This window comes from Oncorhynchus kisutch, linkage group LG9 (genome assembly GCF_002021735.2).
Source record: "Oncorhynchus kisutch isolate 150728-3 linkage group LG9, Okis_V2, whole genome shotgun sequence".
NCBI classification, from domain to species: Eukaryota; Metazoa; Chordata; class Actinopteri; order Salmoniformes; family Salmonidae; genus Oncorhynchus; species Oncorhynchus kisutch.
Genome location: NC_034182.2, coordinates 32,174,180 through 32,244,908, shown reverse-complemented (window position 1 = coordinate 32,244,908; position 70,729 = coordinate 32,174,180). Strand labels below are relative to the sequence as shown.

The 70,729-nt window shown below is 43.1% G+C and overlaps 5 protein-coding genes and 1 long non-coding RNA gene across 8 annotated transcripts in view; 3 read left to right on the top strand and 3 right to left on the bottom strand.

Moving 5' to 3' along the window:
- The window catches only part of LOC109897047 (rap1 GTPase-GDP dissociation stimulator 1), a 63,871-nt gene extending 59,732 nt beyond the window's left edge, over positions 1-4,139 (bottom strand). Inside the window, exon 1 of the mRNA XM_031832439.1 lies at positions 3,991-4,139. The gene's annotated coding sequence lies outside the window, so the exon portion shown is untranslated. The remainder of the gene's footprint in view (positions 1-3,990) is intronic.
- Positions 4,140-22,830: 18,691 nt separating this feature from the next.
- On the top strand, positions 22,831-40,564 carry LOC109897045 (excitatory amino acid transporter 3-like). Its single transcript, XM_020491559.2, has 12 exons — positions 22,831-23,270; positions 32,820-32,960; positions 33,149-33,241; positions 33,317-33,431; positions 33,659-33,701; positions 33,913-34,023; positions 34,438-34,622; positions 35,204-35,311; positions 36,486-36,608; positions 36,825-37,019; positions 37,350-37,484; positions 37,827-40,564. Exons 1-12 carry the CDS (start codon positions 23,186-23,188, stop codon positions 38,059-38,061), a joined length of 1,569 nt encoding a protein of 522 aa, XP_020347148.1. The 5' UTR covers positions 22,831-23,185; the 3' UTR covers positions 38,062-40,564.
- On the top strand, positions 23,733-30,267 carry LOC116375302 (uncharacterized). Its single transcript, XR_004211064.1, has 3 exons — positions 23,733-24,949; positions 25,596-25,783; positions 26,155-30,267. It is a non-coding gene; the product is annotated as an uncharacterized LOC116375302 (long non-coding RNA).
- Positions 40,565-41,275: 711 nt separating the features above from the next.
- Positions 41,276-47,851, bottom strand: spata6l (spermatogenesis associated 6-like). The gene is made up of 11 exons (XM_020491562.2): positions 47,515-47,851; positions 46,899-47,036; positions 46,530-46,578; positions 46,225-46,266; positions 45,603-45,727; positions 45,266-45,361; positions 44,789-45,007; positions 43,005-43,258; positions 42,794-42,887; positions 41,913-42,011; positions 41,276-41,634 (listed from the first exon to the last, which is right to left on the bottom strand). Exons 1-10 carry the CDS (start codon positions 47,560-47,562, stop codon positions 41,940-41,942), a joined length of 1,137 nt encoding a protein of 378 aa, XP_020347151.1. The 5' UTR covers positions 47,563-47,851; the 3' UTR covers positions 41,276-41,634; positions 41,913-41,939.
- Positions 47,852-47,969: 118 nt separating this feature from the next.
- On the bottom strand, positions 47,970-55,147 carry LOC109897044 (tRNA methyltransferase 10 homolog A). Of its 2 annotated transcripts, none has more exons than XM_020491558.2 (7): positions 53,875-55,147; positions 51,356-51,521; positions 51,083-51,154; positions 50,894-50,968; positions 50,235-50,384; positions 49,892-49,997; positions 47,970-48,490 (listed from the first exon to the last, which is right to left on the bottom strand). In XM_020491558.2, exons 1-7 carry the CDS (start codon positions 54,045-54,047, stop codon positions 48,300-48,302), a joined length of 933 nt encoding a protein of 310 aa, XP_020347147.1. In that variant the 5' UTR covers positions 54,048-55,147; the 3' UTR covers positions 47,970-48,299. The 2 variants fall into 2 exon arrangements, with proteins under 2 accessions (XP_020347147.1, XP_031688295.1); XM_031832435.1 differs by having other exon boundaries at positions 53,879-54,370.
- LOC109896502 (tapasin-related protein) lies at positions 54,331-63,985 on the top strand. 2 transcript variants are annotated; one of them, XM_031832432.1, is made up of 7 exons: positions 54,331-54,509; positions 55,554-55,730; positions 58,833-59,108; positions 60,592-60,924; positions 61,121-61,429; positions 61,669-61,737; positions 61,898-63,984. In XM_031832432.1, the coding sequence occupies exons 1-7, from the start codon at positions 54,467-54,469 to the stop codon at positions 61,921-61,923; spliced, it is 1,233 nt and encodes a 410-aa protein (XP_031688292.1). In that variant the 5' UTR covers positions 54,331-54,466; the 3' UTR covers positions 61,924-63,984. The 2 variants fall into 2 exon arrangements, with proteins under 2 accessions (XP_031688292.1, XP_031688294.1); XM_031832434.1 differs by having other exon boundaries at positions 54,341-54,509; positions 60,592-60,765; positions 61,898-63,985.
- The last annotated feature ends 6,744 nt before the right edge of the window (positions 63,986-70,729 follow it).

Below are 70,729 nucleotides of genomic sequence, written 5' to 3'. Positions count from 1 at the left end.
TTATGCCATAGTTTGTAAATCTCAATTGTCAGTAGAAACTACATTTGTTTAAGCGAGTCAGCCATATCAGCTATGTTGTTTTTTTAAAGCAGTAAATGAGGCTGAATGAATTGTTTCGCTGCCAGACAAAGCTCCGCTGATAGCCAGGTGTAGCAATGGTATGTAAGGTGTTGGGACTACTGTTGGGACAGCTTTATGTCAGCCCTAACAGTTTGTGGGCACCGTTTGGCACTGTTATAGTGGAATTAATGTATTGTTTAGTGCCGTGTAGTGTAGTGGCATGCATCCCCACATTTTTGTTTGCCCCACCAAGATGTACAGTTAAAGTCAGAAGTTTACATACACCTTAACATGAATTTAAATGAATTTGGCTTTCACAATTCCTGAAATTTAATCCTAGTAAAAATTCCCTGTCTTAGGTCAGTTAGGATCACCACTTTATTTTAAGAATGTGAAATGTCAGAATAATAGTAGAGAGGATTATTTATTTCAGCTATTATTTCTTATATCACATTCCCAGTGGGTCAGAGGTTTACATACACTCAATTAGTATTTGGAAGCATTGCCTTTATATTGTTTAACTTAGGTCAAACGTTTGGGGTAGCCTTCCACAAGCTTCCCACAATAAGTTGGGTGAATTTTGGCCCATTCCTCCTGACAGAGCTGGTGTAACTGAGTCAGGTTTGTAGGGCCTCCTTGCTCGCACACGCTCTTTCAGTTCTGCCCACACATTTTCTATAGGATTGAGGTCAGGGCTTTGTGATGGCCACTCCAATACCATGACTGTTGTCGTCCTTAAGCCAATTTGCCACAACTTTGGAAGTATGATTGTGGTCATTGTCCATTTGGAAGACCCAGTTGCGACAAGGCTTTAACTTCCTGACTAATGTCTTGAGATGCTGCTTCAATATATCCACATCATTTTCCTGCCTCATGATAACATCTAGTTTGCGAAGTGCACAAGTCCCTGCTGCAGCAAAGCACCCCCACAACATGATGCTGCCACCCACGTGCTTCATGGTTGGGATGGTATTCTTCGGCTTGCAAGCCTCCCTTTGTCCTCCAAGTATAACAATGGTCATTATGGCCAAACAGTTCTATTTTTGTTTCATCAGACCAAATAACATTTCTCCAAAAAGTACGATCTTTGTCCCCATGTGCAGTTGCAAACCATAGTCTGGCTTTTTAATGCCGGTTTTGGAGCAGTGGCTTCTTCCTTGCTGAGCGGCCTTTCAGATTACGTCGATATAGGACTCGTTTTACTGTGGATATAGATACTTTTGTACCCTTTCCTCCAGTATCTTTACAAGGTCTTTTGCTGTTGTTCTGGGATTGATTTGCACTTTTCGCACCAAAGCACGTTCATCTCTAGGAGACAGAATGCATCTCCTTCCTGAGCAGTATTACGGCTGCGTGGTCCCATGGTGTTTATACTTGCGTATTATTGTTTGAGCAGATGAACGTGGTACCTTCAGGCATTTGGAAATTGCTCCCAAGGATGAACCAGACTTGTGGAGGTCTACAATTTTTTCCCCCCACAGAGGTCTTGATTTTCCCATGACGTCAAGCAAAGAGGCACGGAGTTTGAAGGTAGGCCTTGAAATACATCCACAGGTACACCTCAAATTGACTCAAATGATGTCAATTAGCCAATCAGAAGCATCTAAAGCCATGACATAATTTTCTGGAATTTTCCAAATTGGCACATTTTCCAAAAGGCACAGTCAACTTAATGTACGTAAACTTCTGACCCCCTGGAATTGTGATACAGTGAATAATAAGTGAAATAATCTGTCTGTAAACAATTGTTGGAAAAATTACTTGTGTCATGCACAAAGTAGATGTCCTAACCGACTTGCAAAAAATATAGTTTGTCAACAAGAAATGTGTGGAGTGGTTGAAAAACGCATTTGAATGACTCCAACCTAAGTGTATGTAAACTTCCAACTTTAACTGTACATGCTAAAATCGCCACTGATGACAGGGAGTCATGTGAAAATCAATTATCCTGAGAAGGGCAGAGATTTTTTTTATCCTTGTATTTTTTATAGCTGTAGATTGGTACTGTCGACATTTCCTCTTATATAAATAAATAATATTAATCCTTACTCCCAGAGGTCATTTGAGCATACAGTCCTGGCTATAATAGCCAATGTTGGGGAGTAGTGAACTAAATGTAGGACTAGTTAAATTAGTAACTAAACTACATTTTGCAGTAGCTTGGGCGTAGTTGAACTAAATTAAAATATTGATAGCATTTTCAGTAGTTAATTATTTTTGTTGCCTTGTAGCGGTGTAGTTAAATATTGGAACACTACTTTTTTGTCAAAATAAAACATGGGTGTAGTAGACAATGTATTTTCTTTTTCAGCATCAGACCTGTCTAATTTTCACTTGAAACATTGCTGTGTTAAATAGGATATTTTGACTACAGACTAATCTGTTCATGCTATTTGTTACGGTTTTCTTCAGGTGAAAGAGAGTCGGACCAAAATGCAGCGTGGTTAATTTGATACATCTTTAATGAAGATGAACACGAACAATACAAAAACGGACCGTGAAAACCTATACAGCCTATCTGGTGACAAACTAACAGAGACAGGAACAATCACCCACGAAACACTCAAAGAATATGGCTGCCTAAATATGGTTCCCAATCAGAGACAACGATAATCACCAGCCTCTGATTGAGAGCCGCCTCAGGCAACCATAGGCTTTTCTAGACAACCCTACTAAACCACAATCCCAATCCCAATACCTACTAAAACCCCAATACAAAAACACACCACAAAATAAACCCATGTCACACCCTGGCCTGACCAAATAAAGAAAGAAAACACAAAATACTAAGACCAGGGCGTGACACTATTTGCATTCTATGACATTTCAGACTTATGACAAATTAGTTTGGAAGTAGTGTGTGACTTTATCAAAGTAGTTTTAGTTAAGTAAACTATATTTTTCTTAGGGGTATCTTTAGTGCAACTTAACTTCTTCCAGTGTGAAGTAATTGGTCAACTATATTTTCTGAATAGCTTGAAAATAGCCAACCTGGCCTGTCCCTGACAACTGTATTCATATAGTAAATCTACTCAATATTTACATTTCTATTTTGCGGATTTAAAAAAAGTAAGCTTCCAGAAATACTACCTATAACCTGTAATTCACATCTACACAGATGTTCTAGTTCCCACTTGCACGAGAGCCGGGTTGCATTCAGTGCCACAGAACGGTGTGCAACATTGAATTCAACGGAAACGGTACTGAATGACCAGCGATAAACATATGTCAGTGATCGGCAATAGGTGGCCCTTGGGTGGTTCTAATTATTTGTAGTATTACTTTTTTGGGTTAAAAAGCCTAAAATCACAAGGAATTTTAACTAAAAATGTGTTTCATTTAGTTATTCGGTTTCCCACAAATAAAAGAGACATATGGGATCTTGTCTCAATATAATCAAGGTATGAAACTGTTATTTTCAAATACAATCTATTATTGGGCTTGTACAAATTATTATAATGATGTTCTGCCCCAGACTATCCCGGTCATATGGTGTGTTGGACGAGTTATTTTAAATGGTCACACCCATATTGATCAGGCCACACCTCGCCACATCCACCAAACAAGAGCAAACGTGTCATTCAGTAAAAACCATAACGCAAGGTAGCACACATTGAAGCGGAATGAACGCACCACTGATGTAAATGAACTCCTGTGTTACTGCCATCTATTGGTGTGCTTATCAACATGCAGACCAATGTTTGTCATCTTCACTTGCAGGGTTTCCCCAACTCTGTCCTGGGGACACGTTTAGTTTCTTTGCCCTACACAGATGACTCAAATAACCAATTCATCATCAAGCTTTGGTTGTTTTAAATCAGCTGTGTAGTGCTTGGGCAAACACCAAAAAGTGCACCAAGGGGGGTACCCAGGACAGAGTCTGTGAAACCCTGATAGGCAGGTAAGAATATTGCCTCATCCTTTACTTACCTTGAAAGCCGTCGTACGGATGAGGACTTGCTGCAATTCACCATGTCTGTAACAAGAAGGCTTTTGTCATCGCTAAGCTTCACTCCCTTCTCTTTTCAGGATGCAAAAGTGATTACTGAAGTCCCAGTCCTGGGTGAATGGGTTGCGGAGTCAATATTTTGGGACTAATCATCTTCTGCCTGGTCTTTGGAGAGAGGGATATCATTAACATGAAACTATTGTTGTTTAGTGATTCTGAATTAAGAAATCATTATGGAAGTAACCAATACACACTTCATTTCAGGCATATTGTCCATGTCGGATTTACTCTATCATTGCTCTACTTCAAAAGGTAGGCAACCCTGGTCCCGAGGTGCTGCAGGCACTTCATGTTTTTACTTTAACCTACCTGGAAGACCAGGTGTGTTGAATTTTAGGAAATCACGGAACTGATCAATTAGCTCAGTTGGTCAGGTCTCAGGTGTGATGTCTAGTTGGAACAAAATCTTGCAGTAGGCCTACCTGCGACACTCTAGGTATGCGGTCCACTTAAAATACACACCCTCGACTTAAGCCCTTGGGGGAATCCCTGAGCGGTCAATATGATTAGCCAAGCAAGGGAATTTTGCAACGTAAGCCCCTCAACCCTAGTTATTAAACGGCTTTGCGAGTACACTGCTCAAACAAATAAAGGGAACACTAAAATAACATCCTAGATCTGAATGAATGAAATATTCTTATTAAATACTTTTTTCTTTACATAGTTGAATGTGCTGACAAAATCACACAAAAATTATCAATGGAAATCAAATTTATCAACCCATGGAGGTCTGGATTTGGAGTCACACTCAAAATTAAAGTGGAAAACCACACTACAGGCTGATCCAACTTTGATGTAATGTCCTTAAAACAAGTCAAAATGAGGCTCAGTAGTGTGTGTGGCCTCCACGTGCCTGTATGACCTCCCTACAACACCTGGGCATGCTCCTGATGAAGTGGCGGATGGTCTCCTGAGGGATCTCCTCCCAGACCTGGACTAAAGCATCCGTCAACTCCTGGACAGTCTGTGGTGCAACGTGGCGTTGATGGATGGAGCGAGACATGATGTAGTGGTGTGGGGGCTGTGCTTTGGCAGAGTGGGTGGGGTTATATCCTTCCTGTTTGGCCCTGTCCGGGGGTTTCCTCGGATGGGGCCACAGTGTCTCCTGACCCCTCCTGTCTCAGCCTCCAGTATATATGCTGCAGTAGTTTATGTGTCGGGGGGCTAGGGTCAGTTTGTTATATCTGGAGTACCTCTCCTGTCCTATTCGGTGTCCTGTGTGAATCTAAGTGTGCGTTCTCTAATTCTCTCTCTCTCGGAGGACCTGAGCCCTAGGACCATGCCCCCGGACTACCTGACATGATGACTCCTTGCTGTCCCCAGTCCACCTGGCCGTGCTGCTGCTCCAGTTTCAACTGACCTGAGCCCTAGGACCATGCCCCAGGACTACCTGACATGATGACTCCTTGCTGTCCCCAGTCCACCTGACCGTGCTGCTGCTCCAGTTTCAACTGTTCTGCCTTATTATTATACGACCATGCTGGTCATTTATGAACATTTGAACATCTTGTCCATGTTCTGTTGTAATCTCCACCCGGCACAGCCAGAAGAGGACTGGCCACCCCACATAGCCTGGTTCCTCTCTAGGTTTCTTCCTAGGTTTGGGCCTTTCTAGGGAGTTTTTCCTAGCCACCGTGCTTCTACACCTGCATTGCTTGCTGTTTGGGGTTTTAGGCTGGGTTTCTGTACAGCACTTTGAGATATCAGCTGATGTACGAAGGGCTATATAAATACATTTGATTTGATTTGATGTCCCAGATGTGCTCAATTGGATTCAGGTCTGGGGAACGGGTGGGCCAGTCCATAGCATCAATGCCTTCCTCTTGCAAGAACTGCTGACACACTCCAGCCACATGAGATCTAGCATTGTCTTGCATTAGGAGGAACCCAGTGCCAACCACACCAGCATATGGTCTCACAAGGGGTCTGAGGATCTCATCTCGGTACCTAATGGAAGTCAGGCTACCTCTGGCGAGCACATGGAGGGCTGTGCGGCCCCCCAAATAAATGCCGCCCCACACCATGACTGACCCACCGCCAAACCGGTCATGCTGGAGGATGTTGCAGGCAGCAGAACGTTCTCCACGGCGTCTCTAGACTGTCATGTCTGTCACATGTGCTCAGTGTGAACCTGCTTTCATCTGTGAAGAGCCTTGGGCGCCAGTGGCGAATTTGCCAATCTTGGTGTTCTCTGGCAAATGCCAAACGTCCTGCACGGTGTTGGGCTGTAAGCACAACCCCCACCTGTGGACGTCGGGCCCTCATACCACCCTCATGGAGTCTGTTTCTGACCGTTTGAGCAGACACATTCACATTTGTGGCATGCTGGAGGTCATTTTGCAGGGCTCTGGCAGTGCTCCTCCTTCTCCTCCTTGCACAAAGGCGGAGGTAGCGGTCCTGCTGCTGGGTTGTTGCCCTCCTACGGCCTCCTCCACGTCTCCTGATGTACTGGCCTGTCTCCTGGTAGTGCCTCCATGATCTGGACACTACGCTGACAGACACAGCAAACCTTCTTGCCACATCTCGCATTGATGTGCCATCCTGGATGAGCTGCACTACCTGAGCCAGTTGTGTGGGTTGTAGACTCCGTCTCATGCTACCACTAGAGTGAAAGCACCGCCAGCATTCAAAAGTGACCAAAACATCAGCCAGGAAGCATAGGAACTGAGAAGTGGTCTGTGGTCCCCACCTGCAGAACCACTCCATTATTGGGGGTGTCTTGCTAAATGCCTATAATTTCCACCTGTTGTCTATTCCATTTGCACAACAGCATGTGAAATTTATTGTCAATAAGTGTTGCTTCCTAAGTAGACCGTTTGATTTCACAGAAGTGTGATTGACTTGGAGTTACATTGTGTTGTTTAAGTGTTTCCTTTATTTTTTTGAGCAGTGTATATTCACTCCTGGGCCTGAAACTCCTCATAATTCAATTTGCGACGATTGTACCTCCGTCAAGAAAAGTCCGCGAAAACTTAACTTAAAAACATCAATGGAGAAGTCACCATACAAGTGTAAGTAAAAACTAATTGAAATAAGTTCAAAATTGTGCTTCTAATGCACATGATGGCACAAACACCTCTCATGTTTTTGTTTGGTTATATTTTTGAAATTGTAGAAATAAAAATGTTTCCTTCAGAGGTTCCAGCTAGGCAGACTGTTAGTTTGCTAATTAATTTATCTATCATACAGTAGGCGTATATTAATAATTATATAGTTAATATAAGTAGACATGCAATCTTAATTGACTGTAGCGCATATAAAGCACCCACAAGCTACCGGTGGCTGAAAACACAATCATCGCGGGGTGAACGAGTGACGAATTTCCGGCCAAGGGTGGTCCATTTAAAAATCATTCCTTACTCCCTCGCCACTTTATTTTTTGCTTTATCTTTATTATGGTTAAGGAAACCGAGCAGCACATTCTCCCATAACAAACTAAAGTCATCACGAATATTAACAATTATAAAACTGAATATCTTTCCATAATTGTTTTACATGTAGACAATGCCAAAATAAATATGAAACTGTTTCTGGATGCTCAACACAAAGTCATCCCTCGCCCCTTGCCCTGCAAGTGTATACTCGTCAGACGTCATGAAACGTCATCAGAATTGTCTACTTAAGGGGATAGGGTGTGTCTTTTAAGTGTTTGGACCGTAACAAAGGAACAGGGTGCCCTGCTCCACTTTATTTCTTTTTAGCCCAGGCAGCCGATAGTGGGCGCTAGATCTCCACTGTCTTCTTGGATTGATGTGCATTCGCGGCTCGCACATAGAAGCTGTAAAGGCATTATTTCCCTCCTTAACCATCTTTAATGGCGGGCCGTCTGGGGAAAAAAGCTGGGAAAATATGTAGTCTTAATTACAACACAATTTTCAGATTCCCTGGCAACTTTAGGGAGTTGTCAAATATAAGCAATTGTTACCCAAAGGAAACTGGAGGAGGGTCAGGATTTTTTGTCAAGGGGAGGGTTTAGTATTATAATTTTTTGGGACCAGGAGAGGGTAACGAAATTTGTAATCGATTTAATGGGGCGCAGGTAGCCTAGTGGTTAGAGCGTTGGGCCAGTAACCAAAAGGTTGCTGGATTGAATCCCAGAGCTGACAATCTGTCGTTCTGCGCCTGAACAAGGCAGTTAACCCACTGTAGGCCGTCATTGTAAATAAGAATTTGTTCTTAACTGCCTTAAAATAAAAATGTCATATTGTATCAGTGTTTCTTAATTAGTTGCTTATTATATTGCTTATATAATATATGTGTGCCCGATGCTGCCTCTCACCCGATTCTCTGCTAGGCCTAGTGTGGTATGGCCTCAAAGGTCTCAAACAAATGATCCATACATAGCCTATATATAGGCATGCTCGGAGAAGCAAAGGGCCAAGTTATATTTCTAAGAAAATGTTTGCGCTGCTGGGAGGGTGTAGCCTATATAAAACTAGGCTGCCATATCACAGACTGGTTAATAAAAATAAATGATTAAGATGGGCAAAAGAACACAGACACTGGACAGAGTTATGGCTTTTTCTTTGCAACTCTGCCTAGAACGCCAGCATCACGGAGTCGCCTCTTCACTGTTGACATTGAGACTGGTGTTTTGCGGGCACTATTTAATGAAGCTGCCAATTGAGGACTTGTGAGGTGTCTGTTTCTCAAACTAGACGCTCTAATGTACTTGTCCTCCTGCTCAGTTGTGCACCGGGGCCTCCCACTCCTTTCTATTCTAGTTAGAGCTGGTTTGCGTGTTCTGTGAAAGGAGTAGTACACAGCATTGTATGTGATCTTCAGTTTCTTGTCAATTTATCTCATGGAATAGCCTTCATTTCTCAGAACAAGAATAGACTGATGAGTTTCAGAAGAAAGTCTTTGTTTCTGGCCATTTTGAGCCTGTAGTCAAACCCACAAATGCTGATGATCCAGATACTCAACTAGTCTAAAGAAGGCCAGTTTTATTGCTTCTTTAATCAGAACAACAGTTTAGCTATACTAAAATAATTGCAAAAGGTGTTTCTAACGATCAATTTAAAATGATAAACTTCGATTAGATAACACAATGCGCCATTAGAACACATGAGTGATGGTTGCTGATAATGGGCCTCTTTACGCCTATTCCATAAAAAAATAATTAGTCATTTACAACATTAACAATGTCTACTCTGTATTTGTGATCAATTTTATGTTATTTTAATGAACGAGAAATGTGCTTTTCTTTCAAAAACAAGGACATTTCTAAGTGATCCCAAACTTTTGAACTGTAGTGTATATGAGCATAAATATGATACTCTAAGTTTGTAATATTGATGGGCACCAAAATTATTTTTTATTTTTCAAGTCCATTTCTGCTTGAAACCTGGTATGTCAAATTGCAGTGTTTTTTGTTGTAAATTTCATTTTTTGTAAATTAACTAAGCATTTGTGTGTTACATAAATTGCAATCTTATCTCCTTGGTGCTTGAGCTTTATTTTCTGAAAATATTTAGGATGTTCAACACTTATAGACCCAGATTATATATTCATGAAAACAGTGACCCAAGTCTTTCCAGTATGTGAGTATAGTACAGTGTGTGAGAGAGAAATTGAGCTGCAGTTCCGAGGTAGAGACACTGACTATTCATAGTATGTTAAAGAATTCTAATGAAGTAACCGTTTTGGACCACAATATCTGCCACATTGAAGAACTCTGGGTTAAGTATAAAACACTGCATGTATAAAACTCTAGTTCCGCCACTGCTTACAGCCTACTTCATACAGTACCAAAACAACATGACAATTAACATGACAATTATTCAAAAATCAAGCCCATTCAATGTTATTATTATTATTATTTCAATAAAGAAATGACCACGGCCTGTCATATTCGATTGATGTGTAGCCTACTCCGTTGCACGAGCTCATCGAGGCCAGGCCACGTCTAGCTAGCTGTTGCCCGGCCCCGTGCTAGCTAAGTTACATTAAGGCAAAAAATGATCTGGATAAAAAGTAGGCTACAAATCGGGTGCGCTAAAACGCAAGCAGCGAGAGAAAATTAAAACTTTAATTGCATCCTGTGTTCCACTTAAAACCGACTTCTCATAGTCATCATCCTTGCATCCTACCTCTTATAGTCATCGTCCTTGCAACAAGAAAAACGGCATGGAAAAGCCGTGACAGGGGCTACTTGAGGCGATGGAAGGTTCTGTGCTATCCGGTGTCATTGGGACGTCCCTATCCACTTGAAGTTCAAATTGGACGTGGTTATTAAGGTAAGGTTCCAAATTCAAAATACCAAAACGCTCTATTTACCCTAACTGGCCCTTATGGTTAGGGTTTACGACGTCCCAACGATTACAGATAGCAGTGACTATGAAGCGTAGCCTCTGCGCGGGTGTCGATTAATAAAATGACCCGTGCGAACAAGGCTTTCTAAATGCACTGCTGCTGCAGCATATAACCTCAATTTAATTCTAATTAATGATGCATGTTCCTTGTGTAGCAAAAACAACGTGTTTTTGTTGGTATATTGGAGCACCCTGTACTGCTTTTTGACTTCTAGCTTCTCAAGGTTTAAAATAAGCCTACTTGAGGAGAAACGGGACAAAAATGGAGATGGAGAGAGCCACTCTCACTATGAAGAGCCTATTGGACACAAGCTGGGCCTCCTGGAAACAGGCCACAGAAGCGGTTATAATGAGCCTGCCCACGATCCTTGAAGCCCTGCGCCGAATAAAGCACCATAGCCATACAAGCTTACACCAAATTCGGCCTCTGAAGTCGATGACCTGATTAAAGAAAATGTGCACATTTTAGTTGATATTTATGTTTTGGAATTCTTTACTAAAGAAAACGTACATCCTTTCTAACTATAGTATCTGCAAAATGATTGGATAGACGTAAACACTGCCGTGGACCTATTTGATGCCTGGATGGCTGAGATCAGACAGATGCGCACAGATGAGACCTATGACACAATGGAGAACACTGCGAAAGAGACGGCCTGACAAAACAAGCAACAATTGAGTTTGCGAAGAGGGCGCACGAGAAAGCGGCTTCATGAAACTACAACATGGCTAGAACGGCTGAGCAGAGAACATATTGACTTTTTTTATTAGTGACTTTTTTATTAAAACATTTTTTTTATTGGTCTTTGGTTAAGATGAATGCAGTCAGAATGTTATTACAGGCCCGCTTGATCATCACCTATCTGCACCTATAGGCAGGCGGTATGTGTGTGTGTGACACTGCCTGCCGCACGTGTTGCTTACGCTGTGCCAGTTTTGTAGTTGTAGACCTACTTTATCTTTGAATATCGGCTAAATGAGCCTGTCATGTGCTGCGATGAATGGTTTTGATGAATCTCGGATTGTGTACTGCTGTCTATGGTGCTGACTACCTGCAGAGCTCTCCGGGCCGTTGTGCTTTGTAGAGCGACGTGTTCTTGAAGTTGAAACATTGTTTTGCGATTCGCAGTCCGACTTCCAATCAGTTTTTCTTTTTTGTGTTTCGAAACATGCGTCTGGCTATCTATCTCTGTATGTTGTATTGGACATTTTCTCAACAGAGATGTGTTTCCATCAAATTGACTTGTTGGGAATAAAAGTATGTGCATATAGAAATAACTTTTGCGATTAAATTCCCATGTACCGAATAAAAAATACAAGTTAAATGGGTTTCCATCCCATTTTCAATGGTAAACTGATAGTTTTGTCACTATAAATGTTGCGTATGTATAACGAATGTGCCCACTCTGATATTGGCACGTGCGCTCTAGCCAACTATTTGCAGATACTGTGCGGGTATAGCATACTACATGATGAGATTATTTTTATTTGTCAGACGTCAGCCAAGCATAGATCCTCATGTCACCAGAATAAAACCCTACATTTTTATTGAAAGGAGCATCAAGCTCATCGCCTTGCACGTTCACCACCCTCTGAAGTTCATCAGAACTTATTTAACCTGTAGCCCAATAAATTCAAATCAAAGTTTATTTGTCACGTGCGCCGAATACAACAGGTGTAAACCTTACAGTGAAATGCTTACTTACAGGCTCTAACCAATGGTGTGGGGAAAAAAAGGTGTGTGTGTGTAGGTAAGTAAATAAATAAAACAACAGTAAAAAGAGAAAAAAAGAGTAGCAAGGCTACATACAGACACCTGTTAGACAGGCTTATTGAGGTAGTATGTACATGTAGGTATCATTAAAGTGACAATGCATATATGATGAACAGCGAGTAGCAGCAGCGTAAAAGAGGGGTTGGGGGGGGGGGGGGGGGGGGGAATACACAATGCAAATAGTCCGGGTAACCATTTGGTTACCTGTTCAGGTCTTATGGCTTGGGGGTAAAAACTGTTGAGAAGCCTTTTTGTCCTAGACTTGGCACTCCAGTACCGCTTGCCATGTGTTAGTAGAGAGAATAGTCTATGACTGGGGTGGCTGGGGTCTTTGACAGACAATTTTTAGGGCCTTTCTCTGACACCGCCTCGTGTAGAGGTCCTGGATGGCAGGCAGCTTTGCCCCAGTGATGTACTGGGCCGTATGCACTACTCTCTGAAGTGCCTTGCGGTCGGAGACCGAGCAATTGCCGTACCAGGCAGTGATGCAACCGGTCAGGATGCTCTCGATGTTGCAGCTGTAGAACCTTTTGAGGATCTCAGGACCCACGCCAAATCTTTTTAGTTTCCTGAGGGGGAATAGGCTTTGTCGTGCCCTCTTCACGACTGTCTTGGTGTGTTTGGACCATTCTAGTTTGTTGTTGATGTGGACACCAAGGAATTTGAAGCTTTCAACCTGCTCCACTACAGCCCCGTCGATGAGAATGGGGACGAGCTCGGTGCTCCTTTTCCTGTAAGTCCACAATCATCTTCTTAGTCTTGGTTATGTTGAGGGATAGGTTGTTATTCTGGCACCACCCGGCCAGGTCTCTGACCTCCCTATAGGCTGTCTCGTCGTTGTCGGTGATCAGGCCTACCACTGTTGTGTCGTCAGCAAACTTAATGATGATGTTGGAGTCGTGCCTGGCCATGCAGTCGTGAGTGAACAGGGAGTACAGGAGGGGACTGAGCACGCACCCCTGGGGAGCTCCAGTGTTGAGGATCAGCTTGGCAGATGTGTTGCAACCTACCCTCACCACCTGGGGGTGGCCTGTCAGGAAGTCCAGGATCCAGTTGCAGAGGGAGGTGTTTAGTCCCAGGATCCTTAGCTTGGTGATGAGCTTTGAGGGTACTATGGTGTTGAACGCTGAGCTGTAGTCAATGAACAGCATTCTCACATAGGTGTTCCTTTTGTCCAGGTGGGAAAGGGCCGTGTGGAGATCAATAGAGATTGCATCATCTTTGGATCTGTTTGGGCGGTATGCAAATTCGAGTGGGTCTAGGGTTTCTGGGATAATAGTGTTGATGTGAGCCATTACCAGCCTTTCAAAGCACTTCATGGCTACGGACTTGAGTGCTACGGGTCTGTAGTCATTTAGGCAGGTTGCCTTTGTGTCACGTTTCTTCAAAATCGAACCCAGAAGCAGACCAGGACAAGGAGAGTAGGAAGAAGGTGAGTATTTATTTACAAGTGAATGTGAGTGGGTAGATACATCCAGGTGGCGTAGCGGGCAGCGGTGGTGAGTTGATGGGAGTAAATAGGTGGATCCAATGGGGAAGCGGAATCCTCTGATGACCAGGCGGGAATGGGGTAAATGATCCGGGTGAGTAATGTTCATGGCTAACGATCCGGCAGGGAATGGATGTCAGGTCAGAGCTTTTGAAGGGGAGAGGTGATGATCAGGACAGGTGTGCAGATTACTGATGGGATACAGGTGCGGGTGAACATCGATCTCCCAACAAGCTAATCTGCCCGGCAACCAGACAGGGTGCGTTCCAGGACACCGGAAACACACTCCAGGACAGAAACACAGGCAAACACAGACTCAGGAAGCGGGGTTCGTGACAGTACCTCCCCTCCGACGAACGCCACCGGGCGGACTACCTAGAGCGCCAGGGTGGAGGCGGTAGAAGTCACGAAGCAGGTCGTCATCAAGGATCTGACGCCGAGGATTCCAACTCCTCTCCTCTGGACCATATCCTTCCCAATCCACGAGATATTGGAAACCTCGACCCCGCCGTCTGGAATCCATTATGCGGCGCACCGTGTAGGCAGGACCACCTCCGATCATCCGAGGAGGAGGAGGACGAGGAGGAGGGGGCAACAGAGGACTGATGAGAACCGGCTTGAGGCAGGAGACATGAAAAGTGGGGTGTACTCGAAGCGTTGCCGGCAATTTGAGTCGGACCACAACAGGGTTAATGATTCTCTCCACCACAAACGGACCAATGAACTTCGGTGACAGTTTCCTCGACTCAGTCCGTAGAGGAAGATCCCGTGTAGCCAACCAAACCTTATCTCCGATGGTGTAAGCGGGAGCAGGAATACGGCGACGATTCGCCTGGATCTGATACCGGTCAGAAACTCTAAGGAGAACCTTCCTGGCCCGATGCCAGGTCCAGTGGCAACGACGAATGTGGGCCTGGACAGAAGGAACCGAAAGATCCCTCTCCTGAGAAGGAAACAAGGGAGGTTGGTATCCGTACAGGCATTGGAAGGGGGACATCCCAGTGGCAGATGAAGGAAGGGTATTATGGGCATACTCGACCCAGGGTAATTGAGATGACCAAGAGGTGGGATCAGAGGAGACAAGACAACGCAGCGTGGACTCCATCTTCTGGTTGGCTCTCTCCGCCTGACCATTAGATTGTGGGTGAAATCCAGAAGTGAGACTGACTGTAGCTCCAATGGCCAAACAGAAGGATTTCCAGACAGCAGAGGTAAATTGAGGACCACGGTCAGAAACAATGTCACTGGGCAATCCGTGGACCCTGAAAACCTCCCTAACAAGGATCTCGGACGTCTCCGTGGCAGATGGAAGCTTGGAGAGAGGGACAAAATGAGCAAACTTGCTGAATCTGTCCACAATGGTCAGAATGACCGTGTTCCCAACAGAAGGGGGCAATCCCGTGACAAAATCCAGGGCCAGATGCGACCTAGGTCGCAGAGGAATAGGTAGGGGGTGAAGAAGCCCAGAGCTGGGCCGATTGGTACTTTTGTTCTGAGCACAAACAGGACATGCGGCAACAAACCTCCGGGTATCTTCTCCCATGGCAGGCCACCAAAATCGTCTGCGCAGTAGCGCCATAGTCCGAGCATCGCCAGGGTGACAAGCTATCTTGCTGGCGTGGGACCACTGAAGAACAGCAGAACGGACCGACTCAGGCACGAACAACCGACCTGGTGGACCGTTACCGGGGCCGGGCTGCGTCCGAAGGGCCGCCATCACATCCTCCTCAATCTTCCATGTAACGGCTCCCACGACAAGGTTCTGGGGAAGAATCGTCTCAGTCTTGGCCCCACTCTCATCCGTCTTGGAGAACATCCGGGACAAGGCGTCCGCTTTGCCGTTCTTCGACCCAGGTCGGAACGTCAGGGAAAAATTGAAGCGTCCAAAAAACAAAGCCCACCTGGCCTGACGGGAGTTGAGACGTTTAGCCGATTGCACGTAAGCCAGATTCTTGTGGTCAGTCCAGACCACAAACGGTTGCTCCGCTCCCTCCAACCAGTGACGCCACTCCTCCAAGGCAAGCTTCACAGCGAGAAGCTCCCGGTTACCCACATCGTAGTTTCTCTCAGCTGGTGAAAGACGACAAGAGTAGAAGGCGCAGGGATGGAGTTTACCGTCAGTGGAGCTACGCTGGGACAGGATGGCGCCCACCCCCACATCAGACGCGTCCACCTCAACAACAAACTGACGGGAAGTGTCAGGTTGAGATAGAATCGGCGCGTTGGTGAATCAGCTCTTCAAGTTCAGAAATGCTCGGTCTGCCTCAGGAGTCCAACAGAATATTCTGGTGCAAGACGTCAGAGCAGTTAAAGGGGCGGCCACCCGGCTGTAATCACGGATAAACCTCCGATAGAAGTTCGCAAATCCCAGGAATCTCTGGAGCTGCAATCTCGTACCGGGCCGGGCCCAATCCCGAACCGCCCGAACCTTCTCTTGGTCCATCTTGATCTCACCCCTGGAGATGATGTACCCGAGGAAGGATGTAGTGTGGGCGTGAAAATCACACTTCTCTGCCTTCACAAACAGACGGTTCTCCAATAACCGCTGCAGAACCTGTTTAACATGCTGGATGTGGCTGGAAAGCTCCTTGGAGAAAATCAGGATGTCATCCAGGTAAACGAACACAAACAGACCGATCATATCCCTCAGCACGTCATTCACCAAACTTTGGAACACTGCTGGAGCGTTGGAAAGTCCAAACGGCATCACCTGGTACTCGAAATGTCCCATAGGTGTGTTGAATCCAGTCAACCACTCGTCCCCCTCTTTGATCCGAACCAGATGATACGCATTGCGTAGATCAAGCTTCGTAAACACAGTAGCACCCTGTAAAGAATCGAAAGCGGAGCTCATCAAGGGCAAGGGGTACTTGTTTTTGACCGTAATATCATTCAACCCCCGATAATCAATACACGGTCGAAGAGAGCCATCCTTCTTACTCACAAAAAAAAATCCAGCTCCCAGGGGTGATGATGAGGGACGAATGAGACCTGCAGCAAGAGACTCCTTTATGTAGGTCTCCATGGCTTCCCGCTCAGGTCGAGAAATACTGTATAACCGTCCCTTGGGAAAGGCAGCTCCAGGGAACAGCTTAATTGTACAATCATAAGGTCGGTGGGGAGGAAGTGACTGAGCTTTCTGCTTACTGAACACCTCACCCAACTCATGATATGTTTCAGGAACCAGGGACAAATCAGGAGGAGCAGACTCACTGACCCGACTGGGGACAGCATGAGAACAGGCAGTCCTGAGGCAGTTAGCATGGCACTCAATGCTCCAACTAGTCACCTTACCAGTCACCCAATCGAACGAAGGATTGTGTTCTCTTAGCCAGGGGTATCCAAGAACCAGAGGAACATGGGGGGAAGGCAAAATGAAAAAAGAAATAACCTCTGAATGATTCCCCGACAACAACATCTTAACCGGTTCGGTCCTCATAGTGATCCGTGCCAGACTACTGCCGTTCAGAGTGGTTGCTTCAATGGCTTCCGGTAGTTGCTCCTTGGAAAGCCCCAGCTGTTCCACTAAGTCGGCATCAATGAAGCTGTCATCGGCACCTGAATCGATGAAAGCGTTAATCGCTAAACTCTGATTCTTATTTATGAGGGTAGCAGGAAAACGAGGTCTGACAGGGCTCTTGAGAGGTTGAAACTGGCTCGCTAACAAACCTCCCAAACTTAACGAGCCGAGCAGTTTAACGGGCGCTGAGGACAAACGGAGATGTAATGTCCCGAGCTACCACTTCCTGACCCTAATGGTAACCGAGTCTCAGATTGATTAGATGGACACCACTGCTTCTCCCTCCTTCTCTCTCGGACTCTATTATCTACCCGAATAGCTAAGGTAACCAAACTATCTAGGTCACTAGGCTCTGGATAGGAGATCAGCTCGTCCTTGAGTTGCTCCGACAACCCCTGGTAAAAAACCGCTTGTAGTGATTCCTCATTCCAACCACTCTCCACAGCCAATGTCCTGAATTCTATCACAAAGTCTGCCACACTGCAAGCTCCTTGGCGAAGAGTGAACAAACGTTTAGCTGCGTCCTTACCTCGGACTGGATGGTCAAAAAGCCTTCTCATCTCTCCCGTGAATTCCTGGTATGAAGCCATGCAGGTCTCCTGTCGTTCCCAAACGGCTGAAGCCCATTCCAGAGCTCTTCCACGCAGCAGTTCAATAACAAAGGCTATCCTAGCCTTGTCAGTGGCGTAAGAATGGGGCTGCAGATCAAACACTATCCCACACTGCATAAGAAACTAACGACATCTTCCCAAATCCCCTTCATATTTATCAGGCGTCGGTACCTTGGGTTCACGGAAGGAAACCGCATCAGACACGGCAGGTGAGATGGGTGAAACAGGTGGTGAATGAATCGCCGGCAAACTGAGCTGATCCTGGATTTGTGTCAAGCTAGCAGATAAATTCTGGATTGCACCCGCTATCTCCTGTAGCGTCGTCTTGTGTTGTCCCAGTGTCTTCCCCTGCTGGGTAATGGCATGGCAAACGGAATCCAGGTCCGCTGGGTTCATCCTTGGCCGGATCGTTCTGTCACGTTTCTTCAAAATCGAACCCAGAAGCAGACCAGGACAAGGAGAGTAGGAAGAAGTTGAGTATTTATTTACAAGTGAATGTGAGTGGGTAGATACATCCAGGTGGCGTAGCGGGCAGCGGTGGTGAGTTGATGGGAGTAAATAGGTGGATCCAATGGGGAAGCGGAATCCTCTGATGACCAGGCGGGAATGGGGTAAATGATCCGGGTGAGTAATGTTCATGGCTAACGATCCGGCAGGGAATGGATGTCAGGTCAGAGCTTTTGAAGGGGAGAGGTGATGATCAGGACAGGTGTGCAGATTACTGATGGGATACAGGTGCGGGTGAACATCGATCTCCCAACAAGCTAATCTGCCCGGCAACCAGACAGGGTGCGTTCCAGGACACCGGAAACACACTCCAGGACAGAAACACAGGCAAACACAGACTCAGGAAGCGGGGTTCGTGACGCTTTGAGTTCTTGGGCACAGGGACTATGGCGGTCTGCTTGAAGCATGTTGGTATTACAGACTCAATCAGGGACATGTTGAAATTGTCAGTGAAGACACCTGCCAGTTGGTCAGCACATGCCCGGAGCACACGTCCTGGTAATCCGTCTGGCCCCGCAGCCTTGTGTATGTTGACCTGTTTAAAGGTCTTATTCACGTCGGCTACAGAGAGCGTGATCACACAGTCGTCCGGAACAGCTGATGCTCTCATGCATGCCTCAGTGTTGTTTGCCTCGAAGCGAGCATAGAAGTGATTTAGCTCGTCTGGTAGGCTCGTGTCACTGGGCAGCTCGTGGCTGTGCTTCCCTTTGTAGTCTGTAATAGTTTGCAAGCCCTGCCACACCCGGAAGCTTACAAGAAATCCCGCTATGCCCTGCGACGAACCATCAAACAGGCAAAGTGTCAATACAGGGCTACAGTGCCTTGCGAAAGTATTCGGCCCCCTTGAACTTTGCGACCTTTTGCCACATTTCAGGCTTCAAACATAAAGATATAAAACTGTATTTTTTTGTGAAGAATCAACAACAAGTGGGACACAATCATGAAGTGGAATGACATTTATTGGATATTTCAAACTTTTTTAACAAATCAAAAACTGAAAAATTGGGCGTGCAAAATTATTCAGCCCCCTTAAGTTAATACTTTGTAGCGCCACCTTTTGCTGCGATTACAGCTGTAAGTCGCTTGGGGTATGTCTCTATCAGTTTTGCACATCGAGAGACTGAAATTTTTTCCCATTCCTCCTTGCAAAACAGCTCGAGCTCAGTGAGGTTGGATGGAGAGCATTTGTGAACAGCAGTTTTCAGTTCTTTCCACAGATTCTCGATTGGATTCAGGTCTGGACTTTGACTTGGCCATTCTAACACCTGGATATGTTTATTTTTGAACCATTCCATTGTAGATTTTGCTTTATGTTTTGGATCATTGTCTTGTTGGAAGACAAATCTCCGTCCCAGTCTCAGGTCTTTTGCAGACTCCATCAGGTTTTCTTCCAGAATGGTCCTGTATTTGGCTCCATCCATCTTCCCATCAATTTTAACCATCTTCCCTGTCCCTGCTGAAGAAAAGCAGGCCAAAACCATGATGCTGCCACCACCATGTTTGACAGTGGGGATGGTGTTCAGGGTGATGAGCTGTGTTGCTTTTACGCCAAACATAACATTTTGCATTGTTGCCAAAAAGTTCAATTTTGGTTTCATCTGACCAGAGCACCTTCTTCCACATGTTTGGTGTGTCTCCCAGGTGGCTTGTGGCAAACTTTAAACGACATTTTTTATGGATATCTTTAAGAAATGGCTTTCTTCTTGCCACTCTTCCATAAAGGCCAGATTTGTGCAATATACGACTGATTGTTGTCCTATGGACAGAGCCTCCCACCTCAGCTGTAGATCTCTGCAGTTCATCCAGAGTGATCATGGGCCTCTTGGCTGCATCTCTGATCAGTCTTCTCCTTGTATGAGCTGAAAGTTTAGAGGGACGGACAGGTCTTGGTAGATTTGCAGTGGTCTGATACTCCTTCCATTTCAATATTATCGCTTGCACAGTGCTCCTTGGGATGTTTAAAGCTTGGGAAATCTTTTTGTATCCAAATCCGGCTTTAAACTTCTTCACAACAGTATCTCGGACCTGCCTGGTGTGTTCCTTGTTCTTCATGATGCTCTCTGCGCTTTTAACGGACCTCTGAGACTATCACAGTGCAGGTGCATTTATACGGAGACTTGATTACACACAGGTGGATTGTATGTATCATCATTAGTCATTTAGGTCAACATTGGATCATTCAGAGATCCTCACTGAACTTCTGGAGAGAGTTTGCTGCACTGAAAGTAAAGGGGCTAAATAATTTTGCACGCCCAATTTTTCAGTTTTTGATTTGTTAAAAAAGTTTGAAATATCCAATAAATGTCGTTCCACTTCATGATTGTCTCCCACTTGTTGTTGATTCTTCACAAAAAAATACAGTTTTATATCTTTATGTTTGAAGCCTGAAATGTGGCAAAAGGTCGCAAAGTTCAAGGGGGCCGAATACTTTTGCAAGGCACTGTAAGATTGAATCATACTGGAGCTTCCGGGTTAGAGTCCCGCACCTTGAAAGCGGAAGCTCTACCCTTTATTTCAGTGCGAATGTTGCCTGTAATCCATGGCTTCTGTTTGGTGTATATACGTACAGGCACTGTGGGGACGACGTCCTCAATGCATTTATTGATAATTCCAGTGACGGATGTGGTGTATTCCTCAATGTCATCGGAAGAATCCCGGAACATGTTCCAGTCTGTGATAGCAAAGCAGTCCTGCAGTTTAGCATTTGCTCCATCTGACCATTTTTTTTATAGACTGAGTCACTGGTGCTTCCTGCTTTAATTTTAGCTTGTAAGCAGGAATCAGGAGGATAGAGTTGTGGTTGGATTTACCAAATGGAGGGCGAGGAAGAGCTTTGTACGCGTCTCTGTGTGTGGAGTACAGGTGATCGAGAATTTTTTCCCCTCTGGTTGCACATTTAACATGTTGATAGAGATTTGGTAGAACTGATTTAAGTTTCCCTGCATTAAAGTCTCGGGCCACTAGGAGCGCCGCCTCTGGGTGAGTGGTTTCCTGTTTGCTTATTTCCTTATACAGCTGACTGAGTGCGGTCTTAGTTCCAGCATCTGTCTGTGGTGGTAAAGAAACAGCCACGACCACGAAAAGTATAGCTGAGAACTCTCTAGACAATTTTTATTTATTTATTTATTTAACCTTTATTTAACCAGGTAGGCAAGTTGAGAACAAGTTCTCATTTACAATTGTGACCTGGCCAAGATAAAGCAAAGCAGTTCGACAGTAGTGTGGCCTGCAGTTTATCACAATATACTCAACTTCAGGTGAAATTGCATGATTTCCCATGTTGTCGTGACATTTTTTTTATCCAAAATTACTTGCAAAGTTACTCACATAACCAGGTTTCCATCCAACCTTTTTAACGTCAAGCCATTTTAAGGTCGCTGGAAGTATATTTTGGACAAATGTGCGCATGCCTACAGGATACTTTTGAAGTAGCATAATCAGAGGAAAATATTGTGACTGGTTGTGTTTCTGACACACAAAATATCATACATTTTAAAATATAAATTATAAATATTTGGGCTATGTTGAAACTCGCTTGAAAACAATAATGCAATTATTCATTGCATTGTGGTGTTATAGGCTATTCTAGGTAGGATAATTGTATTGTCCCTAAGAGAAAAACAGGGGAGCTGCATGTCTCATGTCTTCACTATTCTTTCATGCGCAATAATGCACCTGGTTGCTCCGCTGACTGTCAGCTTTTTGTATTTGTTATTGTGGATTCATATTGATTGCTTTTATGTGTGATATGGTTGCTTGTTCTGCAGATTTGGACAAATGTCCCTGACGGACACCGCAGCGGGGGAGAAGACCCCCGCAAACAGCCCCTCCACAGTCCAGTCCCATGGAAGACCATCTACTGTCCAGACCCCCACTGATAGTCTGGCCCTCCGCTGACCATGAGTAACCCCACTGAAGTGAAGATCACAGGCAGCCAGTCGCCTAACGCCTCCTCAGAAAGTCACTCCTCTGAAGGCATCGGAGGAAGCAGATTCTCCCGTTGTGAGGCGGGGAGCATACTCAGTCGAATAGAGCATACTCCACAACAGCCCCACAGTGGACAGACTAGCACCCAGGTTTATATGGGGTGATAGGATTTTAATACATGCATTCTGTTTTTTTTAATCAGTTTTGTTGATAGATTTTTATAAATATTATAGTTCTAATAATTCATTTTGGAATGAGTAAATGTAATGTATTGAACATCTAAGAATTCTGTATAAAATTAACTGTAATTTGGATTAGTTAATGCTGTTCTAATTAAACATTTAGAACATAACCAATTTCTAAACATTCTTCTGTCCTTATCATTTCATAACATTCTTCAGTATACAGTATACCTGTGAAATACAGAATGTTTATTTTTATTGTAAAATAATGAACTTGGTAATTGTAAAGAACTTTTAATTCGTTGTTTTATTGTGTTTTTACAAGTTATATATTCCTGTAGAATGCCTTTCGGTGTTAGAGTAATGATTAGGTGTCTAAAGACACAGTAGGTGGCAGTGTATTCTGGGAATGGAGCCTTCGTGTGTCTGTGAGGGAGGGACGGGGTGTGTGTGTGGAATGGTGGTGGGTTGGAGGTAACCCTTACGGGTAAAAACCTGCTGATCGATCTCATTCTCTGTCACGCATACTTTCTGCCTCACACACACACACACACACACAGAGGGACACACTCAGGAGGCGTTTTTCTCCCTCTCCATCAGAAACAACTGACGGCCACGCGGGAGAGCTGCATCTTCAGTTTAGGTAGTTATAGCTGGAGCGTATACAGCTACTAGCCTCTACTGCCTGCTTACATCTGTCAGCTGGCCACCCAATACGTTGTTCCTTTTGTGTCCGACTTCCATTGTGCCATCTATTGTGGGGGCTAAAGGAAGCCGCTGCCAGTGGACAAGATGAAAGAACACAGGGGCTGGGACCTCAAAGGCTTACTGAAGAGGAACTGGTTGCTGATTGCGACCATTGTGTCGGTGCTGTTAGGTAAGTGGAAGTGAAGCCCCCCTAACCCTATTGTCTGCGCTCGGCTTAGTGTGAAGAAGCCCTGCTTGATGTCACACACTCCCGCGTAGCTGCCTGTCTGTCTCCGCTCTCTCTCCTTGCTCTGTCAGTGCACCCTCCCCCTTTTCCCACTCCCTCTCTCCTTTTTGTCTATTTTGACACAATTTTAATCTCTCCTGATGTTTTCCACTGCTGCAGTCCAGGCTTTGAGTCATCCAGAAGCCTGTCTTGGTCCTATAAGGATGTGTAGGGCTGGGGGACTGGCTGATGAGAATTGTAAAAAAACAAAAAAAACAATATTGAACCTTTTTTTAACTAGGCATGTCAGTTAAGAACAAATTCTTATTTACAATGACGGCCTAGCCCGGCCAAACCCGGACGACGCTATGCGCCGCCCTATGGGAGTAGTAATGTGCATGCATGGGTGTATTTGTTGTGTGTGCATAATGTTGCCTTGTGCATGCTGCGTGTGTGTGCACCTGTGTGTGCATGCAGCTGTGAGGATGTTCAAAGAAGGATGCGAACAGTGTGTGTGTGACTGTGGCTGGTCATGTTTGTTTCTGTGTGACTGTTCATTATATGGATGTGCACAGCAGTCTCTGCCACTGCTACGCTGATGCCCACTCTCCTACAGAGACAGGGTTTCCTGCACTGTTGTATGCTGTGCTGCCTCCCAGAGCCTGTCTCACTGCCCCAGTCAAACAGAACTGGAGTGAACTGACCCACTCCACTGGCTCCTTCAGTCAGTCAGTTATTCTGCATCAGTCCTTGCAATTTTGAATCCTTGGGACGTCCAAGGTTATGATAAGGATAGGTGTTAAGTTTAGGGTTTAAGGTAGGGACGTACCAAGGATTTCATATAGCAGGGTTTCCCAAACTTGGTCCTGCCCACCGTACCGCACAATTTCACACTGCCTTCTGACGCTGCCTGCGACCTGTTGTTTTGGAAAAAAACAGCCCACTGATTTTTAGGGCCTGTCACTGAATTGTCCTGCCCTGTAACCATTTTGTTGTGTTTGCTTGGTTGGACATTTATGATTTTATGGACTAAATGGACTTTGGCTCAGTGGCAGTATTGTGTTTTAAAGGCTGTCAAACCATTAAATTATAAATGCTGCTTTTGAAGGGCCCTCCACAAGGATAATGCCATTTCTGCTTATGCAGTTAGCCACTGGGGACATATGTCAATTCAACGTCTATTCCACGTTGGTTCAATGTAATTTCATTGAAATTACGTGGGAACAACGTTGATTCAACCAGGGTGTGCACAGTGGGTATTTTCAGAATGTAAACCCATAAACCTGACCAAATAGATAACCTATTTTTATTTTACTTTCTTGGAAAAAAACATTGTCATTTACAATAACATTGTAACAGTTGCCATGGAGAGGAGAGTTAGTAGAGCCAATAGCCCTTATGCATATTCCATGATCGAACACACTTTCTACCGGTGTGGCGATTTCCGGTCAGTCTAGATGTTATCGACGATATAACGTTACTACCACTATGTCGCCGTTTTTTTACTAGGTGTCTTCAGGACTTGCCTCAAATTAGTATTAATGATGTACATCGAATTGTTAAATCAGCCTCCGAGGCTCCAGCTAGCAAGAATGAAAAGGGGTTCCAGATGTATATGGGAAGCTACATAGACAACTATGAAGGTGAGTACCAAGTCAGTGACAGATGTAACGTCAGCTAGCTACAATCATTAGCTAGCTAATTTAACTATTAACTGTAGCTAGCTAGTTACTTCGTAAAATGATGTAACGTTGACAGAATCTACCTGAGAATGTGTATTTTCGTTAGCTTGGTTAAGTTATGCTTGCTTAAGTTATGCTTGCTTAAGTTATGCTTGCTAGCTAAAAAATAATTTTTATTCATGTCTTCTACACAGTATCTAACAAAGATACATTGACAGGGGAGATCACCGTGGGGGCTGCCTGTCACAGGTCCATGAGGAAGAGTGAAAAGCTGCACAGCATGAGAGCAGGGAAAGGTTATAGATAGCTACTAGGGACCTTGTTAAACATCTCCTGTGAGACACTGTCATCATGGTCAAAATGTGTTGGAGACAGTGACAACGTTTAATCGTATCGGTAGATAGATATTAATGATGGGTCCCAATCCCAATTTAGAATTGCCCATTTAACAGGTTATTTGGTAAAGATCTGTTGATGCATTGTTTGGTATTGTGTTACTGAGACACAATCTATTCCTGTATAGTTCAAATGAGCCCCTAGTTAGTTATTTATGGACTGCATCATTCTTGTTTCTCACTTCAGTCTTTCATCACACTTATCTTCACAGATGGTGTTAAAGCACTCCGTACCAGTGATAGTGGTCCAAAGCCACTGCTCCTGTGTTGCAGGAAGTGCTATGTGCAATCATCTGGTGGCCCTTCTTTACCAGACACTGCTCTCAACTAAACATTCTTGCTGCACCACCAGTTCAAAGCAGCAGACACAGAACAGTGTTGGCACAAGCCAAGAACACTTGTGAGTCTATCAATATCCATAAAAAAATGCACCTGAAAAGTATTCAGCCTATGTTAATTAGGGTGTGAAGCCAGGTCTGGTTTGATGGGATAGAGTTCTGTAAACCTACTAACTCGTGTGCTGATGGAATAAGTTAAGTTGGGGGTTCCTAGAATGGAAACATTTTAGAAAACATTTTCTTGTGATTGTTTTTGTATCCAGATGTACGATGTAATGACAAAGACTGGGGGGAAATCTATAATCTATAAATCTGTATATTTTAATTCATTTTATTTGAACTTTTGGGCTTGTGCTGTTTATGGAAAAGTTACATGAGTCTTTGTCATAGGAATCTCTCCAACCTGATGTTAAGGTTTTAAAATGTTTTGCAGAAGTTCTCTCCTCAAAGCGCTCAATGGATACATGCCTGACATGGACCTTCTCCGCATCTCAGAAACGTATGACAACTTTTCTCCACTTACTGCCACTCTTGTGACAACAATGGAAATGTCAGCTGACGTGCCCCTGGTTGAGTCAGCCTTTGGGCCACTGCAAGCCGGCAGTGTTCTGTCCTATCAGCTTCCACAGCCAAAGACCTGTGAAATTGTGATGATTGCCGATGCCCCTTCTCCACCAAAACTTCCATAGATGGCTACAGGCTTCTGTCTTCCCAGTGTGCTTACGTCCTTAGCCATCAGGAGCAGTTCCACCTCAAGGCATTAGAGACAACCTATGAGATGTCACACAAAGTCGAGGTTGCTACAAGGGAGCAGAGCAGTAGCCCGGAATGGCATCAGCTCAGGAAAATGAGAATAACATCCTCTCGTTTCCGAAAGGTTTGCCATGTCCGGGGAGAGACCTCAGCTGACCACCTAGCTGAGCGGATGTTCAAGGGATCTGGTATGCAGACCATGGAGATGAAGAGGGGGCTAGCCATGGAGCCAGTGGCTGTACAGGAGTACTGCACACTGAAGAATGTTAACTTCTTTACGTGTGGCTTCGTAGTGCCCAGATGCTCCGTGGTTAGGATCCTCTCCAGATGGAATCATATTTGATCCCAGTGTGAGACTACACTTTGGACTCTTAGAGGTCAAGTGCCCAAATGTACCAAGTTATGTTGACTGCCCTTACCTGAAGATACAGAATGGAGAGCTCAAGTTGAAGAGATCTCATGCTTACTACTGGCAGGTGCAAGGTCAATTCCTTCTCACAGGTTGTAGCTGGTGTGACTTTGTCATCTGTGCACAGGGGGACATCCTAGTTGAAAGGATTTCTAAAGATCTAGAGGTTTCAAAAACTATAAGAGCCGATTGATCTCTTCTATTTTTACCACTACTTGCAGAAGTGTCTATCTTGCACCTGAATGTATCCCCTGCATGGGTGCCAAGTTGAGTGGTTTTATGAAAAATAAGTTATTGATGTTCTTGTGAAGAAATCTACAGTAGAATAGATTTGTTTAAAAAAAAAAAAAAAATTCTGCAAATGTTCAACAGTTCAGTTAAACAATTACACATCTCTAACATTGTATTCAATCTTGCATTCTGGCTATTCTGTGTTTACTTGATTTCTTTCCTCCACCCCTGTTTCTCATTGCCTAATTAAAGCCAATACAAGCTCCACACAAACTGATATTCACTACAACACAAATTATTGATACATGTCGTAGATTAACAAATAATTATTTTGCTGCTAGCAAATAAACACATGTTCATTTGCACTGGTTTGGCCCATGCTCTGACTAAAGGTCCGTTTTGATAGTTGACCAACAGGCACGCCACTGCAAGTAATTGGTTGATGCTGCCTGAGATGGTTTGTGTCAAACAGCTTGTGCTCCTTTACTCTGCGGATCATTCTTTCAACATGTACTCTCAGCCTGGCAATGGATTGGGTCTCTCTAACCTCATGCGCTGGCATCTGTGTGCGTCTTGACAGAAAGGCTAGCCGGTAGACCTTGCACGGAACAATGTAATCTACGAGAAAGCCCTTATCCACCATAGTGGCCATGTCAGGGGTGAGTAAGGAAATCATTCCAGACTATTTGAAGATATCCTTGTCACTCACAGATCCAGCATACAACGATGACACAAAAGTGACAGCTCCATGTGACATTCCCAACATGCCCTTAAAGGTACAGTGTGACTTGTAGGAAGAAAACACCTCACTCTGCAGTAGTAGTGAAGATGGTGTCTGGCAGTGGAGTTCAGTGCAGTCGATCACTACCTGGGTGTCTGGATAGTCCTTGAACTCCGGTGGCAGGTGGGCTTTGATGGTTTCCTTGGGGATCCATATCCGTGCTGATCCAAGCAGACAGTAGAGGAAGTTGGCCCAAGAGATGATAATCCGGCTCACTGTCGATTGGTGAATGCTGAACCGATGGGCTAAATCCTTCTGCTTCAGACCCAGAGACAGATGAGTCATAAACAAGAAGAACTCGTTGATTGATGGCAGTCTGAACGTAAAGAAACCCATTTTAGTACAATAGTCCTTATATTCGGTTCATAACAAAAAGTAAATAATGTTTAACAATTACAGTAAGATCATATAATGTACTCTTAAGTATTTAATGAAGTTATCCCTTTCCGGTTTTCTTCGAGTAACAATTGTTTCAGATGGATTGGTGCTTGTGATTCTTATAAACTTGGTCTCTGCTGCCCGCTCAATCAAGTGCCAGAAGGCCATCAGGTGGGTGTAGCTTGCAAATCTAAAGATGGACCCAGAGTATTTGAATACGAAAAAAGCTCATTACTGTTATTACCTATCTTCTCTAAGCCCTAGCACTAGACATGACCTAGCTGCTATTGTAGCCTGTTTTCTTGTTACTGCAATTCGTACTGTAATTCACAGCAGCGAATTTGTTTTAAATGTTCCGTTATTTAATCTGGAAAGTGGACTAAGAACCAAATCTTATTTGAAGCAACGACCTGGGAGCATGTTTGGGGGTTAACTGAAAACTAATGTAAAGACAATATACATCCAATGTGCCTACTTAGGCTAATATATGCTAGCCTAATTTTAAATAACAATGAACATGTACTTAAAGTTAAGATGGACTTTGGGATAATATAATTAATAGTAAATAATAAGCAATAGTAATGCTGGATAATAATAAATCATTACTGTACCTTGTGTAAAAACGTACAGTATATCCTCGTCAGAACCAGCAAATCGCTGTACACCAATGCCGCGTTGGGTGATCAGTCTCTCCAGCTTGGCTCAAAGCTCCTCAATTTCTCTTACGTGCTCATGGTTTGCCATTAGGGCCATTTCCAGGGCTGCGGGTTCAGGGACTGCACAGTAATCATGGGTCTGGACCGGATCAGAGACTGCACAGTCCATAGGCAGCGCACCTTGTTCTTCATCCCCCTCAGTCGGAGCAGGAGGTTTCAGTCTTTCCCAAACACCAGGTCTATTTTGAATGTGCCAGTTCCACGTGAAGACCGTATGAACAACACCTCTTTTTTAGGTATTGTCCCCCCCCCTCCCATTTTCCCTCAACAAAGTCACTTTCGACGAAACGTGTACTACACACCTTTGTGTGTTTGGTGACAGTAAAGTTGTCACGACGTAGTGCCACCAACCACATTTTTCTGAGCTCTACATCGGGAAACTATCGAAGCTCACAATAACATTACATTTGGAAGACACTGAACAGAGGCACTGAACAATGTTCATTAGCACCTCCTTCGCCTAAGATTGAGTGTTCTGATTGAACCTTGATTGTTAATGAATTTCATCCTCAAAATTGCAGAATATTACTTACATTAACAACTCTATTCTTTAGAAAGTGTCATGGAATCTTGAGTGACCACAGAGAGTCAACACCTCATTTGGATTACATACTGAGATGGGCACTCTTGTCAGTCTGTAATTTGGTTGGTTTGCCATGTAATGCCTTAAACAGACAAACAGTTTTGCCATCAGATGTCACACTGTAATGGAAAACTAATGGTAATTATTTGTATTATTAACAGTAAAATAATTGCTGTATTTCGAATGGCACTGTAATTCCACTCCACAGAAAACAGTACCGTACCCTATTGTTGGAGTGCCAAAAACCTTTTGACCCCTAGTGGGTGCATGGTATTTTAAATGAGCATTTTTGTCATTTCCTTTTGGTCTGTTTTGCCATGTAGTTGCTGCTTGTTTGGAAGCCTTTGTAACGCCTCTAGAAGTGCAAATATTTATTAATATGCTGCAATGATTGGAAGCACTTTACCTAGGAGCCCAACCTGGTCTCAGAGCATTTCTTATTATTCTGTATGTAAATTCGAGACACTCCATATGTTACGTTTTTGTATAGTTATATAACACAGATGGCTACCAAAAGGCAAAAACGAAACGAGGGTGGTTGGTCGGGGTGGAAGGATGGGCGTATAATGCAAACGTCAAGCATGATGAAATTATAAAGTTGTCCATGAGATATGAACTCGCAACTTTCAGGTTGCTAGACTTTTGCGTTATATGTTTGAGCTATTTTCAAATCTCATCACAGACAACTTTATAATTTTAGCTAATTAGCAACTTTTCAACTATTTAATACTTTTTAGCTACTTTGCAACTATACTGAACAAAAATATAAACGCAACATGTAAAGTGTTGGTCCCATGTTTCATGAGCTGAAATAAAAGATCCCGGAAATGTTCCACATGCACAAAAAGCTTATTTATCTAAAATTTTGTGCACAAATTTGTTTACATCCCTGTTCGTGAGCATTTCTACTTTGCCAAGATAATCCATCCACCTGACAGGTGTGGCATATCAAGAAGCTGATTAAACAGCATGATCATTACACAGGTGCACCTTGTGCTGGGGACAATAAAAGGCCAAGTTTTGAGGGAGAGTACAATTGGCATGCTGACTGCAGGAATGTCCACCAGAGCTGTTGCCAGAGAATGTAATGTTCATTTTTCTATCAAAAGCCGCCTCCACCGTTGTCTTAGAGAATTTGCCAGTACGTCCAACTGGCTTCACAACCGCAGACCACATGAAACCACGCTAGCCCAGTACCGCCACATCTGGCTTCTTAACCTGCAAGATTGTCTGAGATCATTATGGACAGCTAATGAAACTGAGGAGTATTTCTGTCTGTAATAAAGCCATTTTGTGGGGAAAAACTAATTCTGTTTGGCTGGGCCTGGCTCCACAGTGGGAGGGCATATGCCCTCCCAGGCCAACCCATGGCTTCGCCCCTGCCCAGTCATGTGAAATCCATAGAATTGGGCATAATGAATCTATTTCAATTGACTGATTTCCTTATATGAAGTGTAACTCAGTGAAATTGTTGCTGGTTGTGTTTATTTTTGATCAGTATACTTAGCATGTTAGCTAACCCTTCCCCTAACCTAATTCATAACATATCATACATTTGCAAATTTGTAACACAATGTACATTTGACAAATCTTTAACAAATAATATGAATTGTAGTTCGTAACATATATATCATACGAAATGGGTGATGGACTTCCACAAATGAATGCATACCATACAAAACGTAACATATCATACTAAATGGAGTGTCCCGGATTTACGTACAGAATGATACAAAATGCTCTGAGACCAGGTTGCTGAGCAGCCAACCTGCTCAGCAGGTTGTAATCCCATATAATTACAGTAAAATACTGTGAAATACAAACCGCTCTCCTCAATGAATTTCATTAATTCATCCATTCATTCTGATTACAGTAGCATTTACACAGTACTTGCTTCAATACCATATTTGTATTACAGTAGGTGTACTGTAATATGAAATACCAAATTTTACTTGCCACAGAGCTGCCTGTAAGCTACTGTCAAAATCACGGTAACGGCTTTACAGTGCACATAAAAGTTCACTACTACACCATGTGGCCTCTGTTGCTGGCCATGCTTACTCTCTAGTAGCATGGCAGCCCTTCCATGCCAGTTCTGTACTTAAGTTATTACATGGGCAGGATTTTTGGACTTCGTCTTGTATGTCTAATTCATAACATAAGTAATTTAGCTTTGCCAATATGCCAATAACTGTCCTATTGTGGCATGCTGCAAGATTTTACTCTCCATAGGCCCTGTATTCATAAATAGTCTGACTAGGAGTGCTGATCTAGGATCTGGTCCCCTCCATATCCATATACTCTTATTTATTATTATCTAAAATTCAAAACTGATCCTAGCACACATACTCTGTGAATACAGACCCAGATCTCAATAAATGTGCTGACTCATTCCATTTTGAAGGAATCATGTTATTTTACATAAATTACCAGATAGAAATTGCATCACAAAATGGTAATTGCTTTAGCAAAAACGCCTGAGGTGGTGTGGTATATGGCCAACATACCACGGCTAAGGGCTGTTCTTATGGAGACCTTGCCACCATTACCACAATCACCACCACCATTATCAACTTACCTGGTAAAATAAATAAAATAAACATTTTGTTTTTTCACTACCACAGCCACCACCGGTGTGGAACAACTTCTATACAGTATATCATGAGAGGGTTTATTTTGAATTAGGAATGATGTAACCTATTGAGTTACAATTCGCTGTGTCACCACTTTTCCCAACCTTTCACAGGGTTGTTTTATGGTGGCTTGTAGTGGTTGATGACACACAGAGTGAGGAGTATGGAAGTGGATCAGCGTAAACGTTTATGGGTGAACCCCCCCCCCCTCTCCACCCCATAAATGTTACATACAGTGTATTTCTCAATGTCACAACCTTAAACCCATGTCATGAAACCCTGTGCAAAGCAAAAGTTATGTAACACCTTGCCCATAAACTAAAAACGAGAAAGTCACATAGTCATAATACTGTGGTAGCCTACTTGGCAGCTCTTAAATAATAGCGATGCTTACATTTTAATGGCATGCAGGTCAAACACCAATGTTGTTTCTTTTGTCATCATTATATCTCCCTCTCTCCCACTACATTTCCACAGTGAAAATCCTTCATATTCAGTGAATGGGTAGTGTGGGAACTGGGAACTAAACTTGTGATGTATTGAACAAACCTTGTACTGAACTAACCTTCATAAAACTAACCTTGTTCAACTCTCTCTCTGTCTCGTTCTCTCAGGGATAGGCCTTGGTGTGTTGGTTAGGGACTATGCCTCCCTTTCCCACCTCGATAAGCAGTATTTTGGATTCCCGGGAGATATCCTGATGCGGATGCTCAAGCTGGTTATCCTGCCCCTCATCATCTCCAGCATGATAACAGGTAACTTGGGATGAATTGTATCTCAACAGCTCTATTTCAGTCACTCTGCACTATGCTTAATGAAGGGGGCCATCAGAGAATGCGTACAGATATCTTAGTCAAAGACAACTAAAATAGTCCTAGTCATTGAGAGGACTTGTTGACAGACATGCTTCCTTTGGGTGAACAGGTCTTGTTTGTGTTCACAGGAGTGGCCGCCCTGGATTCGGATGTTTCCGGAAAGATAGGTTTGAGGGCTGTGGTTTATTACTTAACCACCACCATCATTGCAGTCATTTTGGGTGAGTTAAAAGTGCCTGGTCTCACTCCCTTTGAATGACATTTGACTATTGAATGATGGGGAACATGTTTTTCAGGTATTGCATTGGTGATAGCCATCAAACCTGGTGTCTCTCAGAAGGCAGAAAACATCGACAGGACAGAGATCACACAAAACGTCAACACTGTCGACACATTACTGGATCTTGTCAGGTGACAGCTTCCAGTGTTTCCCCTATAATTATTTTCAGCAGCGGTGGCAAAGTTAGTTTGAGGGAGGGGTGGCCGAACCTAACCAATTTAGCAGTCAAATAAATGAATATGATATTTAATTTGATAGAATTTCTATAAAATGCCCATTCTACATCAGTCAGAGATGCAGTGAATAACATTTGGCTCACATTGTTGTCATCTCAACATTTGTCCTATTCGATCCACAGAAACATGTTTCCTGAAAACATAGTGCAGGCTTGTTTCCAACAGGTAAGAGTCTTTGTCTGATTTGTACATTCAAGCTTACGGTCACTAGCCTGGTCCCAGATCTGTTTGTGCTGCCTTGTCAACTCTGATGAGAATTGTCAAGACGGCACAAACAAATCTTGAGGCAGGCTATACAATCACTGCTCTTCGAGGACAAAACATGATCTACATTCAAATGTAACCATGTCAAATGTTACTATTTTAATTCAACCAGTACAAGACAACGCGCAAAGAGTTGGAACCTGCTAAAGTGAAGGAGAACACTACAACCACAATGTTCCCTCCTCTCTCTACCACTGTCATGGCAACCATTTTCCCGCCAGAGGTAGGTGTTTATCCGGTGTTTATCCGCCTGTGTGTCAAGAGCTTTGACTTGATAGGATCGAAGCTGGCAAGCCCGGTCTTCTTTTCTTACTTGTTTAGAGTTCATCCGATGGTTATCTGTCCAATCACAATCTTTTGTGGTATGAAAATGTGTCCATGTCAGTCTTTTTTTTCAGATGAGCCTTGGTGCGTTTACACATGGCTACCCACATCAAGTGTGATGGCTATGACCACAGATCAACTTGCAGAACATTATAATGCCACTGTGGGGACAGGGGTCAATATGTTGTGATCTGAGGAAAAAGCACAAGAAAATGGCTGTCGGCCCACTGAAACACAGTACTTCACCTGTGGATTTTTTGACCAAAATCGATTTCTATTTTTATACTTGCTTCCTTATTTCTCCTCTCTGTAGAACATCACCAAGGACTATATAATAGTTGGGTCATATTCTGATGGGCTCAACGTGCTGGGCCTCATCGTGTTCTGTGTGGCGTTTGGCCTCGTCATCGGCAAGATGGGTGAAAGGGGACGCATCCTGCTGGAGTTCTTTGATGCTTTAAATGAGGCCACCATGAGGCTAGTTCAGATTATCATGTGGTATGTAACTACAGGCCACCATGAGGCTAGTTCAGATTATCATGTGGTATGTGGGGAGGCAGGGTAGCCTAGTGGTTAGAGCGTTGGGCTCGTTCTGCCCCTGAACAGGCAGTTAACCCACTGTTCCTAGGCCGTCATTTGAAAATAAGAATTTGTTCTTAACTGACTTGCCTAGTTAAATAAAGGTAAATAAATAAATGTAACCATGAGGCCACCACGAGGCTAGTCCAGATTATCATATGGTATGTATTGCGGAGTTCACGTGCTAGTCGGAACTTGGACATTTCCGATTTGCGAACTGGTTGAAACACAACCCGTGTTTTCTAGTTTCGACTAGCATGTGAACGCGGCATAAGTACAGTGTAGTCTACAGGCTATCTTTACTAATACACATTTTTTTTATCTTAAAATTCACCCTCCATCTCACTTAGCTACACTACAAATGTTTAGAATCTTGTAGTTCACATGATCTATTTTCTATGCTATTATATGAATGTACTGTAGTATTCAATGCTAATCCAGTGGAGGAGGTGATGGTGGAAATGTGGATAGCATTAACATAACCATTGTTATTATTACAGCTATATGCCAGTGGGGATACTCTTCCTCATTGCTGCCAAGATCATCGAGGTAGAAGACTGGGAGATCTTCAGGAAGTTGGGCATGTACATGGTGACAGTTTTGAGTGGGTGAGCCTAAACCAGCATTCTCTCTCTCCACAACATTGGTAGATGTTGGTATAATTTCATTATTCCAATATGTTTTCATTAATTGAATTCACTTAGTCTATTTTATGAGAATTTGTAAGATTCTTATTTGCATAAAATAGACGGAGACCAGTCTTATCAAAATTAAATAATAGTATTTATTCTCGGTGCGCGCTGCCATGTAACCACGAACAACAGTTTATATACAAAATATGACGTCATTGGTTTTAGAATGAATCTCCTCCTCTCGACCAAGACAAAGCAGGTTTAAAAGTTAATTCCGACCTACTAGCGCACATGCATGACACAAAATATAACTGAATTAACTCTTGATCCCTCACCATTATCCATCACCACTTAGCTGACAGTTCCAGCTAATGCAAAACCTAAGAAAACACACAGTCTTTATCTGAACATTCTAGTGCTAAGTTGAGTCGGTTCAACCATAGGTTAATTACCTTTCCTGCTTACTTAAAAAAAAAAACACTTCCAATCTTCTCCAACCTGGCTGGAATGGTATTCATTTTTATTTTATTACCCCCTGTTTCAGGCTCCACAATCCCTCACTTATGAATTCATATTGTTAATCAGATATAATAAAACAGAGTATAAGTTTACTTAGTTACAGTTCTATTTGAAATGGGGATATTGTTTAGTCATTTATTCATACAACTCCTAACAGTAGATTTATAGCTGGCATTAGGGTCCAGTATTCTTGTAAAGATACTGTAAAATGTCATCTCTGTCCTGGCACAGATAAGAACCAAGGACATTTAAAACTGCTTAACCTGCAGATGTGATAATGAGGCCTTTAGCGAACACCTGTCCAACCGTTAATTTTCCGGACAGAATTATGCTTCTGCGTGAACAGGAAAATGATTCTCCAGAGTCTAGTGGGGGGGAACGCTGTCCTTGTGTGTCCTAAATAGCACTCTGTTCCCTATATAGTGCACTACTGTTGACCAGAGGCCTATGTGCCGCGGTCAAAGACTAGTGGACTATAAAGGGAACAGGGTGCCTTTTGATACCCAGCCCTGTTTATTCTTTTATTATAACCTGGAGAAGAGCCCTAGTTAACCCCCAGGGATTAGTCAGCTATTTCTTACAGTGAGCCAAAGTCAAACACTTTTTTGTAATGTTTTACTTTTCTCCTCAGCCTAGCTATCCATTCTATTGTTTTTCTGCCGCTGATCTACTTTGTCATTGTGAGGAAGAACCCGTATACCTTTGCCTTGGGGATGGCTCAGGCACTGGTCACTGCTCTCATGATCTCTTCCAGGTAAGCCTCGGTCACTATTGGGGATCATACAATATGTTGTATATAGCAAAGCATAGCAGTAAACACTGACATATCTATTTATTTATCCATTAATTTAATACATCTATTTATCCAATCCATCCATCTGTCCGTTCTTCCATCCATCTGTCCAATTATCCACCTACCTGTCCAATTATCCATCCATCCTTCTTTAACCTAAATGCTACTTCCCTCTAGCTCTGCCACCCTGCCTGTCACCTTCCGCTGTGCCGAAGAGAACCTCCGGATCGACAAGAGGATCACCCGCTTCGTGTTGCCCGTGGGCGCCACCATCAACATGGACGGTACAGCTCTCTACGAGGCTGTCGCTGCCATCTTCATTGCCCAGCTCAACGACTATGATCTTGACGTGGGTCAGATTGTCACTATCAGGCAAGTCCCCAACACCTTGGGTTGACAGGGGATTGTGTATTCGATGTACTCATTTTGGGCAGGTGAAAGTGTCATGGCATATTTCTAACCAGACGGAAAGTCTTTTGCGGCCTCAGACTTCAGAATGTGTACGCCACCGAGTGATGTAAGGAAAAATGTATTTGTGCGTGACAAAACAGACTTCACACTGGAAGCTCAATCATAATCAGTTGAAATATGTCATGTCAGTATGTATGTTAGTATCATGTATCAAGCATCAAGTTACTCACCTAATAATATAAAATAATCAAAATTGTAATGAGGGTAATTGACTGTTTCCTCTGATTTTAGTGTAACAGCAACAGTAGCCAGCATCGGAGCCGCCGGTGTACCTAACGCTGGTTTTGTTACCATGGTGATTGTGCTGACTGCCGTTGGACTACCGGCAAATGATGTCACTTTAATTATTGCTGTGGATTGGCTGCTGTGAGTAATACCTTGTTGAGTGAAATATTGTCAAGAGAAAATATTGTTTTAGTGATTAATCCAATGGTGTGACGTTTTAAAGGTAGACTCAGCAATATAACATCACCATACACAGTGAAGACAACAAAAACATACATCTGCCAAGACTACCACTACTTTCTCTTCCCAATTTGTGCCATCCCTTAAACAATGCCCAGGAGGGACGGTCTTGGCAGGTTACGTTTTGTTGTTGTTGATGACTGTAAACTGGAAGTTTACCTGCAGTGTAGGATGACGTCATATTGCAAAGTCTACAGTATCTTTAACTGATTATCAACGGACAATGTTCACTCGCCATTTCAGAGACCGCTTCCGCACCATGATCAACGTGCTAGGAGATGCTTATGGAGCCGGCATCGTTCAGAAGCTGTCCAGGCGGGAGCTGGAGAGGATGGACGGCACCTCGGACGTGACTAACCCCTTCGCCCCGGGGACCACGCTGGACAACGAGGAGTGTGAGAAGAAGTCCTACGTCAACGGCGGCTTCACCGTCGACAAAACCGACGCCATCTCCTTCACCGAGACCTCCCAGTTTTAGGGGGGTGGGCAAAGAAGTGCCAATGCTGCTAGATGTTTAGCCTGGTTCTGTTTGTAGCCTGGTTCAAGATCTGTGACCAACATTAATTAATCCTGTTGATGCAGGATTACTGCTGGAGGATTATTTTCCTGCTGCAGCACACTGGCTCAAATTAAGATCCTACATCTGTAGCAATATCAGCCACCACCATCTGTTCTATCTTGATTCTCTTTCCAGCACTGTCCCCGATGATCAGTATGTTTTTTAACCACAAGTGCAGATCCTCAGCACCTTAAAATGAGCTGGGCTGTATCTGAAATGACACCCTATTGCTTAACTAGTGCACTACTTTAGACCAGGGCCTATGTAGAGAATGAGGTGTCCTTTGGGATGAACCCATGCTCTCTTTTACCAAAAGAGCTTCCATTGTTATGTTGACATATTGCCGACAATGTACACATTCCCTTTTGAATGAATCAATACTTTTGCTATTGTTTTTACATAGAGGGAGCAAAGGAGACTACAAGAGCCAGAGCTTTTGAAATTCATACCTACAGCGCGTGTGGGTAACTGATATAATATATCGCCGGACTGAGCTGTGTATATGTATTGTGAAAAAGAGCATGGAAGAAGAACTATATTCTTGATGTTCAATACACTGTATATTGCAAAGAATCAAACAGATTTTGTTTGCTCTTCAGAAGCAAATTATTTTTGTGTGACTTTCTTTTTGTCCATTTTTGTTCTGGGGGGGTCAGATACAAAAAAACAATCAAATAAATCCATACAAAGACAACCCCAACCCATTCCCCCCCTTAGTCTCCACCCACCTGCCCGCATTCTCTCTCTCCACTTAGAAACCATTGCCTCCCATCCCATCTAGCCCTCCTCCCGAAGAAAGCATGCCTCCCATCCCATCTAGCCCTCCTCCTGAAGAAACCATGCCTCCCATCCCATCTAGCCCTCCTCCCGAAGAAAGCATGCCTCCCATCCCATCTAGCCCTCCTCCTGAAGAAACCATGCCTCCCATCCCATCTAGCCCTCCTCCCGAAGTAAGCATGCCTCCCATCCCATCTAGCCCTCCTCCTGAAGAAACCATGCCTCCCATCCCATCTAGCCCTCCTCCCAAAGAAAGCATGCCTCCCATCCCATCTAGCCCTCCTCCTGAAGAAAGCATGCCTCCCATCTCATCTAGCCCTCCTCCTGAAGAAAGCATGCCTCCCATCAGTCCCCCCCATCCCCCAACAACATCCAGAGACCCCCGTACCACCCCTTCCCGTGGGCCTGAAAGCGGAAATAAAGTTAATAAAATAAATATATAGAATTAGTTTGTATGTGTGGCGCTTTAGCTGAGATTGTTCTTTACATAGTCAAGTATATTTGTTGGTGAAAGTTCATGTTCTTAAGCTTTACAATATGTGCCAAACATCTTATTCATTAACTTTATATCATTCATCCATGTCATTTTATTGCATGAAGCAATATTACAAATAAATACAGTGGGAAACTTGTGATGAACATAGACCTGCTGAACGTCTTTTTCAAGTGACCAATAGCCTTTAAGAAAGTAGAGTTGATGGGCACACTAACGAGGTTTGAGTTATGAATTTAATTGAATACTGTGAAATATTTTCTTAATGAATTGCTAAAGAGGATGGATGACTTTTTAATAAGGATGGTCTTGACAATAAAGGCTTTCTGATAACGAATGCTAACTTTAAACGCTTCATGTTTGTTTGTCAGAGAAACAAAGAATTGTGGGGCCTCTGAGGCAATGTTTTAGAAGACCCAGCAGTAGAATCCAGGAATTCAATTGAATGCAGTTAGTACATCTTCCAACATCAACCATGAAACCTTAGTTAGATACAAAGCCTTCCAAACAGCTCATTATGTAATAACTTTGTGTAGCCTTACTTTGGGCCAGCAGGTATCCTAGTGGTTAGAGCGTTGGGCCAGTAACCGAAAGTTTGCTGAATTGAGTCCCCGAGCTGACCAGGTAAAAAAGTGTAATTCTGCCCCTAGACAAGGCAGTTAACCCACTGTCCCCCGGTAGGCCGTCATTGTAAATAAGAATTTGTTTTTAACTGTTAACTGCCTTGTTAAAGGGTAAACTTGAGAGAGATGAGCCTTAATATAACATTTTTTTCATCCCTTGAGGCATGGGATTATTGAAACTGCCTCTTCATTTTACAGCTCATTGCAATCTGACCTCTACGACTTGTTTTTGTTCTATAACAGAGGCATACGGGCCTAATTTGAGGTAGTAGACAACATTATTATAGAACATCTCTCAACTTGGTGAGTTATTGAGTATAGGAAAGCAAGTCAAGGGCGATGTAACTAACATTTGATTGATCAGATGTGGCTCAAAATAAAGCTTGTGAATCCGGTTCTTCTGTACATTTCAAAAGCACATAATAATGAGATCAACAATCAATGGCTAAAGTGTGTACAGTTCACAAATGACTTCAGTATATGAATCAACATGTACTAGATGTAAGCTAATAAAGAAAAATATAACTTGGGTGTTTCTCTTTTTGAGTGGTTTTGGAAATGGTTGAGAATGCAGAATTAGAGTTGTGGACATTCCTGCTTTCATTTACTTGTTTCTCCCTGTCCAGCATCTGACCATTGGATGTGCATCCTTTGGTTACTGTACAACCTTGTTTTTATCTACAAGAACGACTTAGCAAACCATTTGAAATACTGCAGTCACTGTATTATACCACAGGTTGCGGTTTTGGATCCTCTAGACTAGCAATAGAACAGTCATAGCTTAGAAAGGCACAGTGATGGAACAGAATGTTCCTGAAGCAGGCAGTCAGTGCATTAATATATAATCACCTAACCGGCTATTTCCCCTGAGTGATGTTAGAGCACAAAGAGCACTATCGACCAACCCATAATTCCCCTTTAATGTCTTTCCACCGACGCACCCGTCGGACCTGACTCCCGACGCACCTGACTCCACAAAGTCAGCCCGTTTGCTGGCTAGAGGCCAGAGGCTCATTCAGGAAGGTGCGACATGACAACGTTCAGATAGATATACATTGTGTCGAGCAGATATTCTTCTTTGTCATGGAGAATAGGCAACCCAGTCCGCTCTACACGTTACAGTTCTATCTGCAGGTTTCACTCTCCTGAACACACCCAAGAGTAACAATATGATGTTACTGTACCATAGCTTATATTTTCAAATACTGTACATTCAATATAGGGTGAGAAATTCATGATTTCTTTTTGTTAGATAACACAAAACGATTTATTCACACAAAATGACCATGTCCACAGAACACGACTATAATGACATACATTTCTATGGTTTCTGCCTCAATTGAATACCATAAATAAACATAGAAAATGACTAATAACATTAGCGTTAATATACTGAGATGCTTTGAATTCTGGTCAATTACTTCTCTTCAATAGCTACCGTATGCCTTAATACTTCATTTCAGCTAACCGTAACACACACACAGAGTGAATTATGACATCATTATCGTATGAAATCAATGCCGAAATGAACCGGACACTTTGGCTTCTTCACTGGTTGTATAGAAGATAAAGCTTCAAGTTGTTGAGTGAACGGCACCCCTGGAAATAAGGCAGGTAAATCCAATCAAAATCCCTGGAACGTCAACTTTGATTGAAATATATTTCTAGACGGGCCTTCTACTGTCATTCAGTACAGAAATGTAAAGGTATTCAAATATTGATCAATACCAATGCAGATCAAGACCAGGGATCCTACTGTGTTATCATAATTGTGATACAATACTGTCATGGTAATTCATGTTCGGAAGAAGAAGAGATTTGTTTGAATACAGTGTGACACGCCAGTGCAGCGAGGCTATCTGACTATTCCCTCTTACCTTCCCAGGCCGTTCCCCACTGACTCCCTAGGGTGGGCATCGGTTAGGGGAGATGGACCTCCGGGCTAGGACCTCATCTATCTCGGAGTCTGTGGCCCCCTGAGGACCAACCAATACATTAGCACTGAGTTCTCACACATACACATCACTAGCTTAATCCCAGTTGGTTTATGATACAGTAACTTGTCATTGACAATAACAAAACAGACCTGTCTTACTACATCACACTATAGCCAAAGAGAAAGGAGAGAGAGAGAGGAGGGTCAGGGGGAGAGGGAGCAGTGGAGTCTGCATATGACTTTCTGTCATTCTGCTGGAGTTCCAGTTCCCTATGGACCGATTCTGCATTTCTATCTGGTCTATTCCCCTATCTACGGCAGCCAGACACGTCACAAAACTTTTAGGGAATTGCTAATACTAAAATTATTTTGGAATGAGGGTGATGTGAGCCGAGGATGAGGCAAGTTATAACATGGTCAAAACATTAGCTTCCAAACAAAGTGTAGAGATCAGGCATGACTGCAGCCCTGGGTTCAAATACTAGGCTCTACTTTTAGCTTTTGTTCTAGTCTGTCTGGGGTTGGCCATTTTACAACTATTTCTATTGCTTCCATTGTGCCAGGCAAGCTCAATGAAGCTGACAGGAAACGGCAGTAACTGGTCAATTTAAGTTACTGTTCAATCTTGTCAAGGTTAAATCGCTGGTGTGATTGTTGTTATGGTTTCCAACGCACCCACTGCAGATGAACGCGACATGTGTCTTACTCACATGGGCGAGTCTGTGCACCGCTCTAGGGGTGGTAAGGAGTCCTCGGACACGGTGTTGGACCTCCTCCCACATGCCCTGGGAGCTGGGGCGTGACCTGTCCATAGATACTCACATGGGCGAGTCTGTGTACCGCTCTAGGGGTGGTAAGGAGTCCTCGGACGCGGTGTTGGACCTCCTCCCACATGCCCTGGGAGCTGGGGAGTGACCTGTCCATAGAGATAAGAGACAAGGATCAGGACAGGGTCAGGCCTGAACCAACTGAGATGGAGGACTTATAGGAGCCAAGAGCTTACATCAAGATCATTCATGTAAGCTCGACATACCCATTTTGTCTCGAGCTTTCCCTGTAGGAGTGCCAAAGCATGGAATGGCTGGGTGTAGCGGTGGAGGATCTCCCCATGTTAACCAGGGACCACCGTTGGCTTGGACCTGGTGGGTAGTCCAGGAGATTGTCTGTGTCAGAGGACAGGGACTGTGGGAGACGAGGAGAGGAGTCGTTGGTCAGGGTGGGTCTGGCCATGACAGGGGAGAGGTGGGGTGTAGGGGAGTGTCCAGTCCCAAGCCAGGGGTCGCTTTTCTAAGGACAGGAGGAGAAGAGTAGAGCAAAGCAGGGGGTAAAAAAAAAAACAGTAAAATAAAATAAAAACTATTTGATTCAGTTGTGTGTCCAAAGCCTGAAATGATCCTATCATTTTCCAAACGGAATGAATGGTAGGTTTTATTTAGAGCTAGTGTCCAAAGGTGGATGGATTGATGAGATGAGTTCAATGTCCTATTTCCTTCATCAACAAAGTTGCACCACTGAATGTGAATGTCATCATCTCAATGATGTTATGCCCAGTACAGGGAATCATTACCACATGACTGGGTAGGGTCGAGGATAAAACCACACCTGGGAATATTCTTCAGTTCAAATAACAGAGTGCTGTTCTCTGCCAACTGCTGTCTATAATGCCATACATACACGCACACACATACACGCACACACATACAGTCATGGGCATGCACACGCAATATCTCCCTCTGCAACTGGATCCTGGACTTCCTGACGGGCAGGGTAGCCTAGTGGTTAGAGCGTTGGACTAGTAACTGGAAGGTTGCAACTTCAAATCCCCGAGCTGGTATAAATATGTCATTCTGCCCCTGAAAGGCAGTTAACCCACTGTTCCTAGGCCGTCATTGAAAATGTGTTCTTAACTGACTTCCCTAGTTAAATAAAGGTGCTTAGTCCCCTCCTGTACTCCCTGTTCACTCATGACTGCACGACTCCAACGCCATCATTAAGTTTGCCGATGACACAACAGTGGTAGGCCTGATCAACGACAAGACAGCCTATAGGGAGGACAACAACCTCTCCCTCAACGCGATCAAGACAAAGGAGATGATTGTGGACTACAGGAAAAGGAGGACCCATGCACCCATTCTCATTGATGGGCTGTAGTGGAACAGCTTCAAGTTCCTTGGTGTCCACATCACCAAGAAACTATCATGGTCCAAGCACACCATGACAGTCGTGAATCGGGCACGACAAAACCTATTCCTCCTCAGGAGACTGAAAAGATTTGGCATGGGTCCTCAGATCCTCAAAAGCTTCTACTGCTGCACCATCGCGAGCAGTAGTGGTGGTTGCAACTGGTATGGCAACTACTCAGCCTCCTACCACAAGGCACTACAGAGGGTAGTAGGTACGGCCCAGTACTTAACCGAGGCCAAGCTTCCTGCCATCCAGGACCTCTGTACCAGACGGGTGTCAGAGGAAGGCCCTAAAAATTGTCAAAGACTCCAGCCATTTATTCATAGACTGTGCTACTGCACGGAAAGCAGTCTTGCTATTGTTATTTTACTGCTGCTCTTTAATTACTTGTCACTTTTATTTCTTATCCCTATTTTTGTTCAACTGCACTGTTGGTTAGGGGCTCGTAAGTAAGCATTTCACTTAAGGTGAAATATTGTATTCGGGGCATGTGACTAATACAATTTGATTTGACACACACACACACACAACTATGTATGAACTTGTTGCTGACTCGCTGTCATGACATAGCAGATGTCATACTGTCATTTGTCACCATGACAGCTCACACCACTAGATGTAAAATATACTTACATGACGGGGTAAAAACTCCTCATCTATATCCCAGCTGGAACCCAAACTGAGCTGTGCCAGCCGCCCCAGGTTTCCATGACAACCGTCCATCTGGCTGGCTTTGCACGGGGAGAGGGAGCGTGATCTGGGCATCACTGGTGCCCGCCAGGCACCGTCCCAATCTCCTCTCCGGTGTCCCTTTCGGGACCTTTTAGTGCGTTTCTTTGGCACCACTGTCTTCTGTGATCGAATGAGTGAATGAGCAAAGTATTATTCCATATGCTCAGTGTTTCTCAATCTTGGCCCTTGGTCCAATGGGAATAAGTGGTTGAAAAAACGTCCTGCACATTGTCCTACAATGTGTTAGCCTGGTCCCATATCATGGTGACCATAGGAGTTACGAAAGCACAAAAAGATCTGGGAACAGGCTAATAGAGAAACGTTAACGTTAAGTGGAAGTCTATGGAGAGTGCTAATGACGTAAACTGAAAGCATTACCATTGGAGACCTGAGATGGGTGCTGTTGACCTCTGCGTTCGCAGAGCACTCACTGATGGTTGTTCTGGTGGAGAACTCTAACCTTGGAGCAATGCCCTGGGAAAGATGAGAGCGAGTGGATCATTTAAATGGATACTGGCCGAATCCACTAGTTTGAAGAGCAGTTTAATGCATCAACGTAAATTGTATCCTCTCTGTGCAGGTACGCTGTCTCTGTATTGTACTAATCGGACCTATCAATCAGTGTCTAGTGAACCATCGGCGTCTCATACATCTCACTGAAACAGGACTACAGCCTGGTTCTCCATAGTGATGGTGTAAGCTCTCTCCTACTTACAGGGAAGCTAATGGAGCGTGTCATGAGAACCTCTCTGTCCACTCCAGAGAAGGATGGAACCAATTTGGGCTCTGGAAATAGGAAGCGTCTGGCGTCTTCCTCAAAGCAGGCCAGGGCCTCCCCCACTGCAGCAAAGCACACAGAGGTCAATCACTGCAGTCCTGTGTGGCTCAGTTAGTTAGTAAGAACACACCGCAAAGATCATGGGGTAATTTCTTGCAGGGGTCACGTATACTAAAATGTATGCGCCCAATGTACTGCAAGTTGTTTTAGATAAAAAGCAGCTGCTACATGGCATATTATGATATGACCTACTTGCTTATGGTGTATTAGGCCAGTGCTTCCCAACTCCGGTCCTGTAGTACCCCGAACCGCGCACATTTTTGTTGTAGCCCCAGACAAAAAACACCTGAATTAACTCATTGAGGGCCTGATGATTAGTTGACAAATTAACTGTTTTTTCTTATTCTGGGGCCTCAATAAACATGTGTACTGTTGGGGGTACATGATGACTGGGGTGGGGACCACTGTATTAGACTGTGTCTGTATCATGTTAAAGTTAAACACTTAGCTTACAAATTTTGACCAAAGTCATTTCTAAACATTTTGAAGATTACTGCACCTGGGGGAATCAACTGTACCAATTCAACTTTGACCGTTTCATCTGGGGGGAAAAATAAGCAAACACACAGTCGTTGAATATGAGCATGCAACATTGTAGTAGCAAAATTAATCAAATAGGCCTACAGCAGCGGACGCTGGTGGAAGGAGCTATAGGAGGACGGGCTCATCGGAATGGCTGGTCAAACGTGGTTTCTGTTTGATACTGTTCCATTTATTCCATTCCAGCCATTACAATCAGCCCATCCTCCTATAGCTCCCCCCACCAGCCTCCACTGGCCAACAGGTATATCAAATATAACATACATTCCAGCATCTCTGCAACATCTCCTGGGTCAACAGCATAGTGGAACACCTGGATGTGAACAGAAACTGAACAAATCTCATTTAGAACATCTTGTTCATTCCCATTTTAGAATTGATCTGTTACTAGTTTATAGAACCGCTGCATGGTGTCAACCTCCTGGCATCCAAGAGAGCTACAGGGAATTTAGGCTTTTGTTCCAGCCCTGCTCTAAGTCAACAAATCAAGCCCCCAGATGAAAAGCTGATTAGTTTATACTTTGCAAGAGCTGGGGTAGAACAAAAGCCTGCACTCCTGATAGCTCGTCAGGAGAGGGGTTAGGCCATACTTGGTTTGGAATCACCAGGAAGAGACGCGTCACATTAACCCACTTTCTCAAATCGCATCTTCTCTCGAAACAGGAGAGGGAAGACAGGGGGGAGACACACAGACTTGCGGTATTGGCTCATGAAGCACACACTGAGGTAGATGTCATCCTTGGCTGGCAAATGCACACCAGGGCATGATACCTGAAATGTAATAAATAACTGGTTATGGTGTCATGAACAACACCGGGTTTTCAGATACACGTTCACCATGTTTAATGTAGCGATTGAAAAGCAAGATCCAAATTGGGGTTTGAACCAACAATTCTCCGATGATGACCATCTGTGGTGCCATAAAAGCTCTGGCCTCATAGCATAGGCAGTAGTATCAATACACTCAAGGCTACATAATAACTGCAAATCAAAAGTATCTAGCCTGGCAAAATCTTAACAGTGGGTAGATCCCACAAATATATCACCGAATGTCATTACTGTTATGTATAGATCTTGCATGAAAGCTTACAAACTGAAGTTAGCTAGATATGCATGTGTTTGAACAGAGACAGTTGAGTTAAGTCTCAAGACAGCCAATTTATATGCACCACTGTACACGACGCTCCACAAGTAAACTACTACCTGGGAAGCAGGTCGCTAGCTGGTTGCATTAACAAAAATGTCTTACCGCTCTAAACTGTAAGTCAACTACCACTTTCATTGCTTTCCGAGACATTAATTTCAACAGTTTGATGGTGACGCTATTCGTTTGATGCTAGCTAGCTAGTAATGTAGCAGCATAGGTCAGCGTCATGTGTTTCCATGGCGTCTGAAACTTCCGGTTTCAACCCAATTATTTTAGGTGCATTATCTTTCCTTGGCCACAAGAGGGTAGTAGGCACTACTGTATACTACTAGAGCAGTGATTCTCCTGTAGAATAACCAAATATTTTATTTTAACCCTTTTTTACATTGGGATATTTTTTTTTAGACCAGAGGAAAGAGTGCCTCCTTACTGGCCCTCCAACACCACTTCCAGCAGCATCTGGTCTCCCATCAAGGGACTGACCTGTGTAACAATAGTCATTTTTACATATGGAGAATATTTTTATTCCAGTAATACCAGTCTGCTGTGTAAGTATATATTTTTTAAAACATTTTAATGAAACAAGGCTTGCTGCAGAGCATCAAGAATAGGTCTGAAGGTAGAACATAGAACTGCAGATATGTATGACTTGTTCACTTAATATAAGCACTCCAAGTAAAATATCTTCCATTAAATAAAGCTGAAAACATACATTTTATGTTATTAAAACATAGACAAAAAAAAAGATCTATAATTCGGCAAAATAAATACAAAACTCACTAAATCAACCATTTTGCAATCGATAATTCGTATTAGGACACAGCTATGCTGCACTCATATTTAGGGGCGTCTTCCAACTGCAGTGTGTCCTGTCATCCCCGTACGTTCTACTGTTGGTCCTGTTCGTTGCCCGTTGTGTTCGGTGTGACCGTCTCTGTGTCTCTGTCAGATTCCTCCTCATCCTCCGTGGCTATGCCCTCCTGGCCCAGGGGAATGGCCCCTTTCCTTAGAGGCAAGACAGTGAAGAAGGCTTCCTGCCAGTTCCCTTTCTCCAGGTACACCAGTATGATCTCAAACACTGTGCCAGGGAACACAAACACTTAGAAATTCATAAATAAAACCTGAGCACATTAATTCTATCACATAAACTTCATATACAGAAGTATGTGGACACCCCTTCAAATAAGTGGATTTGGCCATTTCAGCCACACCCGTTATTGACGTGTATAAAATCGAGCACACAGCTATACAATCACCATAGACAAACATTGGCAGTAGAATGGCCTTATTGAAAAGCTGTGACTTTCAACATGGCACCGTCATAGGATGCCACCTTTCCAACAAGTCAGTTTCATAAAATGTTTTGCCCTGCTAGAGACGACCCGGTCAACTGTAAGCGCTGTTATTGTATAGTGGAAACTCAAAAGAGCAACAACGGCTCAGCCGCAAAATGGTAGGCCACACAAGCTCAAAGAATGGGACCACTGAGTGCTGAAGCACGTATAAATCCTCTGTCCTCAGTTGCAACACTCACTACCGAGTTCCAAACTTCCTCTGGAAGCAACGTCAGCACAAGAACGGTTTGTTGGGAGCTTTATGAAATGGGTTTCCATGGCCGAACAGCCACACACAAGCCTAATTTCACCATGCGCAATGCCAAGAGTCGGCTGGAGTGGTGTAAAGGCTCGCCTCCGTTGAACTCTGGAGCACTGGAAACGCGTTCTCTGGAGTGATGAATCACGCTTCACCATCTGGCAGTCCCACGGACTAATCATGGTTTGGCAGATGCCAGGAGAATGCCACCTGCCTGAATGCATTTTGCCAACTGTAAAGTTTGGTGGAGGAGGAATAATGCTCTGGGGCTGTCTTTCATGGTTTGGGCTAGGCCCCTTAGTTCCAGTGAAGGGAAATCTTAAAGCTACAGAACACAATGATATTCCAGATGATTCTGTACTTCCAACTTGGTGGAAACAGTTTGGGGAAGGCCCTTTCCTGTTTCAGCATGACAATACCCCCATGCAGAAAGCGAGGTCCTTACAGAAATGGTTTTATAACGGTGTGGAAGAATTTGACTGGCCTGCGCAGAGCCCTGACCTCAACCCCATCGAACACCTTTGGGATGAATTGGAAAGTAGACTACTAGCCCGACCGTATCGCCCAACATCAGTGCTTGACCTCACAAATGCTATTGTGGCTGAATGGAAGAAAGCCTCTGCAGCAATGTTTCAACATCTGGTGGAAAGCCTTCCCAGACGTGTGGAGGCTGTTATCGCAGCAAAAGGGGGGACCAACTTATTATTGTCCATGATTTTGGAATGAGATGTTTGATGAGCAGGTGTCCACATACTTTTGGTCATGTAGTGGACCACTAATGCTCTGTAAAAAATCATTTCATAAGGGTCAATACCACATGACTAGGCCACAGTAAATGGAGTTGGTGTCATATCTTGACGGGTAAATCATTAGGATAGTTCCTCACCGTGGTTGACCGCCAGCACTTTGCGGCTATTCATCTTGACAAAGCTGTTCAGTGGGAGCTGTGCGTGGTCAATCCCCAGCTCCTGAGCCCGTTTAAAGGTGATGCCCTATAGGACAAGGTTAAAGGTCAGACCAACAACTGAGAAACATGGGACCTGAAGAGGGCTCCATTTAATGGTCTCAGATCTACGCGAAGTGTCTAGGGGTAGAGGGGCGATTTGGAACTGGACATCTTGACCTCCTGGTCAACACACCCAATCTGTTAGATAAAAATATTTATATTTTTGGTGTCCTGTGGCAATCGAACATATCTTCTAAATATTCTAGGTAATTGTGGTACAGACCTTGTGGTGGTTGTGGTCCACCAGGCCTCCGATGACATAGGCCTTGGTTTCATCCAGCTCTGTCAGCACATTGGGAGAGTCAGAGGTCAAGTACACCAGCTCCTCCTTGACCACCACCTCATGGTACGCCTCTGTTTTGACCGTTATATCCTGCCCCGGACACACACACAGAAGGTACCAGGTGTTGATGTAATTTGCAGACTTTCCTTCTTCAGCTATAGAAGTCCTACGGACAAATGACACCTTCCTCTTCCTCCAGTTATACAGCTCTCTTTAACCACCCAGATTACATCCCTCAGTAGTGGGATATTCAAATGGGTTAAATCGCCCCCAAATATAATGGGTTGGCATCTGATGGAATGTGTTTGGGAGAGGCGTTGACTTGTGAATGCATTCAGTTGCACCCAGCACTCAGCTCAAAACACAGACTAGATATGTTGTCCCACTAGACAAGATTATTGCCTACCTTTCACCAGAAGTTTAAATATGGAAACTCTCACTAGACAGAGGATTTACATTACTCCCTATCGGTATATACGCAAACGCAGTGCATCACGCGCAGCGTACCTGTGAAAAACACACCGCTCTGTATTTCCCTTGGTCATTTCAACATGCATTGCCTGTGTGCGTATTCAAACTAACAGACTTTGTACACTCACCTTCCAGTTAACCCATCCTTCATCAGTCTTATCCATGTTTTGCTTCAGCTGTCCACCAAGGCTGGTTAAATAAAACTAGGAGAAGAGAGAAAATACACCACTTGAGTCTTGAATCACTCGACTTCAGTGGAGGTTGATGCTGCAGGGGATGACGATGATGGCAATGTCCTGTGGGGCAGGTAGACTGACCTGAACAGGGTGCGCCGCTCGTCTGTTAACTGAATAACATCTCTGGATTTGTTTATGGAGCTTCCTAACATCCTACACAGGGGAGACAATACATAAACACAGGATTCAATACTGTGCCTTTCTTGTATTTACATGGAACATTGCAGACAAACAGAAATGTCATGATTCTTTACTCTACATGTCTGAGATTAATGTCTGTTCTACATAATATTTTTCTATCAGGACATTCCACAAAATTGTGCCCTACTGACCACAGGGGCCCTGACAGCCCACCTTAAACATCATGAGGTTGTCGAAGCTGCAGTCTATCACCAGTCTCAGGGGGCTACTGGGTGTCACCTCTTTCCTCAAACGCTTCCGGCCCTCAAACTCCCCTCCCTCCTCCCCCTGATTCTTCCTCTCAAGGCTCCTCTTCTGCCTCTTCTCCTTTCGCTTCTGCCTGGGTAGCACACCAAAAACAAAAATGTATTAAAATGGAAGGATTTCATGACACTATAAAAGATCAGACAATATTTTTTATTTCACCTTTATTTACCCAGGCAGGCCAGTTGAGAACAAATTCTCATTTACAACTGCGACCTGGCCAAGATAAAGCAAAGCAGTGCGACACAAACAGAGTTACACATGGAATAACCAAAAAGTACAGTCAATAACACAATAGAAAAAAATATATATACAATGTGTGCAAATTAAGTGAGATTAGGGAGGTATGGCAATAAATAGGCCGTAGTGGCGAACTACTTACAATTTAGAAATTAAGCACTGGAGTGATAGATGTGCAGAAGATGAATGTGCAAGTAGAGATACTGGGGTGCAAAGAGGGGGGGACAATGTGGGGATGAGGTAGTTGGATGGTCTATTTACAGATGGGCTATGTACAGGTGCAATGATCTGTGAGCTGCTCTGACAGATGGTGCTTAAAGTTAGTGAGGGAGATATGATTCTCCAGCTTCAGTGATTTTTACAATTCATTCCAGTCATTGGCAGCAGAGAACTGGAAGGAAAGGCAGGCCAATGGAGGAATTGGCTTTGGGGGTGACCAGTGAAATATAAAGCTGCTGGAGCGCATGCTACGGGTGGGGGATGCTATGGTGACCAGTGAGCTGAGATAAGGTGGGGCTTTACCTAGCATAGACTTATAGATGACCTGGAGCCAGTGGGTTTGGCAATGAATATGAAGCGAGGGCCAGCCAAAGAGAGCATACAAGTAACAGTGGTGGATAGAATGAGGCTTTGGTGACAAAACAGATTGCACTGATAGACTGCATCCAATTTGCTGAGTAGAGTGTTGGAGGCCATTCTGTAAATGACATCGCCGAAGTCAAGGATCGGTAGGATGGTCAGTTTTAAGAGGGTATGTATGGCAGCATGAGTGAAGGATGCTTTGTTGCGAAATAGGAAACCTATTTTTAAATTTTGGATTGGGGATGCTTAATGGGAGTCTGGAAGGAGAGTTTACTGTCTAACCAGACACCTAGGTATTTGTAATAGTCCACATATTCTAAGTCAGAACCGTCCAGAGTAGTGATGCTGGACAGGCGGGGGCAGCGATCTGTTGAAGAGCATGCATTTTGTTTTACTTGCATTTAAGAGCAGTTGGAGGCCACGGAAAGAGAGTTGTATGGCATTGAAGCTCGTCTGGAGGTTACACAGTGCCAAAGAAGGGCCAGAAGTATACAGAATGGTGTTGTCTGCGTAGAGGTGGATCAGAGAATCACCAGCAGCAAGAGCGACATCATTGATGTATACAGAGAAAAGAGTCGGCCCGAGAATTGAATCATGTGGCACCCCCATAGAGACTGCCAGAGGTCCGGACAACAGGCCCTCTGATTTCACACTGAACTCTGAGAAGTAGTTGGTGAACCAGGGGAGGCAGTCATTTGAGAAACCAAGGCTGTTGAGTCTGCCGATAAAAATATGGTGATTGATAGAGCCAAAAGCCTTGGCCAGGTTGATGAATACAGCTGCACGGTATTGTCTATTATCGATGGCGGTTATGATATCGTTTAGGACCTTGAACGTGGCTGAGGTACACCCATGACCAGCTCGGAAACCAGATTGCATAGCGGAGAAGTTACCGTGGAATTCGAAATGGTCGGTGATCTGTTTGTTAACTTGGCTTTCAAAAACCTTAGAAGAACAGGGTAGGATAGATAAAGGTCTGTAACACCTTTGGTCTAGTGTCTCCCCCTTTGAAGAGGGGGATGACCGCGGCAGCTTTCCAATCTTTGGGCATCTCAGATGATACAAGAGGTTGAACAGGGGGTTGCAACAATTGCGGCAGATAATCTTAGAAAGAAAGGGTTCAGATTGTCTAGCCCAGCTGATTTGTAGGGGTAAAGATTTTGCAGCTCTTTCAAAACATCAGCTATCTGGATTTGGGTGAAGGAGAAATGGGGGAGGCTTGGGCAAGTTGCTGTGGGTGGTGCAGATCTGTTGACCGGGGTAGTTGTAGCCAGGTGGAAAGCATGGCCAGCCATAGAAAAATGCTTATTGAATTTCTCAATTATCGTGGATTTATCAGTGGTTACAGTCAACATAAAAAATGTATCATGTGGGCATGCTTCAAGGCACAACTTGCCATAAGTCAATAGTGGCAATCTATGTAGAGTTGAATTCTGTTGTTGTTAATTTTTGTAAGCAGTATGATGATGTCTTACTGTTAAGTCAATAATTGGTCACTATGTACATAATCACAAAGAAGTAGCCTAAGTGAATGCATCAGGGGAAGTTTTTATTGAAAACATTACTTAACACTTAAAACAGTAACGTATACCTAGTTAGCTACTTACTTACGAAGGTTCCTCTCCTCCTCCCATTTCTGGTGCCTCATAAGCTTCTTCCTCTGTTTTTTTGAAAGAGTCTCGGTTTCTCCATTATTAGCACTGCTCTGTCCATCCTTATTCTCAGTGGCACTGGCAACGTCATTCTTCTCATTTGACGGTGTTAAATATTCGCTGGACATTGGTCGTGTGTTTTTACTTCTGTTGCAAACAGCCTGGTTGTCGCTACTACTAGCTAGCTAGTGTTCAAATGCACGTACTACTGGGAAAGTAAAGCTTACCAACCACATGCATATAATAATTCACACACACATTTGCTAACTAATGGTTTTATTTTTTTAACTACCTTATAAAAACATAATACATTGGCTAAATGTTCCCTATCAGTCTGGCCATTCCACATATACCTTTTTCCGTTGTTCCACAGTGTATCCTCGCCGTCTTCCGTAAAGTCGCACAATTTATGACGCTCTGCCTCTAGCCAAAGATCTAGGTTCAATCTATCTATGCTATGCACACTATGGTGGTAGAAATGAAAGTAAAACTTCTAAAACTAGTTTAACTTGTTTCATTTGCAACGAGAGAGGAGATATTGAACAACATGAAAATCTTCACTGTTCTCCTTTGTTTAATTCCATATGCAGGTAAATTAGAACATATATTATGTTATTAATATTATTATTTTCTGTTTACCCTTTATTCTATCTTTCATCCCTGTTGTGGCGGTTCACAACCTCCCTATTAGTGTTGAGCGATTACTGTTTGTTTTTTTAGGTCGGTTTGTTGATTATTTAAAAAAATATATCATGGTTTTCGATTTTAAAAAACGTAAAATGCATTATAAAATAGAGCATTTAAATGAAAATAATGAACATTCAATTGCCAAAACATTGGGTAGACATCAATAGCAAAATAGGAAATGACTATGAAATAATACAATATTTATTTTGTGTATATTACTAGTTTTTCTTTGGTGACTTTATTATTTGTCATTCCTTAAAGTAATCAACTCTGCTCAAGACAGTAACAGTCACCCAGCCTGGCCATCTAACATGATGTCCTCCCCATACCGTAGTTATCCTATTTAGCTAGCCTGCCTAATTATGCTGCAGAGTTGTCTCAAGAAATCATTTGACTAGTTCTTCAAAGTAGATAAATCATACTTTCACGAACTGTCTCTGTCCTTCTCGTTGTGTTGTGTACATTCCTCTTTCAGACGCTCTTTCATTCCTCTTTCAGACGGTCTGTGTGTATCGCTAACCTTACGTCCAAAGATCATTATATAGTAACATAGTTATATATCATTATATAATAACGAGACGCTCATGTCTCCGCCCTAACAATGGGAGGCGTTGTCCCAAAGACGGGAAGGCATGCGACAAACTAGGTAGAAACCCATGGGAAACCCATTGGGTTTGTTTTGGACAGATTTTGCCGAGAGTGAAACCTCTCGCTTCGCCTCTTTCCTCTCTGATCCGTTTGAGCAGGAATAAACTGCCGCAATGAATTGTGTTTTTTATGGTTAATTACTACGTTTCTGCGCTGAACAAAAAATCTAAATGGATTTCAAGTAATTAATCCAACGTCGGTAAATTAGTAAATTAGGCCTACTTGTTTACTAACCATACATAAAACAACCGAAATGAAATGCCGTTTAATCGCTCAGCACCATTCTATATTCTTCCCAGGTGTGCTAGGATTCCTACAGGTGCAATGGCTGCGCTGTCGACTGACAGATGAGTATGTATGGACAAATGCTGAGGGACACATTGAAAGTAATAACAGCTACAGAGATGCCGTGTTGCAGTTTGACAACTCGGGGAACAGCGCTTTGTTGTCTGACTCAATCACATTCCTTGTTGCAGGTGAGTCAGATCCGTGGAGCCTAAACTGAAATACTTTGTTTTGTCATTACTTTACCCACCTATTACGCTGTGTGTTTTGCATTAGGGTTTATCCAGAGCGATTGGTATGGTTTATACATTCTTAGCACCTTTTTCTGTCTTTCCCTATATAACAACCCTTTGAAGAACCCTTTTTGGTTCCAGTTAGAACCCTTTCCCCAGAGGGTTCTACACAGAAGCCAAAAGAGTTGTATCTGAAACCAAAAAGGGTTCTCCTAGTCCTATGGCAGTGTTCACAAACCTTTTATGAGGAGTCAAGATCACTGCTCTGATTTTTTTTAAATTTGAATTTTAAACAAAATAACATTAACCTATAAACTGTTCTGTAGGCATTATGTTTGGGCTGTAGGACTAATATATGTGATCACAGCATATTAGCTCTATGCCTGGCAATATTGTTATTCTTAGACCATATTATATTTCAAAACTCAAGCTTTGATAACAAAATAGATCAGTTGTTGTAGCACTTGCGTAGCATAAATGTAAATAATTAGCTTTTTATTTTACTGGACTGATGGGGGTGTTCATATCTAGACGTTAGTGATCTTCAAGGTCGGAAAGTCGGAGCTCATGAAAGATGCCCGAGGTTCCAACTTGAATTCCGAGTTAGATGACCTTTCAAAACTATTTTTTCCCAGTAGGATCACTTTTTTCCCCCCGTCTTCCCAGTTGTCTTGAACACACTGAAATCTGGCATTTCTGAGTTTCCAGTTTTTATGAACACGCCATTAGTCTAAGGAGAGGCCTCCGGTGAGACTGAACAGAGCGGGGGGACACCGTCTTCCAAACAATGGCGAAACTGGAGTAGCACCACATCTGCCTCATGCACAAACTTCTGTCGTTCCTTTGACAAGAGAATGTGAAATATTCCTCGATATTAAAATAAACACGTGAGCTGCTAATAATAGTACAAATGCAGGGCTATCGATACACTTGGCTACTCATACAGTGCCTTGCGAAAGTATTCGGCCCCCTTGAACTTTGCGACCTTTTGCCACATTTCAGGCTTCAAACATAAAGATATAAAACTGTATTTTTTTGTGAAGAATCAACAACAAGTGGGACACAATCATGAAGTGGAACGACATTTATTGGATATTTCAAACTTTTTTAACAAATCAAAAACTGAAAAATTGGGCGTGCAAAATTGTTCAGCCCCTTTACTTTCAGTGCAGCAAACTCTCTCCAGAAGTTCAGTGAGGATCTCTGAATGATCCAATGTTGACCTAAATGACTAATGATGATAAATACAATCCACCTGTGTGTAATCAAGTCTCCGTATAAATGCACCTGCACTGTGATAGTCTCAGAGGTCCGTTAAAAGCGCAGAGAGCATCATGAAGAACAAGGAACACACCAGGCAGGTCCGAGATACTGTTGTGAAGAAGTTTAAAGCCGGATTTGGATACAAAAAGATTTCCCAAGCTTTAAACATCCCAAGGAGCACTGTGCAAGCGATAATATTGAAATGGAAGGAGTATCAGACCACTGCAAATCTACCAAGACCTGGCCGTCCCTCTAAACTTTCAGCTCATACAAGGAGAAGACTGATCAGAGATGCAGCCAAGAGGCCCATGATCACTCTGGATGAACTGCAGAGATCTACAGCTGAGGTGGGAGACTCTGTCCATAGGACAACAATCAGTCGTATATTGCACAAATCTGGCCTTTATGGAAGAGTGGCAAGAAGAAAGCAATTTCTTAAAGATATCCATAAAAAGTGTTGTTTAATGTTTGCCAAAAGCCACCTGGGAGACACACCAAACATGTGGAAGAAGGTGCTCTGGTCAGATGAAACCAAAATTGAACTTTTTGGCAACAATGCAAAACGTTATGTTTGGCGTAAAAGCAACACAGCTCATCACCCTGAACACACCATCCCCACTGTCAAACATGGTGGTGGCAGCATCATGGTTTGGGCCTGCTTTTCTTCAGCAGGGACAGGGAAGATGGTTAAAATTGATGGGAAGATGGATGGAGCCAAATACAGGACCATTCTGGAAGAAAACCTGATGGAGTCTGCAAAAGACCTGAGACTGGGACGGAGATTTGTCTTCCAACAAGACAATGATCCAAAACATAAAGCAAAATCTACAATGGAATGGTTCAAAAATAAACATATCCAGGTGTTAGAATGGTCAAAGTCCAGACCTGAATCCAATCGAGAATCTGTGGAAAGAACTGAAAACTGCTGTTCACAAATGCTCTCCATCCAACCTCACTGAGCTCGAGCTGTTTTGCAAGGAGGAATGGGGAAAAAATTCAGTCTCTCGATGTGCAAAACTGATAGAGACATATCCCAAGCGACTTACAGCTGTAATCGCAGCAAAAGGTGGCGCTACAAAGTATTAACTTAAGGGGGCTGAATAATTTTGCACGCCCAATTTTTCAGTTTTTGATTTGTTAAAAAAGTTTGAAATATCCAATAAATGTCGTTCCACATCATGATTGTGTCCCACTTGTTGTTGATTCTTCACAAAAAAATAGGGTTTTATATCTTTATGTTTGAAGCCTGAAATGTGGCAAAAGGTCGCAAAGTTCAAGGGGGCCGAATACTTTCGCAAGGCACTGTACATTGTAGCGTGAGTGGAAGTACAGAGAATAGTTTGTTTTGTAATAGTGTTGATTAAAAACAGTGACAGTGCTGAATTAAACATTTAAAACCATGACCACAGAGACACTGTCAAATAATTGGCCAGCGCAGTAGGCACACTCGATTTAGACACACATACCCGGTGTGACATTAAACGGTTAAAAATGGGAACGTGTTGCTTACCCGGTGCGCAGGTCATCTGAATCAATTGCACCTAATGCCAATAGCGGGGGGAAAAGGAGCGAAAGCCTTTATCGTTGGCTTCATCGTCGCCCTGTTGGCCACCACGGTCCTATGGGGACAGCCAAATAACCCTTTTGGAACCCTTTTCAAAGAGTGTAGGGCTCTGGGATTATCCACACATTTTCTACCACAACAACCCTGAGTAAGAGAAACAACTTAGATACAAAGTCATTGTTTTTCTGCTACTTGTATTTGTTGGAATTCTAACCCAGATGTATCTTCCCCAGCATCTAAGGTGGATATGAGGAAGTTTGTGGAGGGTCCGGTGGATCGACTGCAGTGTGACATCCACAGGTACAGCAAAGGGATGAGCCGTGTGCGCTGGCCAAGCCTGGGAGGAATGGGGCACGACATCTGGTTCACCTGCACACTGCGGCACACCGCAGGCCTCTTCAACATCACCTCCTTTCTCAGAGTCACCCCTGCCACGACCATGTCGGCCCACCAGCCAGACTTCTTCAGCTGGCTCACCATCGGAGTTAAAGAAAAAATAAGCGCCTCAGGTATGGTGCAGACCAATGGATTTCTTTTGTATTGTGGACATACACTGCTCAAAAAAATCAAGGGAACACTAAAATAACACATCCTAGATCTGAATGAATGAAATATTCTTATTAAATACTTTTTTCTTTACATAGTTGAATGTGCTGACAACAAAATCACACAAAAATTATCAATGGAAATCAAATTTATCAACCCATGGAGGTCTGGATCTGGAGTCACACTCAAAATTAAAGTGGAAAACCACACTAGGGTCTGATCCAACATTGATGTAATGTCCTTAAAACAAGTCAAAATGAGGCTCAGAAGTGTGTGTGTGTGTGTGTAAAGTATCCGCCAACTCCTGGACAGTCTGTGGTGCAACGTGGCGTTGGTGGATGGAGCGAGACATGGTGTCCCAGATGTGCTCAATTGGATTCAGGTATGGGGAACGGACGGGCCAGTCCATAGCATCAATGCCTTCCTCTTGCAGGAACTGCTGACACACTCCAGCCACATGAGGTCTAGCATTGTCTTGCATTAGGAGGAACCCAGGGCCAACCGCACCAGCATATGGTCTCACAAGGGGTCTGAGGATCTTATCTCGGTACCTAATGGCAGTCAGGCTACCTCTGGCGAGCACATGGAGGGCTGTGCATCCCCCCAAAGAAATGCCACCCCACACCATGACTGATCCACCGCCAAACAGGTCATGCTGGAGGATGTTGCAGGCAGCAGAACGTTCTCCACGGCGTCTCCAGACTCTGTCACATTTGTGGCCTGCTGGAGGTCATTTTGCAGGGCTCTGGCATTGCTCCTCCTGCTCCTCCTTGCACAAAGGTGGAGGTAGCGGTCCTGCTGCTGGGTTGTTGCCCTCCTACGGCCTCCTCCACGTCTCCTGATGTACTGGCCTGTCTCCTGGTAGTGCCTCCATGCTCTGGACACTACGCTGACAGACACAGCAAACCTTCTTGCCACAGCTCGCATTGATGTGCCATCCTGGATGAGCTGCACTACCTGAGCCACTTGTGTGGGTTGTAGACTCAGTCTCATGCTACCACTAGAGTGAAAGCACCACCAGCATTCAAAAGTGATCAAAACATCAGCCAGGAAGCATAGGAACTGAGAAGTGGTCTGTGTTCACCACCTGCAGAACCACTCCATTATTGGGGGTGTCTTGCTAATTGCCTATAATTTCCACCTGTTGTCTATTCCATTTGCACAACAGCATGTGAAAGTTATTGTCAATCAGTGTTGCTTCCTAAGTGGACAGTTTGATTTCACTGAAGTGTGATTGACTTGGAGTTACATTGTGTTGTTTAAGTGTTCCCTTTATTTTTTTGAGCAGTGTACATACAAATACAGCATACACTTTAACATATACTCTTATGTCTATGATTTTATACAGGTATGTATGGCAGTGGTCCAACCTAAGGTCTGTCTGTGTACCTCTCCTCTATTGCCCTTACCTTCCTCACACTCTCCCTGTGGCCTGTCTTTATGTAGCTGTGATGGTGCTTATGACCCGCTCTCCATCCGTGCGGGTGGGCCTGCAGAAAGAGACGACCCTGCACTGTCAGTTTGCCGTGGACCATAAGGTCCCTCACCTTACAGTCGAGTGGCATTTTCAGCGGCGCGGAGGGCGCCGGACCAAGCTGTTCAGCTACTCCAGCCACTCAGGTCAGACAGAGGGCAGCGGGGTGGCAGTGAAGGGCATTGCCGGGGGGGATGCCTCCCTGACTGTGCCCATCACCAAGGTGAGCAGTGAGGGGACGTACGTGTGTTCTGTCCGCGTACCCCCACTCAACGGGAGTGTGGACATTGCGCTGCACATCATAGGTGAGACCTCTGGGGGTATGAGGGAGGCAGCTCACTGTGTTGGGGTCAATTTAGTTTTCAATTCAGTCAAATCAGGAAGTGAATTGAAATCATTGAAAATGTCTTAATGACTTGAGGAAGTGCAACTTTAAATAATCACACAGGTGCATGGCAGACACTAGATGCCCATCTTTTGTGTTTCACTCTTCTCCCTCAGAGCCTCCTGATGTTTCCTTGACCACAAAGGAGGAGCAGATCCCCAGCGTAGTGTGTGAGGCTAATGGCTTTTACCCCCTGGATGTGGAGATTGACCTTTTCAAGGAGACTAGCAGTGGTCAACGGCCTGAGAAGCTGGGGAACATCTTGCGCTCTAGTCACCTCCAACATCATGACAATACTCACTCTGTGGCAGCCTTCGTCTGGCTGCGGCCCTCCCCTCAGGACTCGGGGTGCGCAATATATTCCTGTAGAGTGTCACACGTCTCCCTGCAAGGTCTGTACATCCACAAGAGCATTATCGGCCCAGGTGAGATCGATCAATCAATCAATCCAATATATAAAGCCCTATACATCAGCACCAGTCACAAAGTGATGCAAAATAACTAAAAGCAAAAGATGGTCAGAAAAACAGCCTAGTTAGAAGACACCTACAGATGACTTAAACAGAGCAAGTTTTTACAGGACATTTCTGTTCAAATGTTAGGAGTAGATCCCCTGTGTGAATGTAATACTATATTATATTTAACCTGTGATGAATCTTATCAGGCTGTTGGACTTGGATTCATCTGACCTTGCCTGGACTGGTATGCCTGATTTCTGTGATAATTTTCATAGGTGAGCCTTTCCTACTCTGTGGACATAATCATTGAGTCACTGCTAGAATGACTGATAGTTCACTCAAATTATAAAATATCCTTTTGGTTTCTTTAACCTGTAAACTTGTTCAATGGATTAGTGTTGATTAACTGTGAGGACAAATTATTTTCTTTCACAGCAGTTACAAGACGGCGTTATTTTTAACAAGACAGTACAAAGACGATAAAAGAAAGACGAAACAAGAAAGTCTCCACCTCCTTGTCCCCCTTTTGCTGCTCAGTGGGTCAAATGTTTCTGGTAAGCTTCCTGAGCGGCATGACGGCTGAGTGATCCCATGGTGTTTATACTGTCGTACTATTGTTTGTACAGATGAATATGGTATCTTCAGGCATTTGGAAATTGCTCCCAAGGATGAACAAGACTTGTGGAGGTCTGCAAAAAAAAATCTGAGCGTAAATATATTGATTCATTGCAATTGTTCCCGAATGAGTGAGTGTTCATGTGTAAAGGATTAGCATTTCAATTGTTATAATTATTAACTCTGTAGTGACTTCTTAGTCGACCCCCACTTCTCCTTTGTCTAACAAGCCGCCATGCCGGTTCAGCCCACTAGGGCACATTTTCCTAACATTTCATGTAACCACATTTACCATGTTTGTTTGTTTGTTTAGGCATTTCTGTGTATTACTTAGTTAGTAATAAAAAAAATATTTAAGACAATTGATGTATGGATGACTCATAGTGAAGACTGGGTTCGTGCAGATAACCAACAATTTACGACGTTTAGAATGAGACTAACGTGAGTTTAAATAAATCATTAATCAGAAGACTATTGATCAGATATGAAAATATCTGAAAGGTTATATTGGGAAATTATAACTTTAATCTGAATACTTTCCTTGGTGCCCCAACTTCCTAGTTAATTACAGTTACATGATTATTCAGTTTAATAGCGTAATACTAATTACAGGAATCTTTGATAAAAACTAAGTCTTCAATTTAATGATAGTAAAGACACGACACCAGACGGCATTAGCTATACATTATCGTTCAGTTTGCTCTCTAAGACAAGGTTCTACTTCTCGTTCTTGGTACTTCATATTACCAAAACATTACCTCATCCAATGACATATATCAATTGTCAATTCTAGATACTCTCATCTCAAATACAACCCACCCCTGGACAAGCTCCCTGAGAGGAGTGAGCCTCTAGGTCATATACTATGAAAGACAAGTTTTGACATCAGAGGGGACATACAATGGTTCCAGACACTGCCATACTCCTCCCCCCAATGGGAAAAGTAGGGAGTGACTGGTGTACAGACATTGTGGAGCCCTTCACATGGTTTAACAGATACCCTCACATATGAAGACAATCCTGACCTCTCCCCTCTCTGGGCCCCAAGTGACTTTTACCACATAAGCATATTTATGAAAGTAGATAAAACATCTTATTTATCAATGTTACCTAACTAATTCTGATTCTGCTACGACAAGAGGCACTGAGTTTGAAGGTCGGCCTTGAAATACATACACAGTCATCCAATTAACTCAAATGATGTCAATTAGCCTATCAGAAGCTTCTAAAGCCATGGCATTATTTTCTGGAATTTTCCAAGCTGTCCTAATCAACTTGCAAAATATAGTTTGTTAACAAGAAATTTGTGGAGTGGTTGAAAAATGAGTTTTAATGACTCCAACAGTGTATGTAAACTTCCGACTTCAACTGTTTACCTTTTGATGTGAAATGGCATTATGCTCATCTTTGTTATTCCGATCATAACTATTATATTATATTCACAAATGTAAATGGGGTGGAAAAAATATGTATATTTTTCTTTTCATTTAACTATTTTTCTATTGTGTTTTGTTTATTCCATGTGTAACTCTGTTACCACACTCTGTTTGTGTCGCACTGCTTTGCTTTATCTTGGCCAGGTCGCAGTTGTAAATGAGAACTTATTCTCAACTAGCCTACCTTGTTAAGTAAAGGTGAATTTTTTTTATTTTAACAATTTTATAAACCCTCAAACTTGTGAAACTTAAAAAGTAGGATAAATGATTCAAAGTCAGGTCTATTAATGTCTCATTGCCTTGTCACATATTAATGATGTCCTGAATTATTCTTTCTTCGGGGGGGTTTGCCTGGTGTTCTATTATTTCATTTTTTTCATTGTATTCACAGGATTGTCCCTGTATTGATGTGTAATATTATTATTTATGCAATAAACTAAATAAAATAAAAAAAATAAGGCATAATGTACATTAATATTCATGTCATACCAGTGCAGTGGTATATTTTTATATAACCAACTACTGCATCGATGTTAGCATAGAGTTAATTAGCACCCATTTGCACGTGAGCTAGCTAATTTCTTACAGTAAGTGAATATTATTTGGACAAATTTGCCTATTTGAGCAGGAAGGCTAGGTTTACATGGACAGTTATGTAATTGATTTGATCGTTGATTTTCTGTGTTTCTTCAATGCCTTGTGTTTGGCTGGCTCTACATGTGTATCGTTGATGCCGACGGCCATTTCCTAAGTTACACATAGCGAGTCTACACAGCATACACACAGTATACAGTGAGTGAAAAAAGTATTTGATCCCCTGCTGATCTTGTACGTTTGCCCACTGACAAAGAAATGATCAGTCTATAATTTTAATGGTAGGTTTATTTGAACAGTGAGAGACAGAATAACAACAAAAAAATCCAGAAAAACGCATGTCAAAAATGTTATAAATTGATTTGCATTTTAATGAGGGAAATAAGTATTTGACCCCTCTGCAAAACATGATTTAGTACTTGGTGGCAAAACTCTTGTTGGCAATCACAGAGGTCAGACGTTTCTTGTAGTTGGCCACCAGGTTTGCACACATCTCAGGAGGGATTTTGTCCCACTCCTCTTTGCACATCTTCTCCAAGTCCATTAAGGTTGAGGCTGACGTTTGGCAACTCGAACCTTCAGCTCCCTCCACAGATTTTCTATGGGATTAAGGTCTGGAGACTGGCTAGGCCACTCCAGGACCTTAAAGTGCTTCTTCTTGAGCCACTCCTTTGTTGCCTTGGCTGTGTGTTTTGGGTCATTGTCATGCTGGAATACCCATTCACGACCCATTTTCAATGCCCTGGCTGAGGGAAGGAGGTTCTCACCCAAGATTTGACGGTACATGGCCCCGTCCATCGTCCCTTTGATGCGGTGAAGTTATCCTGTCCCCTTAGCAGAAAAACACCCCCAAAGCATAATGTTTCCACCTCCATGTTTGACGGTGGGGATGGTGTTCTTGGGGTCATAGGCAGCATTCCTCCTCCAAACACGGCGAGTTGAGTTGATGCCAAAGAGCTCCATTTTGGTCTCATCTGACCACAACACTTTCACCCAGTTGTCCTCTGAATCATTCAGATGTTTATTGGCAAACTTCAGACGGGCATGTATATGTGTTTTCTTGAGCAGGGGGACCTTGCGGGCACTGCCAGATTTCAGTCCTTCACAGCGTAGTGTGTTACCAACTGTTTTCTTGGTGACTATGGTCCCAGCTGCCTTGAGATCATTGACAAGATCCTCCCGTGTAGTTCTGGACTGATTCCTCACCGTTCTCATGATCATTTCAACTCCAGGAGGTGAGATCTTGCATGGAGCCCCAGGCCGAGGGAGATTGACAGTTATTTTGTGTTTCTTCCATTTGAGAATAATCGCACCAACTGTCGTCACCTTCTCACCAAGCTGCTTGGCGATGTAGGTCTACAATCTTGTCCCTGACATCCTTGGAGAGCTCTTTGGTCTTGGCCATGGTAGAGAGTTTGGAATCTGATTGATTGCTTCTGTGGACAGGTGTCTTTTATACAGGTAACAAGCTGAGATTAGGAGCACTCCCTTTAAGAGTGTGCTCCTAACCTCAGCTCGTTACCCGTATAAAAGACACCTGGGAGCAAGAAATCTTTCTGATTGAGAGGGGTCAAAAACGTATTTCCCTCATTAAAATGCAAATCAATTTAACATTTTTGACATGTGTTTTTCTGGATTTTGTTGTTGTTATTCTGTCTCTTACTGTTCAAATAAACCTACCATTAAAATTATAGACTGATAATTTCTTTGTCAGTGGGCAAACGTACAATATCAGCAGGGGATTAAATACACCCCCCCCCCCCCCCCCCCCCCACTGTATACAATAATGAAATGATTCAATAAACTATTTATTTCTTTGTTTATTGAATATATTTGACGTTCACGTTTTTTGATTTGCCCTGTTTTTTCAGTGACATCGGTGTGTTTAATTAAGTTGTATAACTTGTTACTTTACTGTTATTCCTCTCTTTCAGAGTTCACGATCATAACGTGTGGCTTCAGTTGTTGAAATGCGACACACTTTCATTGTTGCTATTGCTACGGCAACAATAATCAACAGAACACAGTTTATGTGGAGGCAGTTGACAACAAGAAAAAGACTGCCTTTGCCTCTTTTGAGGAGCTGGAGTGAAGCCATTTTTGAGGAGTGGTCAAACCTTGTTTTTGTCTGCTGTGTTCATTGTTTCAATTGTTAATTGTGTTTTGATGTTTAGTAAGTCACCTGAGTCTCTCATCTCTGTACTGGAGCTGGTATAACTTAATGTACAAAGCACATTCAGCTTGTCAGTATGTCTATATGGTATAGTCTGTATCCATTCTCATGAGGAAAGTAAATAGCATTATAATTCAGGATAGGTAGTAACTGAATATATATGCTCAATTAAATAATATAATTACAAAGTTATAACACAATTTTAACAGCAGTATTTATACTAATTAATTTCGCAGAATCATCACTGCATATACATTTCTAAATAGCTACTAGTGTTGGCTCTCATTTGAGTGATAGTTTGACCCTCGTCCATGTATTGTATTGAGGCCAGAGATATTTATGAGAGAGGCGCCCAGATTTTTTCATGCCACCCTGGTCTGAAAATGACAGCTGCATTCTAAGTCCCATTACCGACAGGCGCTTATGACAAACACTGGCACAATAACAAAGATATTGATCTGAATTAGGAAATCAATTGTGTGTCATCGTGATGACTATAAACTTTTATACTAACATCACCAATCTGAGGTAAAAAAACAATGTGTATTTCCTGTAATTCTTGTGTGGTTGATAAAATAATTCCACTCTGAAAGCTTATAACTGTATGAAATTGATTCATAAAATTATAATCTGATGATGTGTGTAGTTTTAGTCGGAATCAGGTTAAACAATGTATCTGTATAGTGGAAAAACACAGACTGTCTGAGCAAGGCGTAGCTTAGGAGCTTGTGTGTGTGTGCCTAGTAAAATACAGAAGAACAATTCAAACTGGCTAGGCCTCTGAGAGACTTGGGAGAGGACAGGGAGTACTTCTCAAGGTCTCTCTAATCTCGGGGGAATGGAACTGTTGGCTGGGTAGTGATACAAAGTGGTGAGAACTGTGGAGAAGGATAAAACTCACCTACTGTTTGTGTGTATGTATGTGCGTAGGATATCTACTGTTTGTGTGGAAGTATGTGCGCAGCTATAAAATGGATGTCTTTGTATTCTTGACTTTAGAACGTTCTCTGAATAAACTGTACTAGCCTTTTGCATAAACTGAGTCTTTGACTAATTATTATTATACCAATGGTCTTACAAACCTCGGGGATTAGTCAAAGCTATTGATTGTTAGTAATTATCATTGGGATTGAAAATTCTCTTGACAGTGGTGAAAATGTTACTCTGTGTAATGTAGTAACACCATGGGGAATGTTGCGAAATATAAAATAATTAAATGTCAAAATCATTTACTATTTCAATTTAGGATGATATTAAATCAAGCACACTCAGATGTTTTTTTTTTACAACTATTACATATTTCTTACTACTGTAACTATAGACAGAGTAAAAAAAAAATGCCTAACCACAATTTAACCAGGTGCTCTAGACTAGAGCTTCCATATGACTGTGCAGCAGGCTGAATGTTCAACATCCCTACTCCAATGCATTTCATTGGAGACATACATTGAATCTTCCTTTTGATTAGCTGAGGGGAAAAGCATGAAATGGTCTAAGTACAATTTATACTTGTTTGCAATATGGTTTTGGAGACCTTCAACACAACTTAATTAGCATCCTAAAATGGCAAAAAAAAATTACAAAAGATTTGAGCCAACTTTTTAAAAATTCCCTCCCATGTTTCCATATTAGCTCAGGAAGTGTCGTAGTTCAGGTAAATGTGCAATGCAAAAATCATCTGTGGGCGCACAGTAAGTGTAACATTTGTATTTGATCAAATTATTTTGGGGTGATATGAATGTAGAGTTTCTATGCTTTGTGGATTAATAAAGGTTACAGTGTCTGGACTTTTGGACACATTGACCGCAGTGTGTTCCATAGTAGGCATTAGAGCCCAAGCCCTATAGTGCTTGTGTCATCGAGAGGAAATACCTAGATATCTGCACCCAAGCATGTCTAAAGGCTGTAAAGTTCATAGAGATCTATAATTCAAGTGTTCTGTTTCATTCTGTGGAATATAGATAACGTCTGCTCCTCCTCTCCTTCCCTCCAGACTCCCTCCAGTCCTCTCTCGCTGTCTCTGAAGAGGAGATTCCCTCTGAGCAGCAGCACTGTAAGCAGGAGTGGAGCTCCAGTCTAGGGCAGGAAGAACCAGAGCTCACACAGATTAAAGAGGAACTCAGGACCAGTCAGGAGGAAGAGCAGCTTCAAGTGCTGGAGCCTGATATCATAGAGTTCATATTCACTCCTTCCTGTGTGAAAAGTGAATGTGATCAAGAGGACCCACTTCAGTCCTTGACTCTTCCCCAAACTCAGACTGTGGAGAACAGAGAGAGTGACTCTAAACCAGTGAATCTCAAACCTTTTGTCACTGAGACCAACCTAAAAGGTCTCGACATTCCCTGTGAACCTCCAGATAATCAAAACAATACCTCCAGCCACCGCTCATCCTTAAGCAGCGACCCAGTAGGACTTGACAGAAGCCCACCATTGCATCCTAGCCCACTATTGGATCCCAGCTCCCCCAAAGTAAGTAAGTGTTTGGGGGCTGCCACATCCGCTCCAAGCTGTTGGAGTTAACAATAATCATCTGTGTTTCAATGCGTTTTCCAATTCAGTTCATGCAATAAATGATCATCACATTACTAATTAGAACCGTTTTCTCACTCATAGTTTATCAAAATGTGGATGGGTTTTACTGGAAGTCACAGACCAGCTTTAACTAAACCAGAGAATGCAGTTACCAGGAGAAATTAAGAATGCTATTGAATACGGGATACGGGAAAAACAGTGAAGTGCACGTAAAACACAGTATGCACTTGTAACGGATGTGAAACGGCTAGCTTAGTTAGCGGTGCGCGGGTATGGGCGAGGGGACGGTCTAAAGTTGTACTGTTACACACTCATACACAATGCACTTAGGAATCGACTGTTAACAGGTTTGTACCTTGCAGTAAAACCCCAACCTTATGGGGTTGCTGTGAGGTGGTTTATGGACTCGCCACCCGCTGGTACTAAAGGAAGAAGAAGACAAATAGAGAGGATCCACCCACGAAAACGCATTTTGGTGATGACATTGAACTTCCTTATGAAATATATGTTACCAAGCCAAATATGATTATTCGTGTTATTAGTCGTTCAGTGGGGTCTTTCTCTAACATATATTTATGCAATAAGGTCCGAGGGGGTGTGGAATATGCCAATGTACCATGGCTAAGGGCTGTTCGCGTGGAGTGCCTGGATTCAACATATATATACCACAAACCCCCAAGGTGCCTTATTGCTATTATTAACTTATTGCTATTATTAACTGGCTACCAACGTAGTTACAGCAGTGAAAATAAATGTTTTGTCATACCCATACGGCTTTCAGCCAACCAGCATTCAGGGATCGAACCACCCAGTTTATAATTAACATTATATCCAAAAAGTCGGATTTCGTAACCTAATACATCCGATAATAAGCACCGATAATGTTGTTCCCTCGCAAGAACTTCAGAGGATTTTACATTTTGTGGTCGTCATCTTTAAAGTTGTTTCAGCCTGTCACAAAAAGCAACATTAGCATGACACAAGCTGAATTAAAAGGCTTTCAAAATAAAATGATTGGTATATGCTTACACGGCTACTACGCGAGTCAATAGATAAATAATACACATGATTCAGGCTACATTATTGCATGGCAAATGTTTCTGATCGGTGATAGATGAGAAAACGAATAAATGAGCTATACCACCTCCACTTGTCCGAGCAGAGATCAATTAACCAAATATACAGATAGATTCATTGAAACCAAATCACATTGGTTATCAGACAAATCACAGGCTTTTTGTTGGGAGTAGGACAGGCTACTATGCCAGTGAAGAGCAAAATTAACTTGTATAAAATGTACTGATCAGATGATCATTAGCACTCAGCTAAATTTAGCTAACATTTTCCCAACCTAATTGTTACCAAATATCCAAACGGAGATTCAGTGGAAACAAAGATCTGACATTGATTGATTTATGTCCTACACGGTTGTCTCAAAGCAGAGCGATGGCGCTCAAAATGGTGCTTGGGTCAGACCAGATCGAATTTTCAGTTCTGATGAGAACTTGATTTATGTAACATACATGACTTAAAACTATGTGATATGCTATCTGACGTAAATGCCTGCTTTTTAAGATTACATTTGTCTCTGTCTCTTCCCAGGATGCTGCTCCTGATTGGGATTTGAAACTTTGTGGACATGCAGCTCTTTGATTGGAGCAAGAGGGAGAGCGCAGTTAAGGACTGCCTGCTGGTGACCTAGGTACAGTTCAGTCTTGTTAGTTATAATAGTACTACTATTAGTAAATTCTTTAAAGAATACTTCACCGCTTTTCAACATCAAATTAATAGGACATTGACTTCATCACTGCCCAACAGATGGTAATGCATTTGGTGAGGTGTGTGTATATAAAGACTTCTTGCAATTCATTTATGAAAAACAAATATGTAATGTCTATATGTATATAGACTCCCCTT

Bases quoted from the DNA above. Each gene is read 5' to 3' on its own strand.
- LOC109896502 (XM_031832432.1), top strand. From the start codon at position 54,467: ATGAAAATCTTCACTGTTCTCCTTTGTTTAATTCCATATGCAG. The intron at 61,430-61,668 runs GTGAGATCGATC...GAATCTTATCAG, and splicing joins CAAGAGCATTATCGGCCCAG to GCTGTTGGACTTGGATTCAT. The intron at 61,738-61,897 runs GTGAGCCTTTCC...TTTCTTTCACAG, and splicing joins TTCTGTGATAATTTTCATAG to CAGTTACAAGACGGCGTTAT.
- LOC109897044 (XM_020491558.2), bottom strand. From the start codon at position 54,047: ATGTCCAGCGAATATTTAACACCGTCAAATGAGAAGAATGACGTTGCC. The intron at 50,969-51,082 runs GTCAGTCTACCT...CTCTTCTCCTAG, and splicing joins GAGCGGCGCACCCTGTTCAG to TTTTATTTAACCAGCCTTGG. The intron at 50,385-50,893 runs GTGAGTGTACAA...TGTCCGGGGCAG, and splicing joins AAGGATGGGTTAACTGGAAG to GATATAACGGTCAAAACAGA.
- spata6l (XM_020491562.2), bottom strand. From the start codon at position 47,562: ATGTCTCGGAAAGCAATGAAAGTGGTAGTTGACTTACAGTTTAGAGCG. The intron at 46,579-46,898 runs GTGGGTTAATGT...GTTCACATCCAG, and splicing joins AGAAGATGCGATTTGAGAAA to GTGTTCCACTATGCTGTTGA. The intron at 45,362-45,602 runs GTAAGTAGGAGA...CATCTTTCCCAG, and splicing joins CACGCTCCATTAGCTTCCCT to GGCATTGCTCCAAGGTTAGA.
- LOC109897045 (XM_020491559.2), top strand. From the start codon at position 23,186: ATGAAAGAACACAGGGGCTGGGACCTCAAAGGCTTACTGAAGAGGAAC. The intron at 34,623-35,203 runs GTATGTAACTAC...TTATTATTACAG, and splicing joins CTAGTTCAGATTATCATGTG to CTATATGCCAGTGGGGATAC. The intron at 37,485-37,826 runs GTGAGTAATACC...TCGCCATTTCAG, and splicing joins ATTGCTGTGGATTGGCTGCT to AGACCGCTTCCGCACCATGA.